We start from the raw sequence: 72089 nt of genomic DNA, 5'->3' as shown, positions 1-72089 counted from the left end.
GACGTTTCCTCTGATTGAGAACCATATTAAGGTAGGCTGTTCTCACTGTTTGTTGGTGGGTGATTGTGTTCCTGTGTCTGTGTCTACCACACGGGACTGTTTCGTTTGTTCGTTCGTTTGGGTAGTCTGTTCCTGTTTCATGCGTTCTTCGTGTTTATGTAAGTTCTTATGTTCAGGTCAGTCTACGTCGTTTGTTATTTTGTAATCAATTCAAGTGTTCTTCGTGTTTCGTCTTTATTTAAATAAATCAGTATGTCATCATACAACGCTGCGTTTTGGTCCGACCCTTACGCCTTCTCCTCATCCGAGGAGGACGAATATGACAGTCGTTACAGTCCTCCTTTTCCTGTAGTCCACAATCATCTCCTTTGTCTTGATCACAATGAGGGAGAGGTTGTTGTCCTTGCACCACACGGTCAGGTCTCTGACCTCCTCCCTATATGGATAGCACAACATGATTTACCACTTTCCAAAATCCGTAATTATAGAATTCTAAGGACAGGCTATTTTGAAATGTCAACAATAAACAGAAGACTACGTGTCCTGGGTCAAACTATATCATCTCCTGATGGTGGTGATGCTTTTCCCCTGTCATTTGCCTGGAGGTGGCAGTTAATCTAGCCGTTAGTGCGTTGGGACAGTAACTGAAATGTTGCTTCTTCAAATCCCCAAACCTTAAGGTGGAATAATCTGTCCTTGAGCAGTTAACCTCCACATCGACTGCTCCCCGGGTGCTGTGGATGTCGATTAAGGGTGTTGGGTTGGATGCAGAAGGCACATTTTACTTGAATGCATTCAGTGTGCAACTGACTCAGTACCTCCTTTCCCAAATGCAGCACACATTTTCCAGTTCATTCAATCTGATAGATATTTGCAAAATATAGTACTGTAACATAACACTATTATACCACTTAAGCAGTAATGACAGCTGATGTTAGCTTATTGTACTGAACGACATTGTCATGATACAAACGATTGTTTGGATCAGCTGATTGACTATAAGCATATACAGTACAGTGCCGAGTGAAAGTCTACACACCCCTTCAAGTCTTCACATTTTGCTGCCTTGAAATTAAATCTAAAAAGGATAACATTTGTTTGATTTTTCCTACAGATCTACAGTAATAGAAAATATTCCTAATAAACAAAACAAATAAACAAATAGTCTTGATTGTGTTTCTTTGCCTTTGGCAGCCATTATAGCTGTGAATCATTTTGAATAATATTCTACCAACTCTTAGGACAACATGTCCATTGTCTTTGTCAAAATTGCTCAAGCTCAGTAAGTTTGTTTGGAAATCATTGATAGACAGCAATATTCAAACTTTGATTCTGATTTTCAAGCAAATTTAAGTCATGACTGAGACTACACCACTCAGGAACACTCAATAGCTCTTGGAAATCTGGTGTGTCCGTGGCACAACCATTTGTGCAATTGTCTAGCTGAAAAATAAAACTCTATCCCAGTGTTAGATTTTCAGAAGAATGAGGGGGGTTTTCCTTTAACTTTTTACCTGGGCTTTTCTCCTTTCATATCTCTTTTGATCCTGTCAAACTCTCCAGTTCCTGCCCATGACAAATATACCCATAACATGATGCTGTCACCACAATAATTGAAAATGTAGAGGGTTTCACTCTGTTTTGTATTGGATTTGACCCAAACCTGTAGTTTTTAATTTAGGCCAAAAAGTGAATGTCTTTGCTGTGTGTCACGATCGTCTTCGTGAGAGAGAGAGGACCAAGGCACAGCGTGTGCAAAATACATCTCTTTATTTTGGAAGAGAGAAAAAACCCGAAACGAACACTATACACAAACTAACAAAACAACAAACGACCGTGAAGCTAAATAACGTAAGTGCACAGACAAGCAACAAACGTTCAACATAGACAACACCCCACAAAAGCCTACTGCCTATGGCTGCCTTAAATATGGCTCCCAATCAGAGACAATGAATGACAGCTGTCTCTGATTGAGAACCAATCTAGGCAGCCATAGACATAACTAGACAACATTACTCTACTCTGCCCCATACACATACAACACCCCTAGACATTACAAAACACATACCTTCCCCATGTCACACCCTGACCTAACTAAAAAACATAAAGAAAACAAAGAATACTAAGGCCAGGGCGTGACACTGTGTTATCTTGCAGTATTACTTAATGGCCTTGTTGCAGACAGAATGGATGATTTGGAGTGGATTTTTTAAATAAAGGTGAAATAAAAAAATAAAAAAAAATAAGCAGTTTTCCTGTTGTTATATGTCATTCACTGACAGTCACTCAACTACCCAATGTCAGTTAAAATATTTTAAATTGGTAAATTAGTGTAGTTAGTCTAGCCAGCAATCTAAACTTGTAATATTCATGGCCGAATTACTGACCAGGTACACAGAGCACGTGCCCAGGGGCCCTGACCTCCAGGGGGCCCCCATTGATTTTGTTAGTCACTCTCACTCAGATATCGTATTAACATGGCATAAGTCATAAGTCATGGCAAAATGTATAGAATAGCAGGCAATTAGCTGTAAAACTGCAACAAAAAGTTATGTACAGCAAACATATTTGTTCACCTTTTGTTAATAAAATAATTTTTATCGTTTTTAATCTCGGTGCTGAATTAATGTGACTTTATGTGTAGCGGCTAATTGTATAGCTAATAGGCTATGTGTTTGTATATCGACTGAGGTGAGTGATGCCACAGCAACCAATGTCATAATGGCTGGATACATTTTTGCTTGTTTTTGCTGTTCTCCAAATAGCATTTTAGCTTTTAAATTGTATAGAAATGCAGTAAATTAACTTCAACTTTCTTAACCTCCCCGCACTGGTATGAGCAGTTTTGATGAGCAGAAACAATGGATTTACTTGTATTTTGCCCTAAAAGTTGTACAAGGTTGGTAGAATCTTATTCAAAACTATTCACAGCTGTAATGGCTGCCAAGGTGCTTCCACCAAGTATTAACTGGGGTGTGAAGACATATGCAATCGATAAATCCTCATTTTATACTGAACTAAAATATAAACGCGAAATGCAACAATTTCAAAGATTTTACTGAGTTACAGTTCATAGAAGGTTATCAGTCAATTTAAATTAATTAATTAGGCCCTGGTCTATGGATTTTACATGACTGGGCAGGGGCGTAGCCATGGATGGGCTTGGGAGGTCATAGGCCCACCCACTTTACATTTTTTATTTAACCTTTGTTTATCTAGGCAAGTCAGTTAAGAACAAATTCTTATTTACCATGACGGCCTACCCCGGCCAAACCCTAACCCGGACGACGCTGGGCCAATTGTGTCCCGCCCTATGGGACTCCCAATCACGGCCGGTTGTGATACAGCCTGGAATCGAACCAGGGTCTGTAGTGATGCCTCTAGCGCTGAGATGGCCGGGCCAGTTGGGAGCCAGTGTCACGCCCTGACCATAGAGAGCTTTTATTCTCTATGTTGGTTAGGTCGGGGTGTGATTTAAGGGGGGGTTTTCTAGGTGTTTATATTTCTATGTTGGCCTAGTATGGTTCCCAATCAGAGGCAGCTGTTTATCGTTGTCTCTGATTGGGGATCATATTTAGGTAGCTATTTTCCCATTGTGCATTGTGGGATTTTGTCTATGTTTAGTTGCCTGTGAGCATTTTATAGCTTCACGTTTCGTTTGATCATTTTGTTGTTTTTGTTCTTTGAAGTTTTCTATTCCATAATAAAGGATGGAAACATACCACGCTGCATCTTGGTCTACTCCTTATGACGAACGTGACAGAAGATCCCACCACAAACGGACCAAGCAGCGTGGCCAGGAGGAGAAGACATCCTGGACTTGGGAGGAGATAATGGCAGGAGACAAAAGCCTTCCGACCACGACGGAAGCCCGAGAAGCAGTTGGTCAACGAAGCCGAGGGGCGAGTCTGAGAGCGAAGAGGAATATTGGGATAGACTGAGCGAGGAGTATTGTGAGATAGTTGAGGGGAGTGTTTTGGTGTTTGGAGCAAGACAGTCACCGTGAGAAGCGTGGGACCAGTCAGGCACCATGTTTTGCGGAGATACGCAATGTGTCTCCAGTGCGCATCCACAGCCCGGTGCGTTCTGTGCCAGCTCCTCGCACTTGCCGTGCGAAAGTCAGCATCCAGCCAGGACGAGTTGTGCCGGCTCAGCGCTCCTGGTCTCCAGTACGCCTCTTCGGTCCAGGATATCCTGCGCCGGCTCTATGCACTGGCGACAGCCCAGTGCGTCCTGTGCCAGCGCCCCCACACTTGCCGGGCTAAAGTGAGCATCCAGCCAGGATGCGTTGTGCCAGCTCTATGCTCCAGACCTCCAGTGCGCCTCCACGGCCTAGTATATCCTGCTCCGGCCATACGTACGGTGTCTCCTGTGCGCCTTCACGGCCCAGTGCGTCCTGTGCCTCCTCCTCGCACTCACCCTGAGGTGCATGTCATCAGCCCGGTGCCACCTGTACTGGTCCCACGCATCAGGCCTCCAGTGTGCCTCCACAGTCCAGTTCGTCCTGTGCCTCCTCCTTGCACTCGCCCTGAGGTGCGTGTCATCAGCCCGGTGCAGCCTGTACCGGTCCCACGCATCAGGCCTCCAGTGCGCCTCCACAGTCCAGTACGTCCTGTGCCTCCTCCCCGCACTCGCCCTGAGGTGCGTGTCATCAGCCCGATGCCACCTGTATCGGTCCCACGCATCAGGTCTCCAGTGCGCCTCTACAGTCCAGTATGTCCTGTGCCTCCTCCCTGCACTCACCCTGAGGTGCGTGTCATCAGCCCGGTGCCACCTGTACCGGTCCCACGCATCAGGTCTCCAGTGCGCCTCTACAGTCCAGAGCTTCCAGCGACAGTTCCCAATTCAGAGCTTCCGGTGACAGTTCCCAGTCCAGAGCTTCCGGCGACAGTTCCCAGTCCAGAGCTTCCGGCGACAGTACCCAGTCCAGAACTTCCGGCGACAGGTCCTAGTCCAGAGCTTCCGGCGACAGGTCCTAGTCCAGAGCTTCCGGCGACAGTTCCCAGTCCAGAGCTTCCGGCGACAGTTCCCAGTCCAGAGCTTAAGGCAACGTTTCACAGTCCGGAACCTCCAACGACGGTCCACAGTCCGGAACCTCCAACGACGGTCCACAGTCCAGAACCTCCTACGACGGTCCACAGTCCAGAACCTCCTGAGACGGTCCACAGTCCGGAACCTCCTACGACGGTCCACGGTCCGGAACCTCCTACGACGGTCCACGGTCCGGAACCTCCTGAGACGGTCCACGGTCCGGAACCTCCTGAGACGGTCCGCGGTCAGGAACCTCCTGAGACGATCCGCGGTCCGGAACCCTCGTGAGACGGTCCGCGGTCCGGAACCTCCTGAGACGGTCCGCTGTCCGGAACCTCCAGCGACGATCGGCGGTCCGGAGCCTCCAGCGACGGTCTGCGGTCCGGAGCCTCCAGAAACGGTCTGCGGTCCAGAGTCTCCAGCGACGGTCTGCTGTTTTGTTGTTTTGTTATTTTTGTTCTTTGAAGTTTTCTATTCCATAATAAAGGATGGAAATATACCACGCTGAATCTTGGTCTAGGCCCAGCCAAACAGAATGAGTTTTTCCCAACAAAAGGGCTTTATTACAGACAGAAATACTCCTGAGCACTACCCCTCCTCAGACGATCCAGTAGGTGAAGAAGCCAGATGTGGAGTTCCTGGGCTGCCGTGTTTACACGTGGTCTGCGGTTGTAAGGCCGGTTGGATGTACTGCCAAATTGATGTAAACAAAGTTGTGCACAGAATTTGTAAGAAATAAGATTTTTGTGCATATTTAAAATTCCTGGGATCTTTAATTTCAGCTCATGAAACATTGGATCAACACATTACATGTTGTGTTTATATTTTTGTTCAGTATACACTAACGTTCAAATGTTTGGGGTCACTTAGAAAGGTCCTTGTATTTGAAAGAAAAGCACATTTTTTTGTCCATTAAAATAACATCAAATTGATCAGAAATAGACATTGCTAATGTTGTAAATGGGTATTGTAGCTGGAAACGGCAAATTTTTTATGCAATATCTACATATGCGTACAGAGGCCCATTATCAGCAACCATCCCTCCTGTGTTCCAATGGCACGTTGTGTTAGCTAATCCATGTTTATCATTTTAAAAGGCTAATTCATCATTAGAAAACCCTTTTGCAATTATGTTAGAACAGCTGAAAACTGTTGTCCTGCTTAAAGAAGCAATACAACTTCCCTTTTTTAGACAAGTTGAGTATCTGGAGCATCAGTATTTGTGGGTTCGATTACAGGCTCAAAATGGCCAGAAACAAATAACTTTCTTCTGAAACTCATCAGTCTATTCTTGTTCTGAGAAATAAAGGCAATTCCATGCGAGAAATTGCCAAGAAACTGAAGATCTCATACAGCGCTGTGTACTACTCCCATCACAGAACAGCGCAAACTGGCACTAACCAGAATAGAAAGAGAAGTGGGAGGCCCCAGTGCACAACTGAGCAAGAGGACAAGTACATTAAAGTGTCTAGTTTGAGAAACAGACACCTCACAAGTCCTCAACTGGAAGCTTCATTAAACAGTACCCGCAAAACACCATTCTCAACGTCAACAGTGAAGAGGCAACTATATCAACTAAAAATCTATATCTCAGACTGGCCAATAAAAAAAAAAGATTAAGATGGGCAAAATAATGCAGACACTGGACTGATTAGAAAAAAGTGTGATGAACAAACAAATCTAAGTTTGAGGTGCTCGGATCACAAAGAAGAACATTCGTGACACACAGAAACATTTAAAGATGCTGGAGGAGTGCTTGACGCCATCTGTCAAGCATGGTGGAGGCAATGTGATGGTCTGGGGGTGCATTGGATGTGGTAAAGTGGGAGATTTGTACAGGGTAAAAGGGATGTTGAAGAAGGAAGGCTATCACTCCATTTTGCAACGCCATGCCATACCCTGTGGACGGTGCTTAATTGGAGCCAATTTCCTCCTACAACAGGACAATGACAATGCAATAACTATTTAGGGAAGAAGCAGTCAACTGGTATTCTGTCTATAATGGAGTGGCCAGCACAGTCACCAGATCTCAACCCTATTGAGGTGTTGTGGGAGCAGCTTGATCGTATGGTATGTAAGAAGTGCCCATCAAGCCAATCCAACTTGTGGGAGTTGCTTTAGGAAGCATGGGGTGAAGTCTCTTCAGATTACCTCAACAAATTGACAACTAGAATGCCAAAGGTCTGCAAGGCTGTATTTGCTGCAAATGGAGAATTCTTTGACGAAAGCAAAGTTTGAAGGACACAATTATTATTTAAATTAAAAATCATTATTTATAACCTTGTCAACGTCTTGACTATATTTCCTATTCATTTTGCAACACATTTCATGTATGTTTTCATTGAAATTAAGGACATTTCTAAGTGACCCCAAACTTTTGAACGGTAGTGTATATAATTTAGAAAATTGTCTATAATTTTTCTTTCACTTTGAAAATGTGGAGTAGGTTGTGTAGATCGGTAGGAAATAAATCAAATGTAATCCCTTTTAGATGTAATTTTAAGGCAGAAGAATTTGAAGACTGTGCAAGAGGTGTGTAGACTGCACCATTAGTCAACTAGCTTTCCATATTAACAACTTGTGTCATGACTGTGTAAAGTCAGTTGCCAAAGTACCACAGAATGTACAGACTACATTTCCTTTAACAATATATTTCTTGGTAGGACTATAAAAAACAGCTCAGTGGACCACTGCACCCTCACCAGAGGACACTGCTCAGTCAACACACCAAGCAGCAGCATCATTATTCAAGCAGTGCGATGCTGGGGCCAGGGCCTGAATAGTGATGAGTTCTCCTCTCACAGACACACAGCACACCTAAGAAGAGCGTGTTCGATAGGATTGGATCACAGCCTAAACTAAGGTCTCTACAAGGTCACCTCCCATCTGCGTTGAACTGAAATGACTGCCAGTCACTTTAAATGTTACAATAGACAGGAGGTTATGGGCATTTGGAGGACACTTAAATCAATTAAAAAGTATGGCTGTAAGGATATGCTCTGGTGGCCAGCCTTTAATTAAAATGTTTTCTAATTGTGTGTGTGTGTGTGTGTGTGTGTGTGTGTGTGTGTGTGTGTGTGTGTGTGTGTGTGTGTGTGTGTGTGTGTGTGTGTGTGTGTGTGTGTGTGTGTGTGTGTGTGTGTGTGTGTGTGTGTGTGTGTGTGTGTGTGTGTGTGTGTGTGTGTGTGTGTGTGTGTGTACTTGTTTTCCTACCTTATAAGGACATCAATGTCCTAACAATTCACCCAAATATTCTGACAAGGTAGGAAAACAATAACTTCTTAGAAAAGTCAGTACTTCTTTCTTCTCCTGAATTTTTTCAAATGCTATTTTAAGCTTAAAGGTTAGGTTTAAGGTTTTGGGGTTAAGGTTAGGGTTAGGGTTAGGGTTAATGTTAAAGTTTACATTAGGTTTAGGGTTTTGGGGGTTAAGGCTAGGGTTAGGGTTAATGTTAAAGTTTACATTAGGTTTAGGGTTTTGGGGGTTAAGGTTAGGGTTAGGGTTAGGTTAGGTTTAGGGGTTAGAGAAAATAGGATTTTTAATGGTATTTTATTTTACTCCCAACAAGTCAAGTACACGCCAGTTCACACTAGCAATTTCAATCTGTTGTGACATTCTCTGTACTGGTTTCCTAAAGCTTTATTCAAAGTAATAAATTAGGACAAAGAAACATTGCACCAAATTCAGCAGAAAAGTTGCGCTTCTGTTCATTTTGTATATTTGATCTCTTGTCAAGGATGGAGGAGGATGGGAAACTGACAATAAATAAATAAACAAAAAGCATGTGTTGTTCTCTTCCCTTTTATCCCACAGAGTCTTGGAGCAGGCAGGCAGATCGCTATAGACCTGCACTAGATAAAACGAGAGCGGAGCAGGATGCGAAAATGAAATAGCAAAAATCGTAACCTTTGATGGAGAACACTGTGCTTTTTAATCTTTCAACAATGTCGGGAGAAGGGGCAGGGCAATGAAGTGCATGCTTCCTCTGAGAGGAGAGCAGAGATGCTAAAACTAGATCAGTACTGAAAACAGCAGTCATTATTGTTAATATTCTGCAGTATGTGCCTAACAAGCCCATGGGGCAGGTGTCATCGTGATGATGGAAGGATATGATATAATGATGCGTAGTGTAGATATAGATACTCCGTTTTCTACTATGAGCACTAGCAGCACGTTGTCCTCAGAGAGGTAAAAACATAGTTCAGCTACGGGCAAAGATACTGAGATATAATACATTCATGTGAAATTAGATGATCTGCTGTCACAAGTGAACCAGCAGCTCTGTCTGTCTCCATCTCTCCTTGTGATCTGATGCCATGTTTGATAAGGAAGGCCCCATGAAAACCACTCAGACATTTTAAGAGTTGTTATGTGTCATGCCTTTCTCTTATCAAACATTTGTCCTGGAATGGTTTGTCGAGAAAACACAGTGTAAGCTTTATTTAACTACGCATGTCAGTTAAGAACAAATTCTTATTTACAATGACGGCCTACCCCGGCCAATGCTGGGACAATTGTGCTACGCCCTATGGAATTCCCAATCACGGCCGGATGTGATACAGCCTGGATTCAAACCAGGGACTGTAGTGACACCTCTTACCCTGAGATGCAGTGCCTTAGACTGCTGTGTTACTCAGGAGCCCAGTGTTTGATTGCAGTTGAATAACAGAGCTTGCTCACCAGTACAAATTGATTTCACTTCCCTGTCTCACTAACAGTAAGGCATCCACTCAAACTTTGGATTTGTTCTGCTTCCTCTGTGGAACCAAGAAGCTCAAACTGTGGTTCAATGTCATTGGCTAGACTTCATTGCCATGTGTCTTTACACAGAGAAACAGGAAAGGGAATTGTCCACTACTCTCATACATAATTTCTCTTGCACAACCTTGACTTTCCTGGCTGTTTCCCATAATTATGAGCACATGCACCAATTGAATCAACAAGTATAATGCCCCACTTTACAATGGCTATATTCTATGTTGGGTATTAACTTGAGCTCTGCTAAATGCTAATGCAATTACTGGTGATTTTCTCTTGGTAGACATCCAGAGCTGATAAAAGTGCTCTGCTTCTGACGTCTGCCCAGGCTGGATGGCCATGTTATTTCTCTGTGAGGGGCATTGTCATGGTAGCCATCATTCATGGTAGCCGTGTGAGTGGAGTGTGCAGCAGGGGATGAGATTATGAAAGAGAGGACAGAGGGAAGAGGAGGAGGGACAATTTAGAAGAAGACTTATTTTTACAGTACCTCATCTTGCTACAGTCACACAGCGTACTGCAACACAGAGTCGCCTGTGTTTCAGATATGATGAAAAGTCGTAAATTAGGAGGATATTTTTTGCCATGGAGGAAACTGTGTCTTATTTGTTACTTTTCATTTCATATGACGTTTTGGGGCGCTTGGAGGTTTTTCATGCAAATATGATTGTCTACTTTGTTGTTTTAAAGAGCCAACAGAGATTCACTTGAATCATAGTGTCAATATTTTACAACCTGGAAATATGGAGCTTACTTAAAGTCTCAGGCTGTTCCAACTTCCTCAACAGAGGCCTTTGTGATTATAATAACCGAAAAGATTAAAGAGAGGGACACTCAACAGAGCCAAATACTGTACATGCAGTTAAGGACTATGATGAGTATTCATTTTAAAAGAATAAGGATGAGTTCACGCTTCTTGAAAATGTTCAATTTGAATGCCCCCTGATGCACATAATTAGGACAGTTTTTTCCCTCCACTATTTCTAACACGTGATTTTTAATGTGAACACATTGTACAAAAGTATAATAGAAAATAAGCCTTTATAGAGAGCAAGAGGAAGAGAGTATTGGACACACTAACATCATAGCTGTTTAGGTTTTCATGAATGAGTTGATAAGCCTCATCATTCAACCAAAAAACCTTTAAACATCGGTGGGAAGTAATCAATATGTTTATTTATTCATTGGAACAGTAGATATAAAAAGAAACTGCTGCTGAAAGGAAAACATATCTGGTACTCTCAGTAAAGGGGGAGATGGAGACAGGCAGGCAAGTAGGTAGGGCTACAGTATAGTAACAGTATAGTATGAGTGTGGTTGACTTGACAGCCTCTGATGCATGGTCAACCTCTGCTCTCTATATCTCCTCCACGTGAGCTATGTCCCTGTTCATCTCTGAGACCTGCATCAGCTCAGCCAAGGTCACGCCTTATTATTAATATGTTATTGCACCATATATTGCCAGGGCAAGAGTTCATATCAAGTTTCAACCTTGAGATCATATCTAATGGTGTCTTCCATGTTACTGATATCTGATGTTGCAGCCAAGACACCGGCAATATGTTGCAGTGCATTGAAAATACGATTTCTGCTGGTGAAAACAAACTAAATTGAAATCGTCATAAAATGGCCAGATGGTAAATATTTCATACAGATTGAAGATTCAGCTCTCTTGACCTTAGAAACAACATTGAAGTGTTGCAGTCACATTGGGAAATAACAAACACAATGCAAGTATGGGGAAGAAGTTGATGTTTTTTAATGTTCTCCATGTAATGCACCTGTCCCATCTGTTTCTTGTGTAAACCTGAAATCAGTGCAAATGTTTTTCATTATTTTATAATTGTAGTACATTTTTGCCTTGCAGAGATCACTTCTAATGACCTCAGAAAGCCTTCCTTGGTGGATAGCCTAATATTGGACCAATTAATCTTCCAATGCAAATGATACAGTTTATAAGTACTACCTGATGTTTGGGTCTCATTTGAGTCCTCTTTACTAGTTAGTTAATTGGGTTTGGGTCTCATTTGAGTCCTCTTTACTAGTTAGTTAATTGGGTTTGGGTCTCATTTGAGTCCTCTTTACTAGTTAGTTAATTGGGTTTGGGTCTCATTTGAGTCCTCTTTACTAGTTAGTTAATTGGGTTTGGGTCTCATTTGAGTCCTCTTTACTAGTTAGTTAATTGGGTTTGGGTCTCATTTGAGTCCTCTTTACTAGTTAGTTAATTGGGTTTGGGTCTCATTTGAGTCCTCTTTACTAGTTAGTTAATTGGGTTTGGGTAAAAAAAAAAATCCAGATCAGATTTTTAAAACACTGTGTTTGGTTAAATTGGCCCAGAACGTTTCACTAATGCAAAGAAGGTAATACACAATCTTGCTTAGAAAATCAACAGCTGCCCCTGACAACATGGTCTGCTCATCTAGAAGGGTATGTCCTCAGGCACAGGGAAAGTTCTCATTTTCCTAAGGGATCAGTGAACTTCTTGTTATCTCCTAATCTTCAATTACTCAATATCCAGAACAATTTGGGCCACAATCAATTGATCCAGTGGAGCAGAGTCAGAGTTAAGCAGAAACAGATGACATGATGGGCCTCCGGGGCACATGCTGGTAACCCTAGTCTGGGGAAATTGAAGGAGGAGGAAGTAAGGGGACACAGGGGAACATTAAATCCCCACGCTCTCCAAAAACACACAAACCAATAACTGAAATATATATGAGAGAGAAGGAGAAACACAGACACCCCACTGTTCTCCAGCTACCAGACTCCTGTTCACTCTCTCATTCGTTAATATGTCTGCATGCTGTGTGAATACGTTTACTTTTAGAAGGGTTGGTGATTATAAATGTGACCATTTCACTTCAAACATGAACCAAAATATAACTGTGGAAGCCGTTCAGAGTCTCTGATAGCAATATTAAAGTAATCTCTCCCTGTGTTTTGTCCTAATAGCTATGAATATATACATTTACATTTTACATTTAAGTCATTTAGCAGACGCTCTTATCCAGAGCGACTTACAAATTGGTGCATTCACCTTATGACATCCAGTGGAACAGCCACTTTACAATAGTGCATCTAGATCTTTTAAGGGGGGGGGGGGGGGGGGGGGGGCAGAAGGATTGCTTTATCCTAGGTATTCCTTGAAGAGGTGGGGTTTCAGGTGTCTCCGGAAGGTGGTGATTGACTCCGCTGTCCTGGCGTCGTGAGGGAGTTTGTTCCACCATTGGGGTGCCAGAGCAGCGAACAGTTTTGACTGGGCTGAGCGGGAACTGTACTTCCTCAGTGGTAGGGAGGCGAGCAGGCCAGAGGTGGATGGTGGATGAATATATGAAAGGGCAGATAATGAAAATTCTAATGGGTCATATTCTATTGTGATAAAAAATCTCCTAATGAAATGTAGGAGTTTTGTGGAAATGGAATCCTGCATAACAAATAACGGTAATATAAATGATTGTGTCTGGCATGCTGGGATAATATTATCCAAGCCCCACAGAGATACACATTGTTCTAGCTCAGGGATGGGCAACTGGCGGCATGACTTTTGTAGGCTCGCGGATCAATTCCCCCCCAAGTTGAGACCCCAAACTCAGTCGGGGTCTCAACTTACTGAATAGTAGAATACACACGGTGCAATTTCGAAATTTGGTTTTGCATGAGCAGTTTTTCTCTTGTTATGTCAGTCACTGACAGTCACTCAATTACCCATGTCAGCTAATATTTTTTAGATTGGGAAATGTATCTCACCAGCTATCTAAACTTGTAGTAAACATGGCCGAATACCGACCAGGCATGCAGGGCACATGCCCAGGGGCCCTGACCAACAGGGGGCCCCCTTTGATTTTGTTAGTGACTCTCACTCAGATATCATATTAACATGGTGTAAGTCATGGCAAAATAGGTAGAATTGCAGGAAATTTGTTGTAAAACTGCAAAAATGTCTCTGCCCCATGAGAAAATGAGTAGAATTGCATTAAATGTGTTCTAAAACTGCAACATTCTCTCTATGCCCCATGGCAAAATGTGTACAATTGCAGGAAACTCACTTTTTCACATTTTTCTCTACACCGTAAAGACGGAGGCCAGTAAAAATGTTGCGCGCTACGTGGAAGGGCCCCCAACCAAATCTCGCTTAGGGCCCCCAAAAGGCTAGGGCTGACCCTGGCTAATGGTATAATCTATTTAGTTAAAGAGATTCCCCGGTACTTTTATATACTTTTTAGCTAGGTGTGCAAAGTTGCGCTCAAGAGTGGTCCCCGTAATTCCGTCAGATATGTGCACCACGTTATTGCTTTCTGTCTCTTGCTTTGCTGTGTGTGCATCTTGCTAGCTGTACCTCAAATGTTGAGGGGCTGAAGCTCATTGGCCTGAACTAAAATTGCTAGGGGGCTGGCCCACATGGGGGAACATTTAGGGATAATGGAGCCGCACAACTTCCAGAAAACAGTTGCTTTCAAACTAGGGATTTAGTGGCTAATTGAGGTAAGACGGTAATTCTGCTTATAGATTATGCATGTATGAACTACACATTGACACATCGAGCCCAAAGCGGGAGGTTTACTAGTCGTCAAAGTCCCGGAACATGTCTTTAAGTGAGTTAAGTAGTTTAACTGCACAAATGGATTAATTGCACAAATCAGTTGACTGCATGTGTGGGTATGGATGTGGGTACGCAGGCCCCTCATGGTGAGTTCAGATTTTTTGTGGACCCCACCCCCATCAGAGTTACCTATCCCTGTATTAGAACTCCACATGTATAACCTTTTAATTTTCCTATGGACATTTCTCACAAGATTTATTTCACAGTGATAGCCTACATATGTATCCCATACATTTACTTTATAATAATATATTATTATTTACTTTAAACTCCACACTTGTATTTATAAATGTATCCACATGCACTTCTCTTTCATCGGCTTCATAGTTGATTTATTCTCTGTTAAAAAATATAAAAAATTAACTTGTAGTTATAATTTGTGTAAAAGGAACATCTGAACAAGTCTTCCATATGGGTGCCAAGCAGACTTGAAAGACATTGCAGAGGTTCAGCCACACACAGTGGGTGAGGCTCCAGCAAATTGGCCTCACTTTGTGGGTAAAGATTGCCCCCTTGAGGTGTAGGTACCAGCTACCCACTGCAGTTACAGTGCTTCCCTCAGAAATACAAAGCCACTCATGTAGCTGTAGTAATTACTTGAGTTTTAATCTTGGCAACCCAGAATCCAAATAAAAAAACTTTATTCGATTCTGGGGGAAAAGTTAAGAGATATGAAACGTTAGGCTAAATTGATGTTATTGGGACTTCTGTCCACAACAGATTACTTGAGTTAGTAATAGGTCTACCTGTAATGGCGATTCCCGCCTTTGGCGCAGGTTGAAAACAATTGGCTTTCCAGGCGTAGATCTTTGGTTGGGTGATTTTAATTTATTGCAGGTATGAAATCTAAATGACATACAGCTACTTTGCATGTAAAAACATAAGATAATACATGAATTGAGAGGTAAGAATTGCCTGCCCTCTCCTCTCACCTGTGCTAACACTTACTGGTCCCCTGTGTAACATGTGACCACTGACCAGTATAACCATAGAATTAGGAATTAGAATACTATAATGGACATTAACCTATAGAGAGGGGTGCTTGCAACACCACAGGTTGTGGGTACGATTCCCGCTGGGGCCACCCATATGTAAAATGTATGCACGCATGAATGTAAATCGCTTTGAAAAAAGTGCCTGCTAAATGGCATATATTCATTATTATTATTATTACATCCTTATGATGGTATAAAAGGTCAGCTGTTTTGGTAAGGAAGTTGGTCAACCATGGTTTGCCAGTGCTGTGATAGGATATTGTGTAAACAAATTTGAAGATTGTATGTACTTTATGTTTGTTAGCTAGCTATTCAGCCAGTTTAGAGGAATGTGTTTTTCAAAATAACTACCAAATTATGCCGACATTCCATTCAAATAATGCAGTCAATCCACCACCATACACTGGCTGAAATCAGTTGATGTTAGGACTTAGACAAGTTGTAAATGCATACTATTGTATCATATAATAACACTGACAGCTTTCCAAGAAAACAAAAATGTATGGTCTGTTTACATATAAAAGAATTGTGTAAAACTATTTATAATTATATATATATTTTTACCTTGTCACCTCATGGATTTAATTCTATCAACCTTCCAGTTACTGACCCAACACTCTAACCACTAGGCTACCTGCCTATTCCACAATTTCTGATATACCATTTGCTTTACTTTTTTTCCATGCATAAGTCAAATCACCTATGCCTCTACTGCCATTCATTGCAATTAGACTGGTTTGGATTTCTCCCTGACCACTTTGGCTTCCATTTTCGGACCATTCTGGAACTTTTAGATTACATGACATAGCCCCTCTATTAATTTCATAGCATCTCTACGCCTATAACCTCTTTGCTTCTACTGAACAAAACATCTATCGACTGACAAATACAACACAAATACAGCACATAAGCAGGCCTAAAATCAAAATAGATTATTTGGATAAGACACAGGTAATTATTTCAATATGAAATGTATCAGACAGGGGAAAATCCTTGACAAAGTATTTTTGACATTTGTTGTTTACATTGTGCAGGTGTGGAACTCATCCAGTACGCCACAGGTGTGATGTCACTTTCGGGAATGTTATTGCTCAACATCTTGAAAACATGTCTCTTGTTGACTTTGTAACAGTTTATGGGCCTTCAAGGTTTCATTGATTAAATATTGCCAGGTCTGATGTATTTATTGACCCTTAAAAAAGATTTAATTGGAGCTGCGAGGCACCATCTGAAGGGTAATAATCACAACAGATGTTTCTGTGATTTTACCAGGCGTTGTGAAATCTGGCACATAGTGAAATGAGTTAAGTGTAGTTTATAACGCAGTTTCCTGGAGGAGCGCTTAAGCTTCAGATGACATATCTAAAGGCGCCTATGCTGGCGCCTATGCAAACCCGGCAAACCGAGCGAGTGTGCTCGCATATTCCTTAAAATTGACTACTCGTCCATTTTGAGATGCTGTAGCCAGTAATAGTCTGAATTAACCTAAAATTACTCAGGAAATCTGTAATTGATTTTGATGTTTTTCTGAGGAGATCTTAGTTGCGCAATTTCACATCTAACTAAAATGTTTGGTGCAGTATTACTCGAGTGAAAACGCTTGCATGAAAACAAGTTAGGTAGAAGTTAGGTAGGAGGATTTAGAAATGTGGAACTAATGTTGTAAAATGTGATTGACCACATTCTAGCACAGTAGGTTGCGGCATGCACCTTTAACATTTGTTTGTGCAAACAGTCAACTGCCTTTGGCCATCCTGTGGCTGGTCGTGGGCCCACCATTTGTTGCAACTGGCCTACATGGCATTACCCACACCAGGACGGACATTTTTGGACCACTGAACAACTATTGATTTAGAACCAGAGTTACCGCAAGTCAAAGAAAGCAGGAGCTGCCTCCACTATTCCAGCACCATTTCAACCTCACAAAATCAGCTATGCTTACTCTAATACAGTGACAACTAAAAACTAAAAGACACCAACAATTATTTAGTCCAATCAATGTAAGTTAAATATGTGGCTGTCCATGTTTCTGATGTGTGTGGGTCACCCTACTTGTAGAGAAACACCAATGCCAACTTCCTCTCTTTCATGTTGAGGAAACAGTATCACTGTCATACAGTACACACTTATTTTTTGTTGTCTTTGGCTAACATGCTTGCTCGCTAGCCTAAATTCCTTTCATGGGTAACATTAGCTAGTTAACATTAGCCTTCTACATCTAGCTACATACCGACCTTCCATCCTCTCAGGCCAGGAACATAATGTAAGAATGAATGGTTGGATCAGAATCGCAGTTATAATCATTGGCTAGTGTGGAGAATTAAGTTAAAAAAATTTTTTTTTATCAAGGCAGGCTAAATGCTCACTGGCTTCCATGGAATTCAATGCTACAGGGGGCAACAATCTATGGAGCCAGATAGCTGCCAAAAGGTTGAACGTACGTATCGTTAGGATCATAAGAAAAGCCATGAGTGAAACATGAAATGTGAAATTTTATCTGTGAACATACAAACACCATGTTATGATTATGGAATTTTGGGGGGGCAATTCTGGCATACAATAATACATTTCAGAGTTCTGGCAGCTTCATCTCACCAACATGTTTTTTTTTACACCAAACGGCCTGTGAGGAGTGCTACGCAAACAAGCATAACACAGTATAAAAATAACTGAAGTCAGGGAAACCGGAAAAGGTATCCTGCATCTTTTCAAGTCTCCATTACTCCTCACTTGAGTTCATTTCACATTTATTTAACTAGGCAAGACAAGATCAAATTCTTATTGACAATGAAGGCCTATACCAGCCAACGCTGGACCAATTGTGCACCGACCTATGGGACCCCAATCACGGCCAGTTGTGATACAGCCTGGATTCGAACCAGGGTGTCTGTAGTGACGCCTCTAGTTCTGAGATGCAGTGCCTTAGACCGCTGCGCCACTCGGGAGCTAATGTAATGGATCTCTACAGCATTCGTAAAGTATTCAGACCTTTTTCCACATTTTGTTACGTTACAGCCTTATTCTAAAATGTATTAAATATTTTTTCCATCATCTATCTACACAAAATACACCATAATGGCAAAGCGAAAACAGGTTTTTAGAAATGTTAGCAAAAATAAAAAACAGAAATCCCTTTATTTACATACTAAGTATTCAGACCCTTTGCTATGAGACTCGAAATTGAGCTCAGGTGCATTCTGGTTCCATTGATCATCCTTGAGATGTTTCTATAACTTGATTGGAGTCCATCTGTGGTAAATGTAATTGATTGGACATGATTTGGAAAGGCACACACCTGTCAATACAAGGTCCCACAATTGACAATGCATGTCAGAGCAAAAATGGTACTGGTATGCCAAGTCTAGGTCCAAGAGGCTTCTAAACAGCTTCTACCTCCAAGCCATAAGACTCCTGAACATCTAATCAAATGGCTACCCAGACTTCCGGAGGCATGCAGCCATAGATGCATTATACCCTAATGTTGGTCTATTTGCCTACTAGCCAAATAAAGTGCAGAGCATGCATGATGTGTGCAACTCATCATTCCAACATATTTGAACATTTAATTCATCCTTCATTCAGTTCAGTCAGTCAGTATGTCATCCATTCTGTCATTTGTTGCAATAGGAACTAAATCAAAGAGAATAGAACAGTCTTATCCATTTGTTTACTAAAATCCATGTGTGTATCTAAAATGATCTAAATTCTCCAAAGTTCTTTAGCCTATCACTTTAATAATTCAATGTTTAATTTAGGCCTATTCAAATAAAAAAATTGGCCTTTAACTTATAGGCATTGCAATTGAGTCTATCATTTTAGGTACTGGTGTCTTGCAGAATAGTATTTGTGTTTTATAACTGTTTTTATTATAGGCCTCCCCTTAAAAAGAGACCCTAGCTCACAGGCCTCTAAATATAGCCTCTAAATAAACGTTAAACAAAATAGTTGAAGAAGCACATGCAGTGGCTGATAGGGAAAACAGTACTGACAACAAGAATAGGTTATAAATGGTCTTGACCATTTGGGACTCCTTGGCTATTTTGCTCGGGAAAGGTTATAGCCACGACCGGGAGACCCATGAGGTGGTGCAGAATTGGCCCAGCGTCGTCCGGGCTAAGGGCGGGTTTGGATGTCCTTGTCCCATCGTGCTCGAGCGACTCCTCGTGGCAACCGGGTGCATGCACGCTGACTTCAGTCGCCAGCTGTACTGTTTCCTCTGACACATTGGTGTGACTGGCTTCCGGGTTAAGCGATCACTGTGTCAAGAAGCAGTGCGGTCATGTTTCGAAGGACGCATGCCTCTCCAGAGTCTTTAGAGTTGCAGCGATGGGACAAGACTGTAACTACCAATTGGATATCACGAAAATTGGGGGGAAAAGGGAGAAAAGGACCCCCCAAAAATATTTTAAAAATCATTTTGTTTTGTCTCATTATGGATATAGCCTCTGCGTGGCGGGGTTGTGCAACACAAATGGCTATAACAAGCCTACATTCAGACTGGAATTCACAAATACAACAGTCAAAATGCCTAACATAAGGCCGTGCTCCCAAATACTGGAAAAGTGTGATTCGTTAGGTTACATGATCACCACAGTAGCCCCACGCGGCCATAAAAATGTATCATGTAACTATATGGCCATTAAATAACACACAACAGCATGGCATATTTAGATAGTAGAATAGGCCTAGCATAAATCATATTTACTTTCTATTTTGCAGTTCAGGTGGTTATTCTAGACAAGGCTCTTCTGTGTCTTTATAGTATCATTCTCACAAAAGTAATTTGCTGAAGGCCCAAGCCTATACTACGCCATCAACTGGTATAATGTTGTTATTGAATTTCCGTTCTAAAACAAGCTCTAGACTTTTATTTTGGAAATGAAACTTGAATCTGCAAAACAACTCTAATGTCTGGGCTAGAGTTGCTTGATTGACTAGTTAACTTCGACTAGCTACTTTAAAGTAAGAATTGAACGTGTAAATGTTCATTCATAGATGTAACATAGGGTTTGTACATTTACAGACCTAATTTAACGGTTACGTTTCATGTTTCACGCATGGATTTTCTTACAATTTACGTATGGATTTTTTAAAGATGCTAACGATACGTACATTCAAAAATGTGGCAACTATTTGGCTCCATAACAATGTCATACTCTTTTCGACCAGACAGCATCAGATAGGTGGTCTATACTTACAGAGACAGAGTGGCGCTGTTTCACTCACTCAGTTGCTTTCTCCGGTGAGATTTGTATTTGTATTTATTATGGATCCCCATTAGTTGCTGCTAAGGCACCAGCTACTCTTCCAGGGGCCCGGTAAAATTAAGGCAGTAAATACATTGTCTCTTGCGTATTGAAGGAACATTATGAAACACAGAGAGACTAAAGATACATTATTTAATGTTTTTATCTTGGTACATTTTTTGGGAGTAGCCTGGCTTCCCTTGGCATCCATGAATACACGCCACTGACTATTACCCTTTCAGACATGTTCCTCAGATGGTGAGAAGCTGAACTCGTGAAACTCCCTTTTGTGAGACATTTTTCTTCATCTTTTAATGCAATGTCAGGTTGTGTACTTGGAGATGGAGAGACTTTATCAGTTAGCTAAAACTGTTCCCCCTCTATTTATAATCAAAATGATTATTGGAATAGGCTAAAACAGTCTCCTCGTCAATTATGACATGAACACAACACTTACATAAATATACATTCACAGACATTATAGACAAATGGCTGTGGATATTCAAAAATATATTACCATCATCATAGAGGCACAACTATTGATATCATAATTGTTAGCCTACATTGCTTCATATAAGCAAACAACATTCATTGGCTACTGTAGCTAGTTTGGTTTCAGTTTACTGTGATTGGTTAACTTTCCTGGACAATTGGACAACCCTGCCTTTCCTAAGCCATCATGTGTTGCAATTGTGCTGTCAAGAGGGCTAGGTCAGGACACAGCTAGTTCGTCTTAACTTCGCAGCCAGATAAAAGGAGGACAGGAGCATACGATCGGTGAGGTCAGTAAATACAATTACAACTTATAGCGACAAACATATATTTTAAAAAGCATGACAATTGTAGTAATTTGAAGACATCGCCACGTTTCGTGACTACTAGCTTGCTTACTAACAAACTCTACTGTAATATTAGATGTCTGCCTAAGTGCCTGTTTAGATGCCTATTTCGACAGAAGTTAATCAAGTTACATGACTCAAAAGTTATTTCCCAAAGACGATGTTAATATTATTACAGTACTAGGAAAATTCCTCTTGTGGGGGAAAGTTCAGCTGAACCATCTTTCAAAACAGCAGCAAATTTGCAAATGGCCACTCAGTGCAGACCTCTTATTATTTTCTTCTTGGTAAAATAGTATTTTTCATACTTTCACTTGGCATAACTGTACATGATGAGTCTAGATCTGGACTCGTAATGTTGTAGGCTGCTAGGACCATTCACTTCTATGCCTGGGACCTTTATATATATATATGGGCTATGGCTGGGGCCCAAGTCTTTCTTCATACAATCAGTCAGTGTTTCACTGCTGGCATACTAACGTGCTTGCCATTTAGGCCTGCCCTACTAGCTGCAGGGGTCACAGAGAGTGCTTTTTGATAGTAGATTGAACACTCACCAGGATGTGGTTGTTTGAAGGTGTAGAACTTCAATGCAAAATAATGTCAATTCCCCCCTCCAACTGTTTGGTATTAGTTGCAAAGCTTGTCACAGTTATTAAAATATATTGCTCTAGTATTATATTTCTCTTTATCTGTTGCTTGTTATCAGATATGAGAGACACAGACTTTGCTCCAGTGGTGTCACAGTGTAAGTGAAGATCTCACTGTCGATCATTTCAGTTCTAAACAAGTATGCCTACATTTAGTCTGTCTGTTGTATTTCCAGCTATGTTTGTTCTGTTTATAGCTTCAGTCGTGACCTTGACCCAGGAGCACTGAACTGTATTATCATACCAAACTAGTCTCCTCTCCATTCATGTTACCTTCACTAAGAATGAGAGAAGAGTAGGCCTACACACAGTGACAATTTTTTTTTACTAATTTCGGTTTAGATGCTTAATATATGTATTAATACTGACCAAGTATTACGAATATAAGAAACACAGTTAAATGTGAAATCAGTTCAATGGGAGTCTAGTCAGTTCAATCACATCAGTCAATCAGAGCATGTTTTGGATGCCTCGGAGTCTGAGGCAGGCAGGAGGCCCATGTTTTTGGCCAGCTCCATCACTCATAGAATGGAAGTAAGCCTCTTCAGGATGTTATCAGGGCAGACCAACTCCTCAGTGGGTTTTATAAGCTGCCTGCTGGTAGGATGCTCAGCTGCCCTGTCCACACCCTCAGCATGGTCGGGTCCAGACTGGGCCTTCCTCTTCCTCAGCTGCATCAGTATGTGTATGTAGAACTCTCTCGTATGGGCAAACTCTGCTCTGCGCATCAGGTCCATGTAGTAGCAGACCTGGTTCCACCTCTCCTGATCAGACAGATGCTGGTAGTACTGCATGCACCTCTGCCAGTACTCCTTCTGGTTGTAGCGCTCTGCTGGGTGACTGAAGACAGGTGCCTGCCATGGACCATAAGTGAAGGGGAGAGCAGCAGGAGAGGGGCCTGCTAAGGGGAGGAGCCCAGGGGGTGCCCAACTTCCTCCTTCAGCTGCAACAGAAACGGCCTGGAGTAGGCACAGTAGAGGGCTGTTCTTGGACTGCTGTGGGGGTGACGCCTGGTCAGGAGCCTGAGGGAAGTTTATGGTTCCCAGGAGCCCCTGACTGTACCTTCAGAACCTTTATAGAGCTCTCATGGCTGATGAGAGAGGAGGAATCTGGAAGATCCTTCATTGTGTCCACGTATCTGATATGGGTCTCCTCCACCTTTACTTTAGGAGCCTGCTCTGAGGTGGGTGGCAGGTTGACTGTGCCCACGTAGGTGAGGGTCAGTGAGGCCTGCTGAACAGGGCCAGGGTCCAGAGCCACGGGGCTGGGTGCTGCCACAGTATCAGTTTGACATGAAAATTACACATCCATATTGCGGTTGTAATAAAAACTATCAATAGGGATTTGAAATTGCTTTGTGATGTTGCTTTGAAAAGATAAGATTTGTGTGACAGAATACTGTTTGTCCACTGTCTCTATGGCAATTGGATATAGTGATGTCCAAAGATTTTGGCATCTCTGTATTAGAGGTCGACCGATTTATAATTTTTTTCAACGCCGATACCGATTATTGGAGGACCAAAAAAAGCCGATACCGATTAATCGTCTGATTTATAATTTTTTTTTTTTTTTTTTAAATGTATATATATTTGTAATAATGACAATTACAACAATACTGAATGAACACTTTTATTTTAACTTAATATAATACATCAATAAAATCAATTTAGTCTCAAATAAATAATGAAACATGTTCAATTTAGTTTAAATAATGCAAAAACAAAGTGTTGGAGAAGAAAGTAAAAGTGCAATATGTGCCATGTAAAAAAGCTAACTTTTAAGTTGCTTGCTCAGAACTTGAAAACATATGAAAGCTGGTGGTTCCTTTTAACATGAGTCTTCAATATTCCCAGGTAAGAAGTTTTAGGTTGTAGTTATTATAGGACTATTTCTCTCTCTACCATTTGTATTTCATATACCTTTGACTATTGGATGTTCTAATAGGTACTTTTAGTATTGCAAGCCTAATCTCGGGAGTTGATAGGCTTGAAGTCACAAACAGCCATAAACATGCTTGAAGCATTGCGAAGAGCTGCTGGCAAACGCAGTAAAGTGCTGTTTGAATGGATGCTTACGAGCATGCTGCTGCCTACCACTGTTCAGTCAGACTGCTCTATCAAATCATAGACTTAATTATAATATAATAACACACAGAAATATGAGCCGTAGGTCATTATTATGGTCAAATCGGGAAACGATAATTTCGAAAACAAAACGTTTATTCTTTTTTTTTTTTCTTTTTTTTTTTTTTAGGGGAGGATCAGCTTAGTATTGCGGAAAGAATGTTGCTTCCAATGTAATTGTCTGCATCATTTCCATTCCCCCATATTTTTTTGGGTAAATATATATATCCATACACGTATGCATACATATACACATATATACATACACATACCTATATAGACATACATACTTTTTTAAAGAATATGCCTTTATTATTATTCCCCGCGACCCTACCACCAATCCCCCAATTGGAGTAAACTTATAAACACTTCTGCTTTTACCTTCAATTTCTACATCTTATACCTATCTTACAGACACAGTCCACTTTACAATAGTTCTCTCTTATTTGTTCTTAGTCCTTCCTCTATTTCTGTTGTCCATCCAATTTTATTTCCACTTGTAACTGTGCTATTTCACAAAAGCTCCGCACCTATACACATTTCACAGATCCCGTATGCCCTATATTGTTTATCTTGTTATTAGTCCCACCCTTCAGCTCCACCCAACCCCTCCCATCTATCTTCCAACATCATCCATTTCGGATTTCTATTTGCCATACATTTCTCAACTGTGCTGTGATGCTTCACAAAAGACCTGAACCTTCCTATTCTCATAGCTTCTACAGATTGTAAATTAAAAATAAACATCTTTGCCAAAATAATTATTATATTATTGATTGATTGACTATGGCTTTTCAAATCCCCCAGTATTGCTATCTGTAGCGTTAGTTTTAGGCAAATGTTGCAATTCTTCAGCCATTCCTGGACCTGTGACCAAAAACGAGCTACATATGGACAATACCAAAATAAATGATCTAATGACTCTGCCTCCTCACAACAGAATCTGCAGAGCTGGGAAGATTGTATACCCCATATATATAACATTCTATTAGTTGCAAGAATTTTGTACAGTAATTTATATTGAAAAATTCGAAGTTTTGAATCCGGCGTTGTTTTGCGTATCAATTCATAAACCATGTGCCATGGAATGGGTACATCGAAAATCTCTTCCCAACTATTTTGCAATTTGTATGGCACAGCTGTTAGTTTTTTGGTCCTTAAATGAAATTGGTATATGTTTTTATTTATCACACTTTTCTTTAACCATTTTTGTTCTTTAATACAGGGCCGACATACAAGTTCCTTACTTTTTTCCCCTTCTACTTGCCTCTTCCATTTTTGTGGTAATGCTGCAATTAATTGGTTGTAATTTTGGGTAGAGCAGACTTTTCCATATGTCTGTGTTAGCTGCATGTGTGACATAACTCCACCAGTCCTATTTATGATATCATTCACAAAAATTATACCTTTTTTAAACATTTCTTTGATAAATACAGTTTTTTTATCAATTATTATATTTGAATTTAACCACAATATTTGTTGTACTATTTGTTCCGTCCTTTCAGGTGGATTAAACTGAAATTGCAACCAACTTTCTAAGGCTTGTTTAAAGAATAAGGATATTTTGGAGATCATTTCCTTTTCAAACAACCGAAAATGAGCAGGTGTAATCTGAATAAAGGGAAAAAGGCCCTTCTTGAACATAGGATGAGACATTCGTACCAGTTTACTAGAGAACCAGTTTGGATTTAAGTATAACTTTTGTATGACCGATGCCTTTAGTGAGAGGTCTAATGCTTTAATATTTAATAATATCTGCCCTCCGAATTCATATTCGTTATATAAATAGGCCCTTTTAATTTTATCTGGCTTGCCGTTCCAAATAAAATTGAATATTTTTTGTTCATATAATTTAAAAAACAGGTCACTAGGTGTAGGCAAAACCATAAGCAAATAGGTAAACTGTGATATGACTAAAGAGTTAATTAGGGTGATTTTTCCACAAATAGACAGGTATTTTCCTTTCCATGGTAGCAAGATCTTATCTATTTTTGCTAACTTTCTATAAAAATTTATTGGAGTGAGATCATTTCTTTCTTTTGGGATTTTTATATCGAGTATGTCCACATCTCCGTCAGACCATTTAATTGGTAAACTACATGGCAATATAAAATGTGTATTTTTTAGTGATCCAATACGTAATATGGTACATTTATCATAATTTGGTTTTAATCCAGAGAGGATAGCAAAGGTATCTAGATCCTCTATGAGGCCCTGGAGAGACTCTAGTTGTGGTTTTAAAAGAAAACATGAATCATCAGCGTACAATGACACCTTAGTTTTTAAGCCATGGATTTCTAATCCTTTAATATTAATGTTTGATCTAATTTTAACAGCTAACATTTCGATGGCAATAATAAATAGATATGCCGATAGTGGACAACCTTGTTTTACTCCTCTAGATAGTTTAAAACTTTCTGAGATGTAGCCATTATTTACTATTTTACACCTAGGGTTACTATACATAATTTTAACCCATTTTATAAGAGATTCCCCAAAATTGAAATATTCTAGGCATTTATATATAAACTCCAGTCGTACTTTATCAAAAGCCTTTTCAAAATCAGCTATGAAAACCAGGCCTGGTGTCCCCGATATCTCATAGTGTTCTATTGTTTCCAGTACTTGCCTTATATTATCTCCAATGTATCGTCCATGTAAAAAACCTGTCTGATTAGGATGAATAATATCTGACAAAACTTTTTTTATTCTATGCGCCAAGCATTTTGCTAGGATTTTTGCATCACAACACTGAAGTGTAAGAGGTCTCCAATTTTTTAATTGGACTGGATCTTTATATATACCACTTGGGTCCTGTTTCAGTAATAACGATATCAGACCTTCTTGTTGTGTGTCTGATAATCTACCATTTATATAGGAGTGGTTAAAACAAGTTAATAATGGTCCTTTGAGTATATCAAAAAACGTTTTGTATACTTCCACTGGTATGCCATCCAGCCCTGGAGTTTTCCCATCTTTAAAGGCCCCAATTGCAACAAGCAGTTCCTCCTCTGTAATTTGGCCTTCACATGAGTCTTTCTGTTCAGATGTTAATTTTACATTATTAATAGGAAAAAAATCCATACAATTAGTTTCAGTTAGTGGAGATGGAGGAGCCTGAAACGAAAACATATTCTTAAAGTACTTTACTTCCTCTTTCAAAATATCATTTGGTGAATCATGCGTGACTCCATCATTTGTCACAAGTTTTAATACATTTTTTTTGGTAGCATTTCTATATTGAAGATTGAAAAAGAATTTGGTGCATTTTTCCCCATATTCCATCCAGTTCGCTTTATTTTTATAATATATTACACTGGATCTTTCTTGAATAAGTTCCTCCATTTCTTTTTGTTTTTCCTCTAAATTATTCTGTGCCTCTATGGTACCGTTTTTATTGCTATCTAACTGTACTGTTAGTCCTTCAATTTCCTTTGTTAATATGGACTCTTTTGATCTAAATTGCTTTTGTTTTATAGATGAGTACTGAATTGCATGGCCTCTAAAGGCACACTTAAAAGAGGCCCATACAATAAGGGGATCTGCTGTACCTATGTTATGTCTGAAAAAGTCAGTTATAAAATCTTCTGTCCTAGTTCTAAACAATTTATCATCTAGTAGACTTTGATTAAATTTCCAATATCCTCGCCCACGTGGAAATTCTGTAAGAGAAATATATATGCCAATTATGTGATGATCCGACCGCATTCTATCCCCTATCAACACTTTTTTAACTTTTGGTGCCAGAGAGAATGGAATAAGAAAGTAGTCAAGATGACTAGCTTGATTCAGCCTCCGCCATGTATATCTCACTAAATCAGGGTATTTAAGTCTCCATATATCCACTAATTCCAATATATCCATGACATTCATGATTTCCTTAAGTGCCTGAGGGTGATAATTTGTAGTGTGATTTCCTTTCCGGTCTATAGAGCTATTTAAGACCGTATTAAAATCTCCCATTATAATAATAGAGTCTAGTGTTGCTTGTAGAGTTGATAAGTTCTTATATATATTTTCAAAGAAGCTTGGATCATCATTATTCGGACCGTATAGGTTAACAAGCCATATTTGTTTATTGTCCAATAACATATTTAAAATAATCCATCTACCTTGAGGATCTGTTTGGACAATTTGCACATTTGGATCAAAATTATTGTTAATTAAGATCATCACCCCTTTTGAATTTCTTTGCCCATGGGAGAAATATATTTTGCCCACCCAGTTCTTTTTCCACAAAACTTCATCTAAAACTGTTGAATGGGTTTCCTGTAAACAATAAATATTATAATCCTTCTCTTTTAGCCAGGTAAATACTGATCGTCTTTTCTTATTATCTGCTAAGCCATTACAATTGTAACTGGCTATACTTATTTCACCACTTACCATGAGACACACCTTTCATTCTTTTAATCAGAATATATTTTTGTAAACGTACTATTAAAAAGTAACATAATGATTGAGTGTCTATATAGTTGTACCATGATATTTGCATTTCTACTAAGTAAACCTCCAATTGGTCCCTACTATTCCACCCGCTAAAAGGCCTCATCTCGAGATGGCTTGTCATCCCAATGCCCGGCAGACCACCCTCGACCCCCTGTATCCCATAGCCCTGAACCGACTGGGATCCATTCTTTGAAAAGAGCATACAGTTCCATTTACCGAATTGAAGTAAATCAATTGCCATATGCATTTCCATTGCCGTCACCTCGATTTGTATTATATATAGCTGTGGATCATCCTCTATTGTACCTTACATCTTTTACTTCTTCTTTCGCAACAGTTGTGGGATACACACATACACACTCAGCCCTTACCCCCACACAACCATAAGCTCACTTTCTCAATAGTTGCACCATCCCAGAGCCCAACTCAAGATGGGTCATGATTTCCAAATGCCATTGCAGTTGCAGCTGCATGAGAAGGCCTGCAAGACCGCGCAAAAAAATAAGCAAAAATTGAAATTTATTTACCATTGTCATATCCTAGATAATGGCCGTCAAATGTACACCCTATTCCTGAAAGAAACACCCACAATACGGCCACCAGTCATGACCATGTCCCCACGCATCTCCATGCAGTCCGACCTTGATTCTGTGCCACCAGGGCCACAATAATATACCCCCTCTCTGAATGTCCGAGTGTGACCCCCTCCCCATGGGTTACTGCAGCTAGTGTTGCCAGCACTGCCACTGCCTGGGTGGGGGTACCCCACCGGAATCCCCACCGGCTAGGTACAAGGTCGTCAAGGTTCTCATTAGCAGCTTTGAGAAATTCCTTGTATATTTTCCTCTCCCTTTAGGGGGCTTTGGCTTTGCAGGACCAACCCTGCCAAGCAGGCTCAGAATCTTGAGGGGGCAGTGCTGCTCTTGGTCTCTGACCTCATTTTAGCTGCATATAGACCGCTTACAGCGAGCACATAAAACAGTTAGGGACTTCTCCTTAATATCTGGGTCATTCAGGTGGGTGTCTAGGGTATAGGGCCATAGACAGTAGCATTAAAATAGGATAATAATTAGATATAATTTATTAAGATAAAAAAAATGTAGTTTTCCATGATAGGACAATAAATAAATAAGACGTATAATTCATTATAAAAGTATATCCATCATCTGAACAACATTGAAAGCCCTCTCATACCCGGCTCACAGCAATACATTGGCTCTGGGATATGCAACCATTTCATTACTCACTCACTCAACTTTCCAAACATAACAAATAAGATTAAAAAAATAAAATAAACACAAACCATACCATCCACACATACTGTGCCTTCTGTTTACTTAGTTTTTATCTTCACTGTGTAAAAATAGTGGTTGTGTGTTCAATTAGTTATATGTGAAGATTTATAAAAAAGCTATATTTTTTGTTGTATTGTTACAATCAGTAACCGGGCTTGAATTGTGTTTATTTTCCTCGTCTATGAGAATTTTGTAAATTTTAAAATAACCATGGAGTAGTCTTTGTGTCTCTGAACAACTGGTTATCAATATATAGTTTATCAACGACGAGAGCTACTCGTTTCGCTTTTAATCTGTTTTCTTTGAAAATTGGATACAGAACTTTGCGCCGTTCTGCAAAACGTTTATTCTTTCAGTGAAATACGGAACCGTTCCGTATTTTATCTAACGGGTGGCATCCATAAGTCTAAATATTGCTGTTACATTGCACAACCTTCAATGTTATGTCATAATTATGTACAATTCTGGCAAATTAGTTTGCAACAAGCCAGGCGGCCGAAACTGCTGCATATACCCTGACTCTGCGTTCAGTGAACGCAAGAGAAGTGACACAATTTCCCTAGTTAATATTGCCTGCTAACATAAATTTCTTTTAACTAAATATGCAAGTTAAAAAATATATACTTGTGTATTGATTTTAAGAAAGGCGTTGATGTTTATGGTTAGGTACATTGGTACATTGGTGCAACAACAGTGCTTTTTTTCGCGAATGCGCTTGTTAAATCATCACCCATTTGGCGAAGTAGGCTGTGATTCAATGATAAATTAACAGGCACCGCATCGATTATATGCAACGCAGGACAAGCTAGATAAACTAGTAATATCATCAACCATGTGTAGTTAACTAGTGATTATGTTAAGATTGATTGTTTTTTATAAGATACGTTTAATGCCAGCTAGCACCTTACCTTGGCTCCTTGCTGCACCCGCATAACAGGCAGTCAGCCTGCCACGCAGTCTCCTCATGGAGCGCAATGTAATCGGCCATAATCGGTGGCCAAAAATGGCGATTACCGATTGTTATGAAAACTTGAAATCGGCCCTAATTAATCGGCCATTCTGATTAATCGGTTGACCTCTACTCTGTATATAAGTTACACCTCAATGACATATCAATGACTTCTGACATTCCATAACCAAAAAGTAAAGACAAGGCAAAACAACAGCAGATCACCATACAGATGTAGGATCTTAATTTGAGCAAGTTTGCTACAGCAGAAAATTATCCTGCAGCAACAGGAAGTTTAAATTATGTGGATTATAATTAATGGGCATTTTTTTGTAGGTGTTGATACATCTTTCATTAGGGCAAATCAGTGTTGTGTTCGAGACCACCTAAAGTGAGACCGAGTCAAGACCAAGACCAGAGGGGGTCCGAGACCAAGTCAAGACCGAGACCAGAAAAATGCGAGTCCAATTCAAGACTATGAATGTAATTTGGTCAAATCGCCACCATAATAAGAGGAAAAATGTCCAGTATTTCTGTGTTCATAATTCAGAAGAACATATGGATTCTTTAGACATTCAGAATGGTGAAAAAAATGCATCCTGGAGGCAAATAGAGCCACTCTACGAATTATTACTAACCCGAACACAGTGGGGAACAATGAGGGACTTCTACGCTTTCAGAGAAAGGTTAAGGATCTATAAAATAATACAAATGTTTTTTCCCCAAAGATGTTCTGATTTTAATATCTTCAATTTGTTAGAAAGGAAAGGGTTAACACTGAAGAGAAAAAATCCTGATTTTAATATTTTTTCTTTGGTGGTCTCTAGGCAGATAAATCTAGCAAGGTAAGTCAGCCATTGGCTAGGCCAACAGATGCTTGATAGAGGGCATCGGCCATTCAACTATATTAGGGGTATCAACCAATCACATTGACTTCTAATAAGTGGGACCACTTTTACAAAAACCTATGGGAACTTCTGCATTCTCGAAGGCCAACAGGCCACTGTGCAATAGCAAGCAGTAGTTTTCCCACGGTCCAGCTAGCTAGCATTTGTTGTAGGCTAGTTTGCAGCGGCTGCAGCAGGTGTTATCAAAGTAAATGGTGTTGCTAATTTGTTAGCTTGTCCTTTTTCAAGAATAACTTTCAACAAGAAGTTAACTTTCAAATGATCATCATCTGATAAGTGGAACTGTGTTTAATTTATTTATTGCAGCACACTACCTGTTAGCCATCTCTTTTGAAAATAACTTATGTCAAATCAAATGTTATTTGTCACATCTGCTGAATACAACCTTACGTTAAATGCTTACTTACAAGCCCTTAACCAACTATGCAGTTCACGAAATAGAGTTAAGAAAATATTTACTAAATAAACTGAAGTAAAAAATAAAAAGTAACACTAAAATAACAATACAGAGGCTATATACAGGGGGTACCGGTACCGAGTCAATGTGTGGGTGTAGAGGTAAATAGAGAGGGGGGGGGGGGGTCAATGTAAATAGTCAAGGTGGCCATTTGAGTAATTGTTCAGTAGTCTTATGGCTTGGCGGTAGAAGCTGTTAAGTAGTCTTTTGGACCTAGACTGGTGCTCCGGTATCGCTTGCCATGTGGTAGCAGAGAGAACAGTCTGACTTCGGTGACTGGAGTCTTTGACAACTTCTTGGTCCTTCCTCTGACACCGCCTAGTGTGTATATAGGTTCTGGATGGCAGGAAGCTTGGCCCCAGTGATGTACTGGGCCGTATGCACTACCCTCTGTAGTGCCTTACGGTCGGAGGCTGAGCAGTTGCCATATACCAGGCAGTGATGCAACCGGTCAGGATGCTCTCGATGGTGCAATTGTAGAACCTTTGGAAGATCTGAGGACCCAAGCCAAATCTTTTCAGTCTCCTGAGGGGGAAAAGGTGTTGTCGTGCCCTCTTCACGGCTGTCTTGGTGTGTTTGGACCATGATAGTTTGTTGGTGATGTGGTCACCAAGGAACTTGACACACTCCACTACAGCCCCGTCAACGTGAATGGGGGCCTGTTTGGACCTCTTTTTCCTGTAGTACACAATCATCATCTTTGTCTTGCTCTCATTGAGGGAGAGGTTGTTGTCGTGGCACCAAATTGCCAGGTTTCTGACCTCTTACCTATAGGCTGTGTCATCATTGTCGGTGATCAGGGCTACCACTGTTGTGTGGTCAGCAAACTTAATGATGGTGTTGGAGTCATGCTTGGCCACACAGTCGTGGGTGAACAGGGAGTACAGGAGGGGACTAAGCACGCACCACTGAGAGGCCCCCGTGTTGAGGATCAGCGTGGCAGATGGGTTGTTGCCTACCCTTACCACCTGGGTGCGGCCCGTCAGGAAGTTGCGGAGTGAGGTGTTTAGTCCCAGGGTCCTTAGCTCAGTGATGAGCTTTGTGGGTAATATGGTATTGTAAGCTGAGCTGTAGTCAATAAACAGCATTCTCACATAGGTGTTCCTTTTGTCCAGGTGGGAAAGGGCAGTGTGGAGTGCGATTGAGATTGCGTCATCTGTGGATCTTTTGGGGCGGTATGCGAATTGGAGTGGGTCTAGGGTTTACGGGATGATGGTGTTGATGTGAGCCATGACCAGCCTTTCAAAGCACTTCATGTCTACCAACGTGAGTGCTACGGGGCGATAGTCATTTGAGCAGGTTACCTTCGCTTTCTTGGGCACAGGGACTGTGTGAAAACATTCTTGCATTTAAACTTTAGATCACTGGTTACTTTGTGCTAAACGTGAAATGTGTTTTGCAATGGAAAGTCACAGTTGTACATTGCAATTCGGAAATGCTTAGTCTAATGGTTATGTTTTTGTATTCTTATGATTGTGACATACTGGCTTATTTTGTTTAAGTGAATTGACTGCTTATCCTTTAACATCATGCTTCATGTGACTGCTGTCTTTCCATCGGCCCAATGAAGTGGTGCCTTGAGAAGAGGGAAAGTGAAGTGTGTGAAGGAAAGGTGCCCTGTGTGACGTGCTAAGTTTTCCTAAAGATTTTTCTGATTTTCACTCTCAAAATCCTACTTTAAAAAAACATTTTAAAAGAAAAATGTGATGTCCTTGAACTACATCAGGAGACCATTTGAGATGTGGGAAAAATAAAGATGCTTTTAGTTGTCCCTTATTTCAATTGAGCAAAACAAATGCCCTCCCCATTGATACAAATCAGCATTTATAGCATTCTATCAGGTAGGCCTGCATTGCGGTCAACATTTAATTGGGAAGGTTTTTTGGGAAAGCCTTCAGAAATGTTCATACAAACAGTGTATGATGACTGAATTGCACATCGCAAATAGCCTACAAACGAAACTTTTTCAATACCTGGTTTGCATACCCATTGTTGCCATAGTTAGCATTTACTGGTAGATATAAGTTGAAATGTCTTTCCTACCCTACCGGCTACCGATGTCATTCTGTGAGCTGCTCCATGCGACAACCAGTTGAGAGCTGCGCACTCATGCTGGCTGCAGGTGATATGCTGCTGAAACTAGGCTATTCGTGCTGCAAGCAGATGCATATATTTCACATGCTTTGCAATTGTTTAGGCTACTTTGTGCATCATTTCTCTATTGTACTACAGCGGGGACTGTGAAGAGACATAGACACATATACACATAAGACACTCAATCTACTGTTAGGTTCTAATTATCAGAGTAAGAACTCGACGGATACTATGAAAGCGTAGACCAAGTTTATTCTTCCCAAAGGATCGAACCGCTGAATCGACAAAAACATGTTTACTATAGTGGTGGTATATGTACCCCACTTTGGGTGGAGTCTCCTCCTTCTCGCTAAACATTGTATCTTTATTGCTAGGCAGGAAACTAAGTGATACGGGCAATAAACTTTTCCTTCTCCCTTAACGTGACCTGACCTGACCTTGAGCCCCTTCATCACTAATCCAAGACTCTCTCCCCTTATCAATGCCTGCCACGTATGATCGTTTTCCCTACACTCAGTACATTCCAAGCTTAATTGCACCCACCATATACCTTCCTCCTGCAGATAACCATTAACTTCTGGTGTAAACCCTCTAAACCATAGTACTCAATATTTCAATAGAATACCTGATAATTAACCCTATTTCAAGTTTAGAAGTTAGAACCCAGAATCCATCACTACACACACGTTGATGTTGTATTGTAAATATGTGATAGTGGAGTAGTGGCTTGAGGGAACACACTAAATCTATTGGGTAAGGTGTTATGAAATGTAACGTTATATTTTAAATTGTGTATATAACTGCCTTGGTGTTGCTGGAAACAAGGAAGGGGATCCTTAATAAATAATAAGTCGTATACCTCCACTACACTAATTTGATACGCAAACAGTAGGGATTAAGAAGTGAGTATAGGCAATGCCCACTGAAAAACAAAGTGTGTATATGGCGTATATCTGCGTATAGCCTCTACTACACCACTGGCCCTTTGTGTTTTACAAAAAGTGCACTCCAACCTACATGAGTGCGCTGGTATTACGCTTGCTGTCCTTTCAGCATCACGAGCATGTCACACACTGATGGCCCAATAGGCTCGACACTGCGCAAACATGTCTATAACAGATATAAATACTGTTACAATTTCCCCCTGTCTCCCTTTACTAATAGTGAGCGTGCATATTTCCCCCACTCTTCCCTACCAACAAGTCAATTAAATTCAGACAAAGTTTGAGGATATCGTTCAACAAAAGTAAAGGACAGTAATGTTACGAGTAAAGTAGGAATCCCAGGTTTCAATAGGCGATACAATATTAATGTTTCAAGAAAGGAGTGTATATATTTGGCCTGGGGAATCGGTTTTATCCGCTGACTGAATGGAAGCTGATAATTGTTTTTTTTTTACTCCGCTGGTCTTGGTAAGAAATTAGACCGATATGCTCAATATGTGGTCTCGAGACCGGACTCATATTACAACCCTGGGGCAAATTAAGTCTGACATTTTTAAAGTGGAAATTACAAACTTTAGAAGCCTTTTTAAACCTTGAATAGACTACAAGTTTGCATTTGCTGTGCAGAAAAATTCTCAGCAACAAAGTGACCAAATTGAGATCCTACATCTGTGCCTTTTTGGACATGGAATATTGAGCAGTACACAAAAATAAGCTATAGGCCTGTCCTCTGCAGAGGAATAAAATGTTCTTACCGCTATAGATGAAAATAGTTGGTCTTGCAGAAAGATGTACCTGTTCCATCAATGGTACAGACTGATCAACTTCCTGAATTAAAAAATAATAATAATTAAAAGGCAACTTTTTGTACAGACAGCTTGATCTCAAATGGCCTTAAATTTGATGCCACCAAAACTGAATTCAGGATCAACTTTGGCACATTCTTGGCCCAAACATTCTACCAAAGTTGCTATGTTCAAATGTTATCATCCAATTGAATAACAAACACATTCAGAATCACCATGACATTATGAACAAAGTTCTGCAGGATTTTCATGTTCAATTGTGATGTCATCAAATACAAATTTTGCCTAAATTGTTCAGGTAAAATATAAAAAGCACATGATCAAACTGCAACATCTTTATTATAACAGCAAACATCCCAATGAAGGCCTACATTACTTTGGTCTGCAGTGAGATGGGCCCAGATAGACCTGTAGCAGAGGAGCTATACTGTTTGTTTGTAATATGAACAATTACTGTATCTGCCTCCATCATAATGATATTAATATTTTTCCTGTGGGAGACATAATTGGAAACCACAAGACTTCAGTCATCCTTGCGCAGTTCAACTTCTGTCCAGTGACGTGAATAATTCTACATTTCTGCCCTATCCATTTCCATCTTGGCTGTATCCTGTTGTTTGACAAATGAAGCAAACATGCCTGGGTTGTCCTCTAACAGATGGGTAATGATGAATCCCATCGCTGTTGTTTAGCTGGATAATACATTTCTGTCTTCTGAAGCAAGTAAAATTTCTGTCTCATTAACCAAGTCATTTCATGTCAGAAATTAAAGAAAAATCCTGCACAATGGCAGACAGTGAGAAGACTGATGAGCCCAGTGCAGCAGCTATAGCCCAGCCAGCTAATGGAGATCAGCAGGTGAGGAGCACCATCACTGGGACAGTAGTTTACTCTACAACACACAGCTCTCATGAAGGGTCTGGTACACGGATAACTTTGAAACCAGCATTCAATATTTCACAGAGAATAGGCACTCAAAGTTGATTCATTGGAAATATGCAAGCACTCCTCAATTGTAATATGCACACACAAAAACTGTGTGCAGAGTTGAGTTATCAGTACAAAGCAAACAAAATATGCAATATGAAATTGGCAGCACAATGGCTGTTTCTTCTCTCTTAAGCCTTGCTAAATTATAAGCATTGTGTGTTTTGTTCCCAGAGTGTTGTGTCCCGTGTGGGTAGCATCCCCCTGGTGAGCTCTGCGTGTGGCGTAGTGTCCAACGCCTACAGCAGCACTAAGGACAGCGTTCCCCTTCTAAAGGGGGTAATGGATGCTGCCGAGAGCGGGGTGCGCACCCTGGGGGCAGCCGCCACCACCGGCTCCAAGCCACTCCTGGACAGACTGGAGCCACAGAGTGAGTTCTAATGCATAGTGACCACAGACAGACATCATTTTTTAAATTATTTTATTTTAGTGGCTCGCTTTTTGTTAGGAATTGATTCATAATTTGTTGCAGTTTCTGTGGTGAATCAATATGCCATGATGGGACTAGACAAGGTGGAAAAACTGCAAATCCTCCAGCAGCCAGCTGACAAGGTGAGACTATCCAAATCTAATGTTGACTAATCAACAATGCTTCCTCATGCATCCAATTTGACTAAAGTCCCCAAGAAAAGACAGGTAAACTACTTGATATCTCATCCATCAGTCACTAATCTTCGCTTGGAGCATAGCGCCTCAACATATGGATCTCCACGCTGTCCTATTCTGGGTCAGGTCCCAGGTTGATGTGGTTTTTTGTCTCAGGTTGAGTAGGTCGTCCTCTTGGGCGTGTCCAGTTGGGGGAAGGCTCCTTGAGGATGAGGGTGGGCTCTAGAGGTGGGTTTGATCAGGCCAGGTCACCAAATAGTCTGAGTCAGGAGGCACTGATAAGGGAGGAGACAGGGTTGGTCCGTCTTTCGCTGTATTGTGGTTCGGGATGTGGTTGCACCATGTGATGCCCAGTATGCGGCAGAGGCATTTGCAGTAAAAGGCGTCCAGACGACATGTGAGGTCCATTTCTTTTTTTTTCTTTTTTTTCTTTCTTCCAGACAGTGCGTTGTTTCCAGATGTTGTCTAGGCTGGCCATGGTTGAGGCTTCCCATGGTTGTCACCGTTGCTTCTGCAGATAATTAATACCTCGTATATTTACAACAACTTTTTAATGAGCTGTATATTTTCTTTCCCACAGCTGGTTTCAGACACAGTGGGCATGATGTACCAGTCTGTGAGCGGGGCAAAGGAGGCCATGTCTGGAGCCAAGGACACCATGACTGGGGCTGTATTGGGGGCAAAGGAGTCGATAACTGGGGCTGTGACCGGGGCCAAGGAAACCATGGCTGGGGCCAAGGAGACCATGACTGGGGCTATGATGGCTGCAGTGTTTGGGGGTGTGGAGATGACCCAAGCAGCAGCCAGTGGATGGTTCAGCTCATTCATGGGGACTGGTGTGGGCCAGATGGTCAGTAGTGGGGTGGGCCTGGCCCTCAGCCACTCTGAGAACTTGGTGGACCAGATCCTGCCTCTCAGCGACAGAGAGCTGGGTCAGTATGAATGAGAAAATGAACTAGTAACTACTGAATGGACTGTACTGAAATGGATTTGAACCAATCCCTGGTGTGGGTGCTGCTGAGTCAGGTCTAGAGCTGCAAGATGGTGTGATCATTTAATTTATGTGTAGATATGTGTATGTAGACAGGGTGGCACTAAAATCAGTAGCTCTGATCTCAGACTGAATTATCCTTTATAGATCATCTTCATTTTTTTCCTGTTCAGCTGCTTTGGCTGAGCCTGCAACAGCCGAGGTGGCTACTGCACCAGTGGTGGGCTCTAGCCCCTCTAGCCCCAGCTACTTTATCCGTCTGGGCAAGCTATCCTCCAAGGTGCAGGAGCGGGCCCTGGAGCAGTCCCTGGTGAGAGCCCGGTATGCCAGAGACACCACATATGCCACCATAACCCAGATCACCAGCACCTTGGACCTGCTGGAGAACACCCGCTCCACCCTGGCTGCTACCAACCAACAGCTGGGAGGGGCACCAGAGCAGCTGCTGCAGCGCTGGAAGGAGTGGCAGGAGAAACAGCCTAAAGATGGACAAGTAGATGGCGGGAAGGTGGTTGGTCCCAAAGACCAGACTGCGGTAGGGAGTCTCAAATTAGTCTGTTTTGACAAAGTAGTCATGGGAATGAATGTACTTGGGGAACTTAATAAACACTGTCTAGTTAACCACAGCTAACTGTAAATGCCATTGTTTGTGTTGCAGTTAGAGTGGCGAACACTCTCGATGGTGCGTGGTCTCAGTGACCAGTTGCGGTCTGCTTGCTCTGGTGTGGTGTCCAGCGTCCAGGGCCTGCCCAGTGCGGTCCAGGACCAGCTGGCAAATGCACAGAAAGCAGCTGAAGAACTGCACTCCTCTCTGGGCAACACTAGCACACTCACACCCCACCTCCTGGAGCAGACCCGTTATCATCTAACACAGGTATACCAAACTCTCTGTTGCTCCATTTTTCCTGTGTGTATTCATTATGAATACACCAGCTGCTGGTTTCTCATTATTTATTCATAGTCTTAATATTTCAACCAATACATTGCATGTACATCATCATAACAGATAATTATGAATCACTCTGAGGTTATTTATGTTGATTGACACATTTTCGCAGGTGCGACATTCTCTGGATGGCGTAATGGAGTATCTGCTCAATAATACTCCTCTCAACTGGCTGGTGGGACCTTTTGCACCCCAGCTCACTGAGAAGGGGGAGGACAGGCAGGCTGTGGATAAAGGCCCTCCGACCTAGGCTTGGTTTGAGGACCGACAGGTTGGAGTAGATTACTTCAAAAAGGCTTGCACTTCATCTGCTTTCAGTGACCGAGGCCTTAGATTAACATGTTGCTGACATGGTGTGTGCATTGTTTTGTACAGTGCAGTAAATTATGTGCTTTCTACGCACTTACTGCACACACACTTGTGAGTATAAACCAATGCTGAACATGGTACATGCATATGGAAATCACAATACTGTTTTGTATATTCTCCAGAAGGGGATGACTACTAAAATGGCCATGTTTGTGCTGTAAATCACACTCCAATCTGTGAATGTTAAGGAACCATTTAAAACAAACTAATTGTATTTTTCTGTAACACTAACTGTACGAAATGCTTTATAAACCCCACATGTGACTGATCATTAATCCCCAAAAATGTACGAAAAGGGGTCATGACAAGTTGGTGTGACATTTCTGTGCTCTCCTCTGTATGTGTAAGCTCCTGAAGGGTGTCTTGCTGTTGTTCTTGATTGCTAATACGGTCAATAAAGTATTGTTGACTCTCCTCCTGGGCTTGTAGTCCATTATATTTGCTATTTCAGCTCTTTATATAATACAGGATTTCATTCACCTGCATCTTTCACTCATTGTTAGTTGGTACTGCCTAGTGAATATTTAGAATTGGTTATTTTGTCTCCAGTCGAAGTACTTTGCTGTTCTTTTTTTATTTTTCCAATTAACACACAAACATGTTTTCCAAGAACCTGTAGTAGGGAGCTGATATTGACTCATTAGCAAGCATTTTTTTATATAATTATATCACCGCGTTTCTACGATGCTATTGGCAAATGAAATGGGGATATTATGCATGGTGAGAAAATAATGAATTGTTGCTTAGAATTACGTCACGGTGGTTTCGAATGTCGGGAGCTAGCGCTGGTTAGGAGGCCGCGCGCACAGAAGGGACCGTTTACTTGTACATTTCTGGAGACTAAGGTCGTCAACACCGCTCATCACTTCGTATTTCAGGTACTGGGTTGCTTTAATAATAACAAACAAGAAACGGTTTCGCTAATGTAAACCTATTAAATCCGGTCAGATCCGTTCCCGCTGACTACAAGCTAGCGTACCGTTAGCGCTTCATGCTAGCTAGTTCTAGTAACGTTAGCCAGATAGCAGTTGTAGCTGGCAGTACATATTAACGTTCGTTTAGACACTTGTGTGAAAACAAAGTCGTGTTACATATTCAATGTAATTCGTCTGACTAATAAATATCATTACCCAGATAAACTAGTGCATCTTACATTCAGGACATGAAAAATATGACGTCGCCGCTGGTCTTTGTTTTCAATGAATTAGCTAGCTAAATATTACTGTAGCTAACTAAATAGCCAGTCTCTTGCTAGCCTAACGCTATTTGCTTTTGAGCGAGGACGCAATTGTTTTCGACTGCGGACAAACAAGACCTGAGTTGATGATCAGCAGTAACGTTAGTTACTAATTTAACTAGTTAACCAGACAGCTAGTTTGCCAATTATTGTCAGTCTATGACAAGGGAATGCCATCATTTTAGTGTTTTGTTCTTTGATTTCAAGTTTGCTTGAACCGACCAAAACATGTAGCTATGATGCTTGCGCTGTAATTGAATTTAGGCTATCCTGGCAGCCTTGGCAGAGTTATTTCTTGGTTTATCGAGGCACAAACACTTGTTTTCGGTACACACTAGAGCTAGCAAGCTTTTGTTTGTGACACAGGCACTGTCAGACAGTTTGCGATGTGTCTTTTGTTGTTGGTCTGTTATCCATGCTGTAAAACAAGGAGTACCAAAGCGTTCATGGAAAATGACCCCATATGTATTGTCATGGTGACTGATGATATTTAACATGTTTAGTCATTTAGCAGACGCTCTTATCCAGATTACTGAGTGCATACATTTTCATATTTTTTCGTACTGGTCCCCCCGTGGGAATCGAGCCCACAACCCTGACGTTGCAAGCGCCATGCTCTACCACACGGAATATCTCCGTTTTACTTCCAGCCAGGTGCATGTGTAATAGAGTATTGTGATTTGTAACTGCTTGTGTTTCTACTGTCAGTGTTATCTGACCATTCAAATGAAGTAAACAAGTTGTTTTTGTGGTTTGAAAACTACGGGTGTAAAATTCTAAGCCTAATTTAACAGAATAAAGCATAGCCTCTGGATTGGGTAGCCTCCATGTTAGTAACAATAAACAGTATTTGTATTGTATCTAACAAAATAGTTCACTCATCACCAGTACCATACAGATTAGATCTGTCAGGATCATCTCTAATACACTAAACCAATAATCAATCATTCACACTTACTCCTAGCAAAACCACTAACATTTTCAGAATTGCTCTCCTGCTCCGATGCTGGTCTCCAAGCTCTTTTAGCCTTTTTATAGAAATGTTCATGTAAACAATTGCCGTGAGTTTGACTAACTCTTCAACCCTATTTTCAGGAATATCCTCTCCCATCCCCCTTACCCCCCCCCTCCCTCCCTCCCTTTATCAGAGAGCATGGCTCAGGAGACCAATCAGACGCAGGTGCCAATGCTTTGCACTATGGGCTGTGGTTTCTATGGTAATCCCCGCACCAACGGTATGTGCTCGGTCTGCTACAAGGAACACCTACAGAGACAACAGGGAGGGGGCCGTTCCAGCCCCCCAGGTGAGAAAGGTAGGAAGATGGGAGAGGGATACAAAAGGAGGGTGGTGGGTTGCTAAAAGGGGCTGGAGAATGAGGTAGCAATCGCTGCTAAAACCTTGGCATTATAAAGCAAGAGTGATTTATCAGTTCGTGAAACACAACACTTTTTTTTGTTAATTGGAGCCATGTAGGTAATCAATAGCATGTGGCATATGATTCAATATAGGTACAATTCATTCATGGTCAACAACTGGGGGGGAGGGTGTTCAGTTGTGTCCTATATAAATGTGTGGTTTACCTACAGGCTCGGCAGCTTCATCGCCAGTGGGGTCCCCGGGAGCAGCTGGTGTGTCAGTGGAAAGCACAACGTCGGAACCCAGCACGGAAGGGTTCACTCCGCCCGAGGAAAGGACATCCAGGTATGCTGACATAAAATCAGCTTGTCTCTGCAAACAAACACACAGACTGCTAAATGGAATCCATTACATTGACAGTAAGCTGTTGCTCAAGAGGCTCTTGTTCATCATTGTTTTTTGGAGTTCCATAGTAGATTGGATTATGGTTTCAGTTGTTCACCTCATTATTGGTCTGTGTGAATGTGTGTCTCCAGTCCCAACTCCCCCAGCCCAGTAACCCAGCAGATGACAGCCATGAGTATCTCCCAGGATACTGGAGCCACTGACTCAGACCGGGCTGATGAGGAAGAGGACGAGGGGACATCCAAAAACACTGGTTAGAACAACAGGGGAAAAAGCTTGAGACTTTCTTGGTTTCCAAACTGTTTTCCAGTAGCAGTCATCAGCAGTATATGGCATGGCTCTTGTCTTGTAATACATAACTACGTTGCAGCCACCCGAAGGTACACTTCAACAGTAATATATGGGTAGCTCTGTTTGTGAGGTTCAATTAGATGTTGTATGTAAACAGGGCCAGTGGGGGAGGCAGCCCAGGCCTCGTCTGATGGTGATCAGACCCCTGACAAAAATAAGAAGAAGAACCGATGCTTCACCTGCCGGAAGAAAGTGGGCCTGACGGGTAAGACGGAAGATAGGCTGTCCAATCAGAAACGCATCTTTTGACGAATGGGTAAAATAATATGGTAATTGTGTAGATACTCCTCTAAGAAAACCAATGGTCCAAACCTTCTCTCTCACAATCCATTCAAAAGTTATTGGAGTATTTACCTTTGTAGGATAGCTGAAATTAGGGACCCTAAATTAGAGAAAAAAGTGGTAAAATAACAGGAAAATATTTTTGCATCAGCTAGGCTGGATGCTGTGTGAGAATTAAGTCTAACTGAATGGCTCACTGTTGAACTCATCTTTCTTCTCGAATCCGTAGGGCATAAAACAATATAAAGGTAAGATAGATATTGATTTTGAGACATGACATGTAGTATTTTCATATTATAATATACACTTGTCATATTAATGCGAAATTTTCGTTATTTAAAGATTTTTCGCACAAACATGTATCTTTGAAATGTCAACGGTACACTGAGCCGTACTGCAAGCGTTGTATTTTTTAAGCATTTTACATTTAATTTCGCTTTTTGCAACCCGCGGAAACTACTTTGTAGATGACTACCAGAACATGTAAAATCCTCAAGTTGCTGTGAGAAAGCGTCACTGCTTTGTCAACAGAGATTGGTGCTTATTACCGGATGTATTAGGTTACAAAAGCTGACTTTTAGGATATAATGTTAATACCATGTTAGAGAAAGACCCCACTGAATGATTCAGGACATGAAGAATCATATTTGTTCTGGTAAAATGTATTTTATAACATAAGGAAGTGAAATTTCATGACCAAAGTGTGTTTTCAACCAGTGGGTAGTGGGTGAACACCTTACAGAAGGTTTCAGGGCGCACAGCACACACATGGCAGGTGGCTGCTGAGTTCAAATGGTTTATGGGGCATTGAGCTCGAGTGCAAAGGACTTATTTTCTGAGTTAGCTTTTAGGTGTTTGAGATTGTCTAGAATCTTTACCCCTGGGGAAATGGAAGCATGCAGGGCTAATTAGTTAGTTCAGATACATCTTCTTCTTTTTTTAACTGACTCTGATGTTACTGCTCTCGTAGAGTGTTGATTTGATGCTTTTTCAATGGTATGTTTATTTAATTTTTTTCAAAGAAATTCTAAAATCTGCTACACAAACTAAATTTTAGCTAATTTTCAATAGACATGATTGATCCGCCTATTTGAACGTCAGAACATCATATTTATCACACACAGTGCAAAAATAGCACAGAGACCTCAAGACTGAATGTTAACACGATGCCATTGTCCTTACTGGCTGTTTTTTTTAAACTAAATCTTTGGTAATTTTTTTTCTATTTGCTCGTTTATTTAATAGTTCCTATTCCAAACGTAGACTACAACTTGTATGAAAGTAGTCCACCTATCACATTGCTGTTTGTGTAGAGAGCAACATACTGCAGGTTAGTGGTGCATTTCACAGTCCACTGCATTTCACAGTGTACTGTTGGCTTGCACTCTACCGTGGTGTTGGACTGCTATACAACAATCTCTTGGAAGAGCCTTGTGCTCACCACCCTCTAAGAAAGCACACTGTTACTACACATCTCAGGTTTTCATCTTGGTCCAGTTGGTTGGAACTGACCTTGGAGACTGAGACGTAGATAGGGTTGGATGTTAACTTTGTCCATCTCTTCACTCTCTAGGCTTCGACTGTCGCTGTGGTAACCTGTTCTGCGCCATTCATCGCTACTCTGACAAACATAACTGTCCTTACGACTACCGAGGCGCCGCCGCAGCCCGCATACGCAAGGAGAACCCCATCGTGGTGGCTGAGAAGATCCAGAAGTTATGAGGACTAAGTAGAAAAGTCTCTGACGTGAAAATTTGGAACAATGGCGGCATGGAATAATACCAGATAAAATGGCTTCATTTGTTCATGGTAGGATAAGGTGGGTGGGGTGGCAGCGTCATAGCCCCTGTCCAGCCACTCCTTTTATTGGTATCTCCCTCTCTCTCTCCTAGAGTGACTGCTGGAGTGTGAATGCGTGTGTGAATTCCCATGTGGGGAGATGGTCTGTGTGTGTGTGTGTGTGTGTGTAGCTTGCTTTAGAGTCAGGGAGAGTGCAGTAGGGTTAGGTGGGCATTTGTCTGCTGTGGGGAGGGAAGGCATTACATTTTTACCCTTTTTATTGTTAACTTGGGGGGACTTATTTTTATATTATCCCTGCGAGGTAATTCAAATGAGACAGAAGTAACCTGTTTAAGAGCATGCCACAGCTCGGATAAGGACATTGGGAGGTCAAGTTAAGATCCATACTGGGAGTTTCTGTGTGTATCAGCAAGATCTTTTGAAGACTTCACATTCATTTACTCCCAAAGAAAAACCATTGTCTAGTTTCTGTCAAATTGGCCTTTTGTTTTATTTTAATGTTTCCCTCTGGGTGATTAGTTCACAACATGTCAAACTCCCAAGTCTCTGCATTCAAGAATGTTTTCTCTTCGATATATTGACTTCTCATACTGATGTTGGGTGCATGAACAGTTAGTTATTGGAGGGGGTGGGGCAGGGCTGGGGTGGGGTTATCGAGATAGCCTTGACATAACTGAGTGATTGAGTTCTGTTATTTTTCCTTTTTTGTTTTAATGAGCGAATGACATCAGAAGATCTATATTAATATATTGTAGTTAGCTTGAATTGTGTGATTGCATTCTATTTATTTTTTAAATCATTTGGTTGGTTTGTACTGGAGGATTGGCAGCATGGGTCCGCAAATCATTTGATTTGTACTTAACCTTTCAATTCTATAACCTTTCAATTCTATTTAAGCATTTCCATCTGATTATGTAACCATTTGAAAATACAAGTTCTGATATGTGATGGAGTAGAGTGGACATAAAAGGTCCATTATTTTGGAATCAAAACACAACAAATAGTCTCAACTGCAGAGCACAAAACATTGAATGTGCAAATTAACCTACTCTGTTTTCTTCAGCCTCTGGGTCTTTATAGTTTAGTTGGATCTCTGCAGGTTGGCTACAGAGAGTAAAGCATATTCTTCCCATGCAGGCAGGATATAATGTAGTGTTCTCCTTGAACACCTGCTTCTGTTCCATATAGCTTACACTTTAAGCCTCCTTGTCCTTAACCACCATCATACCACTGACATATGCTGAATGATAACTGAACTGGTTGGCAATTAATCTCCATAGTGACACACCTCTATTCTCAGCTGAAGTGAATTACTTCAGAATGACAGTGGCGTGCTTTATAATGTCCTCCCAAATGAGTCCTTTGTCGAAGACGCTTCTAGCTAGCTACTTCCGAAAGATCAAAATGTGCATGCATGTGCAGTCAGATGAATAACTGTTTATTATAAACAGAAAAACGAGCAAGAATGTTAAGACACACAGCATTAGCACAATGCAACGCGTTACTGGAACCTTGACTGGCTGAAGTTCTAGTTAATGGGACTACTGTGTTTTCAATTGTAAATACCATGTGACTACTATTCATGTAGTATAATCTTATGTAGAATGTCGCCAGATAATAGGGGAGGAGAAAAATATCAAAATATTAGTATGTGTGAATAACAGTGCTTTTCATAACTACCCTAAAAGAAGTGCAGTGGCACTGCTTGGTTTTCCTTTTATTTTGTTTCACCCACAGGTAATTCCTGTGTCTTCAAACAGGGTGTAGAATTTAGTCAAAGGGCTAAAATCACCCTGGATGACATATTTATCTTTGACAGTGTCATGCTAGATTGCTTTCCAGTTCCTCCTGACTGCCCTGAGATTCAGTGACTCAACTCTACAGTCAAACACATCCCTTCTATGTCCAAAGTACTGCTACTAACTGGCTCACTCCTCAGCAAGGGCCTTGGTGTCCCTGTGGTTGTTTTCGGGATTGGTCACACTAGTTCATTTCAAAACTATTTGTGGCAGTTTTGCATTGTTGAATCAAAGGTGTATCAAACATTGATTTACAATTCATGCTTTTTCATAACATAGCAGATGTCATTGAAAAATATTGTGTGGAAAAAGCAGATACTGAAAAACAGCAAGTGTAACACCTGGCAAAACAACAAGGAGAAAGTCTGAACTGAATGAGATCTCTTTATATAAACAGGGAATAACCTAGACTTAATTTAGTCAGACCTCTGATTGGCGCGTTAGCCTGGGTAGTATTACCAGTTAAAGAATGTCTTAGTGAAGGGCGGGCAGCAGTGGCTTAGGGCCTTGGCATGCAGACACCAAGAGAGCCTGAGCCTAGCCCGGAGCGCAAAGCCCCTGTTACGAGATGAGTCCTCTCGTTTATCATTTGTATTCAGACACTCATGGATCTTAGGGTTCACAATGTTTTAAAGTATCTGAGTGGAGATGGTGTGGTGCCTTTGATACCATGTAAGAAGAGGGCCTGAGAAGAAGTGTGTATGATGAGCTAAGGCTAGGCTGTCTGAGTTGAAAAACCTTCCTTGCTGTTGGTTTATTCCCCATGGTGATGTTTCGGTTTTAAGAGTATGCACTAAACTGACTTTTTAAAATGGGGCAGAGATGCGTGGCCTCGTGTACCTGATGAGTGTACTCTGTTCTAGGGCAAGGGAACAGTGTCGGCTTGTCCTTCATTTTGGCTGACTGTCGTCTTTGCAATTGTGATGTGTTGCAGGTTGATAGTTCCCTTGACTGCTCAGACTATCCCAGCATTTAAAAAGGTGAGCAGTTTGAATGTTACCAACGGGTTGATGGGGTCATGCTTATCAAGCTATTTTTGTCTCTGGAATTGACCACACTGAGCCTCCCTTGTGGGGCCCACTGAGCTTATGTTTTAGGCTTAATAAGATCTGTTGAATCACTGCAATTGTATGTAAATGGATCAACTAAACCGGATCAGAATCAGTGATTTGATGTTACGAAAATATCCACTGCAATTTCAATCTGTTGCACTTTTACAATGTTGATGTCAAGTTTGTCTTTAGCACACTTTAACATAATCATTGTACTCATCTTGCGGCCATTACTACAAAAGCTTTTGATTTGTGATGAGTAACCAGCTAATGGGTGACCAAATCTGGCAATATTCTCTCAATGTGTTGCAGCAGAACTGAGTTCCCATAAAATAGAGTGAAGTGCTTGACTCATTCCACTGATGAGAAATGATGGAACAGACAATAATTGAGTTCCAGAATGTTACAAATTGTAAATCTCTCCTGCAGGAAATTGCAAAAGTGCAGTCAAGTCCTTTGGACTGGTGCACACCAGTCCCCCAGAAACAACACCAGATATCTTTTTGTTTTTTTTCTTTACAAATGTAGGGTTGTATGATGAGTAAGTATAAAACAATAAAATCAAAGTTTATTTTAAATTTACACTGTCTTTTGTATTTATTTGTACAGCTGAGGGTAAGCAGGACAGATATGGTAAAGAAGGGTTCGTGGGTTCAGACTTTCCTCTTGAGACTGGTTTATCCTATAAAAAGCCTAACATTCCATCACAGCCTCCCAACACCTGGAGTACATTCAATGGACAACACTTAATATTGCAGTAGCCTATTGTTGTACAGCTGTACATTTACACAATGCTTTGTACTGATGTGTTTCTCTGACTCGGCAAAACGCTTAAGAGACAAATGGGTGTTCACAATGTCACCAAATGTTCAACTGGAATGGATGCTGGCTCTAACTAGAATTTACCATGAGGGCGGTCATGTCCCGCTGTGTGTAACACACCTAGACTGAGGCAACCATGTCCATGTGTGCAGTAGCTGTGTATACCCATGCCACAGAGCCCTGCCCACTTCCACATCAGCAGCCATTCACTACTCTTGGTTGGATTTGAGCAACAAAGTAGGTTTCAATCTACCTCAAATGTGACTTCTGTTTTGGAAATGGAACACTCCACACCTAATGATGATGGTATTCCTCACCTTTCAACTATTTTAAATGTGTTGAGTAAGTTGTTTACTACACACACTCCGGTCAGTTTATTTGGTACACCACCCCGTTCACAAAAATTGATCACTTCTACAGACAGTGAGTCACGTATCTTGTTATATAAAGCAGACAGGCATTGAGGCATTCAGTTACCATTTGTTGAATGGGTGAATCGAGTAACCTAAGCAACTTTGAGTGTGGTATGATCATTGGTGCCAGGCGCGCCGGATACAGTATCTCAGAAACGGCTGCCCTCCTGTGTTTTTCACACAGGACAGTGTCTAGGGTTTACGAGAATGGTGCAACAAACAAAAAACATCCAGTCAGTGGCAGTCCTGTGTGTGAGAGGTCAAAGGTGAATAGCAAGAATCATGCAAGCTAACAGGCAGACCACAACAGACAAATAACGGCGCAGTGGTATGCAGAACGACATCTCGGAATGCACAACTCATTGATCCATGTTGAGGATGGGCTACTGCAGCAGATGACCACACTGGGTTCTACTCCTATCAGCTAAAAACAAGAAGAAGCAACTTTAGTGGGCACGTGATCAACAGCACTGGACAATTGAAGAGTGGAATAACATTGCCTGGAACATGACAGCGAGTTCAGTTCACTTGAGTGGCCTGCGCAGTCCCTAGACCTCAACCCAATACAGCATCTTTGGGATGAGATGGAACGGGCTGTTTACAGCATGAATGTACTGCCGTCCAATCTGCAGCAACTGTGTGATGCCATTGTGTCAGCATGGACCAACATCCCTGTGGAATATTTCCGACACTTTATACAATGCCCCTAAGAAAGAATTTAGGAGGCAATGGGGGGTCCAACCCAGTACTAGATGGGTGTACCTTATAAACTGTCCAGTCAGTGACAAAGCTACTAACTACTATGTCCTGGAAGAGGTCCATGCAACAAACTAAAATGTTGAAAATATGCTGACACCTATTTTTCAGAGGTGGGACCAAATCACTATTATTAGAGTCACAAGCAAGTCACAAGGTCTGAGTCTCAAGTCGTGTCCCAAGTAGAACGGGTCATGTCTCCAGTCAAGTCCAAGTCGTGCATTCTAAGAGCAAGTCGAGTCAAGAGAAGTTTTTTTTACGTCTCAAGTAAAGTAAAATAAAAAAAGCTATACATACAAATCTGTCTATTTATTAAAGCTACCAGACAACCCTTTTCATTATTTTGTCTAACACATTTTGATATGTAAGAATTAAGTTTAATAACAAATTCCAAATGCAAGCTTCATAAATAATTGATAAATTTACCATAAGACCAGGCTAGGCCTATGCTAGTCATTGTTCATTGACGCTCCATTGCTGGTGAGCTTGTAAAGTAACCAGTTAATATTGTCACCAAACAATATTTGGAGCTGGATATTTATTTATGGAAATCTTCTCTCCCTACACTACCGGTCAAAAGTTTTAGTACACCTACTCATTCAAGGGTTTTCTTTATTTTTAATATTTTCTACATTGTAGAAGTGAAGACATCAAAACTATGAAATAACACAAATGGAATCATGTAGTAACCCAAAAAGTGTTAAACAAATCAAAACATATTTTATTTTATTAGATTCTTCAAATAGCCACACCTTGCCTTGATGCCAGCTTTGCACACTCTTGTCATTCTTTAAACCAGCTTCATGAGGTAGTCACCTGGAATGCATTTCAATTAACAGGTGTGCCTTCTTCAAAGTTAATTAGTGGAATTTCTTTCCTTAATGCGTTTGAGCCAATCAGTTGTGTTGTGACATGGTAGGGGGGTATACAGAATATAGTCCTATTTTGGTAAAAGACCAAGTCCATATTAAGGCAAGAACAGCTCAAATAAGAAAAGAGAAACGACAGTACATCGTTACTTTAAGACATGAAGGTCAGTCAATACGGAAAATTTCAAGAACTTTCAAAGTTTCTTCAAGTGCAGTTGCAAAAACCATCAAGCGCTATGATGAAACTGGCTCTCATGAAGACCGCCACAGGAATAGAAGACCCAGAGTTACCTCTGCTGCAGAGGATAAGTTCATTAGAACTCTACCAGGTGACTCTAACCAGGTGAAGCTGGTTGAGAGAATGCCAAGAGTGTACAAAGCTGTCATCAAGGCAAATGGTGGCTACTTGGAGAATCTCAAATATAAAATATTTGTTTAACACTTTTGGGGTTACTATGTAACAGTATAACTTTAGTGCGTCCCCTCGCCCATACCCGGGCACGAACCAGGGACCCTCTGCACACATCAACAACAGTCACCCACGAAGCATCGTTACCCATCGCTCCACAAAAGCCGCGGCCCTTGCAGAGCAAGGGGAAACACTACTTCTAGGTTTCAGAGCAAGTGGTGTAACTGATTGAAACGCTATTAGCGCGTACCCGCTAACTAGCTAGCCATTTCACATCCGTTACAACTACATGATTCCATATGTGTTATTTCATAGTTTTGATGTCTTCACTATTATTCTACAATGTAAAACATTTTTCAAATAAAGAAAAACCCTTGAACCCTCTTAAACTTTTGACCGGTAGTGTACAATTTGACGTTTGCTATACACCCGATCCTTTAGCTGTTCAGCAAATCAGCAATCTGTTCGCTAGCTCGGTGGTTCAAAGCTCGCGACCCCCCACGCATGCACATGCGCGCACACAGTCGCTTTGAACGGCCGCCTGCCCGCAGTATGCTAGTTGCCAACTTGGTAGCCCATTTCTTCCTCACAAATATCGTAATAAATTCGCCAGAATATGTTACATCTTCATACCATAATCTTGAAGGCAGTGCGATGTTACAGCTATCTTTAGACATATAGCCAGTAGCCACCCAAACTAGGCCTATCTGAAATATGAAAATGATAAATGAAATCGCCTGGTAGCCTGTTATTGTTCTGACGAAGATGCCTCTGAAATAGCTTTCTAAACTGTACTGTTTTTGCCAGGCAAACCCTGAGAGAATGAAGCAAGTGCTTTCTGGTCACTTATCTCTGGATATGCGCTCTAGCCTTTGCGTGCCAATGCTGATGACTGGTCATTGGTCAAACACAGACGATATGTTTTTGAGACAACAATCTAGTGCAATACCGTAGCCATATATTAGAAATCAGATCAAATGGACAAAGGTGTATATATAGAAAATATATATGAAACATATGTATTTTTCTCATTCTTCGCTAACTCGGCTGACCTGTTTGCTGATCCAATCAGAGGGCAGAGTGTGCGTTTCACTAGCTATTCTGTCGCACGTTTTTTTGTCAATGCTGCGGCTACTGTCTGGCTCGCGGAGGGTAGTCAACGGATACTCTGTGCCACAAAATGAGTGATAAAACGTTACAAAACCTGCCCAGACGATTTCAAGTCATCAGACTCAAGTCAAAGTCTCGAGGCTCCAAGTCAAGGCTCAAGTTATTTGATTTTCCATCAAGTCAAGTCTAAAGTTATCAAATGTGTGACTCGAGTCCACACCTATGCTATTTTCCAGAGAAGTAGTAAAACTCCAGAAACCACCTTCTTAGTGCCTCACTGCAGGAAAAAAAATCTCACCAGAAGAATGTCTCCTCCTGCAACACTTCCCAAACCCTCTTGCTTCCTTCATTCCTTCAAGTGTGTGTAGGCCTACTGTTTCAAGAGTAGGCCACTTTTCATGGTAGTTCCCAATGAAGTTCTGAGGATTATTCAATTGATCTTTACAAGCAACCAATAGCCTTATCTTGCAAAGATAACATTCTCACTCTACACAGGAATACTTTTTAATTGAAATCAACAAAATTATATTAATTTGAGTTAAACAGCAATTGACAAACTGAACAATAAGTGATTCACACATCGTTATTGTATTTGTATTATGGTATGTATTTAGAGTGATTCACATTCCACCTGATCTGGTAGTTAGAGAAACAATAGGGATACATTCCCCATGAAATGTAGGCCCAAATGAGGTCCAAAAAAAGATAACTAGATATTGGATGTATGTGTTCGATATTGCAGCGGACTTTAAAGGCGAGACTAATCTATAAATTACATTGCATCCTAAATAGAGCTTGCCAGCTAGTAGTTGTAAAACCCGGGGAAAAAAGTTACCTCTGGTTCGTTGAGCGATCCCTGTGGGGAAAATGAATGGAGAAAGAATAGGATTTTGGAATAAACGACGAAAATAAGGAGATCTTATATAATTTGTTCTATCAGATAATAGCAGTCAGTTAACATGACATTTATGAATGAATTATGAAGCCTTTATGTTGTTTATTATTACATACATTCTTCAAAATTCACAAAAAAATGACGTTAGCTGATGAAGATTATCTCATAGAGCAAAACGTATAAAATCTAAGCCTGTTTTTACCACAGACCTTATTTTCTGCGTTTATCCAAAAACCCAACAAAAACGCCATTCATTTTCCTCATATGCTTTGTCCAACGAACCATGGTGGAGTAAGTGCCTACAAAAATAATCCATTACTATTTCCGTCATTGTTCTATCTGTGCTATAACTAATCAATGTTATTTTTTGATCAATTGGTAAATCACAATTTACCCATGATACATCACGGGTTTTGATGCTCTCGAACACTCTCTGTAACATAGATCTGTTTGATAACAAAGTTCTCGGTTTCCACTATTTACCACAGCCACAAAGTCAAAATAGTCTATATCGTAAAAAATACACGAAAACAACCATTTGCTTTTTAATCTTAATTCAAGGCTATGGTTGTGCATAAGGTTAGCAGTGTGGTTATAAATTAACGTTTAAAATCATATTTTAAGAAGATAAATTGTAGAAATAGGCGGGGTTTATTATTTTGTGTTTGTGGTAACTAGTGACGATTAAAGTTCCCCCTGCTTTCCCATTGGAAGCTTTCCCCTTTCACTGTCATTTCCGGACGCGGCGAAACAGAAGGAAAAATATATATTGCACATCCAATGGAATGGATTAATAAATGCAGTAGCTAGCTAGCTGCTCGAAAGTAATAATTTCAACCACAAAACATATGTGATTATCAAAACGGGTATCCTGGACGCTTGGTTTTTTAAGTCTCGCTATATATTTGCATCAGTCCATAAATGACGGTCCTATCTGAGGAGACGGTGTTTCCAGGTCTGAATAGCTAAACTAGTTAGCTGGCTACACAATGCTAGCTAGTTAGCGGATACATTTCTGCTAACTAACATTAGATGGCCAGCCTTGATTTGGTATCTGGTTAATCCGAAAATTGTATCATTTTTAGCAGTGCCGGTGTGTTTACTTATTTCGTTGCAGTTTGAACGTGTTTTAAAGGCACGACTTAACGTTAACGCTTTGACTCCTTCTCTTGTAGGCTAGCTAGTAGAAGGTCAACATTGTTGAACCCTGCTAGTTACAGCTGACCACAGTGGGTGGGATAGACACTTCTCAGCAAACCGTCAGCTGCAGTTATGTGTAATGAGATATAAACAGAGTGGGTGTTTCAGCTATCCAGGTCCAGACAGTTGTTCATTAGTTAGTCATTAGCTAGCTAACTGAGAAAGTAACTATAACATTACCTGCTGGCTGAAGTTACTCAATTCTCTCCAACCATGATCAAGTTGATGCGCCCGAAAATACCTCAATAACAACAACCAATACTTGGAAATATGGATTTCACGTGGACTAAAGCCATACTTCAAAATCCCCCGATTCTACTTTCAAAATTACATTTTCAGACTACTGTCTTAGCTACTTTTTGATTTTTGCTGACAGGACAACTTTCCCTGTTTTGTTTTGGAGAGTATTGTTTTGACTTGGGATCTCTGGTATATTTTTGCATGGTAGTTAGTTTCTTTCTCAATAACAGGTAGGCCTGACTTCTAACATAAGATGTTCTGTTATTTTGTTATTGTTATTAACCATTGATGACAGATACAATTGTCAAGTCTTGTTCAGAACATTTTTAACTACAGTGGAATTTGTGAATCAAATTCCATTGAAGTACAGGATAACATACAATCACAGTGCTCATCTGTCTTTGCCCCCACAGAGTGGACAATGAATGGCCTATCTGTCAGTGAGCTATGCTGCCTGTTCTGCTGCCCCCCCTTTCCGAGCCGTATTGCTGCCAAGCTTGCCTTCCTGCCTCCTGAGCCTACATATTCCCTCCTCCCAGACCTAGAGGGGTCTGTAGCCCCGGGGACAGAAGGGACCGCAGGGCTGAGATCCAGAGCTAGTGGGGTACCTGGAGCTGCTGTAGGGGGTTCAGTCAGCACTGGTCCTGCAGAAGGAAAATGGAAGCTCCACCTGACAGAGCGAGCCGAGTTCCAGTATTCCCAGAGAGAACTGGATGCTACAGATGTGTTCCTTACCCGCTCCAGTCGTGGAAACAGAGTGGGATGCATGTACATCCGCTGTGCCCCCACTGCCAGGTTAGTCACACGTGTGTGTGTGTGTACACACCTTGGCTCATTGAGGCCCTATTGTTTCACCATGTGTCACACATCCTCTGATAAACTCACCCCCTGTTCCTCTTGTCTTGTTTTTGTTATGCCATTATTTTGCTTGTGTCCTATTTCTTTACTTCCTGTACTTGCTTCCTCGTTGTGTCAGGCTATCTCAATCCTGTTCTCTTCCTGCTTTCCTCATTCATTGTTCATGCCATCTTCTTTGACCTACCGATACCATTCTCCTTGTCCTTACCCCAATTCATGCTCTCATTTTTTGCCTGTGGTTTTGTAAGATGATATTGGTGAGTTGTGATAGTCTAATTTGTCTATTGGTGATTGATAGTCTGGTTTGCGGAGTTTATACATCATTATGTTTTCACATGGTATGGCTTCAGGTAGCCTACTTGTTGCTCCTGTTGATTTATTTCAGTAATCAGCTAAATTGATTGGCGAAGACATGGACTGGGTCCTGTTACTCTTGATGTAGTGCCAGCGTCACAAGTGAATGTAATATGGCACTCCTTGTTCAGGGTATTTTGAGTAAAAAGCCCAAGAGCAAAGCAATGACTTACTGTATGGGAGGGGCCAAGTCTCTTTAGGGAATAGAGAGTATCCAGTGGCTTTAGGGAGCACAGCTTGCATTCATGAATAGAAAGCACATGGCTGATGCTTGGGGAATAGCAACCCTATTATTCATGTAATACAGAACAAGTAAAAAGACAGGAGTTAAACTTAGTGAACTAGTCCTCTCTTCAGTCTGTGGCCATAACCAGTTTACCTTAATCAGCACATTCAAGTCCCATTCAAATCGGTAATTCCTGAGGTTTTAATGGGAATCTGCTGTTCACACAGTACAGGTCAGGGTAGGTAAAAAGACCAGGTACAGTCTATCTTGGTAACCTAGTTGTCTCTCTGTGGCCTCTCTCACCAGGTTCACAGTGCTGTTCTCTCACGGCAATGCGGTGGACCTTGGCCAGATGAGCAGCTTCTATATCGGCCTGGGAACGCGTATCAACTGCAATATCTTCTCCTACGACTACTCCGGCTACGGTGTCAGCACGGGCAAGCCTTCAGAGAAGAACCTCTACGCTGACATTGACGCCGCCTGGCAGGCCCTGCGCACACGGTACTTACGCAACGCACAGGGCTGGGCAGGCTGGGGCTCTATACATCATCATGTCAGGGAGGGACGGCTGTGTAGTCATTGGGAGATGTCACCTTACAGAGAGGGGGGGTGTAATGTCACACAATGACAGGCTCATGCAGCTAATGGACTGTCTCATTAGTTTGATGGGATGCTGTGTTATCAATGGCTGTCCTTGGATAGATGTTATGGAGCTACAGCTGGTGTTTATGTTAGGCGTGCCATGTTCACAGACATTTGTTACCCGTTACTCCTAGATCTATATGATAAAAGTATGTTGTCATTACATATTATCATAGTTTAGGCTTCATGGGAGTGATTTATGTTCAAAATGTTTTAGTGTTTGCTACTCCTAGCTTTTCCCTGACATACATGATTGTGTTTAATTCCTCTTTCTTCCTGGTTGTGATCAGATATGGCATCAGCCCAGAGAACATAATCCTGTACGGGCAGAGCATTGGCACCGTGCCCACGGTCGACCTGGCATCTCGGTATGAGTGTGCCGCTGTGGTGCTCCACTCCCCCCTCACCTCTGGCATGCGGGTGGCCTTCCCAGACACCAAGAAGACCTACTGCTTTGATGCTTTCCCCAAGTGAGTAACCTACAACACCTTCCTCATTATCTCTTTATCTTCAACTCTGACTGCTTGTCTGTCTGCCTTTTGGCATTTTCACATAATAGCACATGATGAGATTAGGATATAAGTGTAGAAATGGAAGTGGCAAAAGATTTGTCCAACTAAAAGAAGAACTGCAATCTCTCATTTATTTCATTATTCAGTCTCTCTCTCAATGGGGAAACAGTCTCATCACATTTGAGTCATAACTGAGTCATCTCTCACTCTGCATCAGATCATAAGCAGGTGTCGTAAACACTGACTCCTCCAGTCATTTTATCATATCATCACCCTTTATTATGTAAAGTGTGATGGTGTGGTATTTGAGTCATTAGAATCACATGTTTGTTCACTGAATAGGATTCCATTACAGTCCAGTACCAGGCAGTGCCAGTGTAGGAGTAGAGTAGATGATGGGGATGCCTCTGCTCTGTGGTGAAAGCCTCCAGTGTTCTGCTCCACCCCCGGGTGCCTGTTGCCTAGCTGGCTCTCCCCACTCTTCAGCCCACACTGACTCCCATACTCCAGGAGTAGGCAACTAGATTCAGCCGAGGACCGATGTGTCCAAGCGGATGGTCGGGGGCCGGAAAATTATGATAATTTGTACACTTGAACAAGTATTTGTAGGAATACAAAGTTTTTGCTGAGTTCCTTGTGATTTTAGTCTTTTTTGATAAACTAAAATCACTCGCAGGCTGGTTTTGGCCCGCAGGCCGCCTGTTTCCAACCCCTGCCATACGCCATCCGGTCCGTGGACTCCCAGTAATGTAATACTAGCTTGGTTCAGATCTGTATGTGCTTATAGCCAACCCACAGTTATGTGTGGGACAGAGGGAGGACTATGAGTACTCTCTTCCTTCTGAACTAGTTGATTGAGCTGAGCTGGGAGATGCATTTACATGCAGCAGTATTATGATCTAATTTATCTACTGTCTGTCCTGTTTGTTCCTCGACCTGTTAGGCAACAGTTGCTGGTTAGTGCTCACAGTTGCAGAGGGCAGGTTGCACTAACCGGCCATGCTAGAACAGACAGAAGTCTGTACAGCGCTTTCTGTCCACGGTTACCCTTTAAGAACATACTTACTTATAACAGTGTTGTTACACACATGGCAAGTGACTACCTTTGCTTCCCTAATCCCCAGTCTCTAACTCTGCTTCTCTCTCTGTCAGCATTGAGAAGGTGTCTAAGATCACGTCGCCGGTGCTGATCATCCACGGGACGGAGGACGAGGTGATCGACTTCTCCCATGGCCTGGCTCTGTTCGAGCGCTGTCCCAAGGCCGTGGAGCCACTCTGGGTGGAGGGGGCGGGACACAATGACATCGAACTGTACAGCCAGTACCTGGAGCGCCTGCGCCGCTTCATTGGCCAGGAGCTGGCCGCACAGCGCGCCTGATACCCCCATACCACCTGAGCCCCCAGTCCTCCTCTGGCTCCGTGCTGTTCCCCTGGTCAGAGTGGGTCAGTGAAAATGGGTGGCTCTGTCTGGGAGGAGGGGTGAAGTCTGGCCTCTCAGAATGAATAATCCTTCACCTTTTGGTCAACTTTGTCTGGATGCTCACAGCCCTGTCTTTTTGTTGTTTTCAATCTTTTCTGTCTCTGTCATTAATCCTGGTCAGGGATTCTCTAGTCCACCTCTCGCCCGGGGACAGTGCAAGAATGCAACCCAGACATGGAGGGCTCTCTACTGGTCTGTCTAAAGCGCCTCTCTCTTACCCCAGCCTAACACAACCTCAGATAGGTCAGGTGTTCCAAACATGTACTGTTTAACCTCTTCTGAGACATTTACACATGATTCAGCTTTAACTAACAACCCTAACATGGACAAATAATTGAGTGATGAATATTTGTCATTTTATCTTTTAACACATGACACTGAGCCACTACTTTACAAATCATGTGGTATTGACAGATTAGTATAACTGTCCTGTTTGAAAGCAGGTTTGTTGCGAATGTTTTGTGTGGAATCTTCTTAGCTCTCTCTCTCGTTTACAATTAAGATGTCATTTAATCATTTGTTTCAAAGACATATAAATCGGAAATTTTTATAATTATTAAGCATGGATTCATTTGAATCCAGAACGTGATTAGAGCAAAAAGTTGCAGAATTATTGCTTTGGCTGAAGTTCAAAATCTCAGCCAAATTAATTGTTTCAAAAGCATTCTTAAATTGCTTGGATATCTCTAAGGCAAGATTAATTTCTAGCTCGGCAACCGCTCTTATGTTTTTAGCACGGCAACCGCTCTTATGTTTCTAGCTCAGCAACCCCTCTTATGTTTCTAGCTCGGCAACCACTCTTATGTTTCTAGCTCAGCAACCCCTCTTATGTTTCTAGCTCAGCAACCCCTCTTATGTTTCTAGCACGGCAACCACTCTTATGTTTCTAGCACGGCAACCACTCTTATGTTTCTAGCTCAGCAACCACTCTTATGTTTCTAGCACGGCAACCACTCTTATGTTTCTAGCTCAGCAACCACTCTTATGTTTCTAGCTCAGCAACCCCTCTTATGTTTCTAGCACGGCAACCACTCTTATGTTTCTAGCTCAGCAACCCCTCTTATGTTTCTAGCTCAGCAACCCCTCTTATGTTTCTAGCACGGCAACCACTCTTATGTTTCTAGCTCAGCAACCCCTCTTATGTTTCTAGCTCAGCAACCCCTCTTATGTTTCTAGCACGGCAACCACTCTTATGTTTCTAGCTCAGCAACCACTCTTATGTTTCTAGCTCAGCAACCCCTCTTATGTTTCTAGCACGGCAACCGCTCTTATGTTTCACGCACTGAACTAAATTCACCTCTTACTGGGTTTCTGTCTGAAATGGTGGTTCCACATCCAGCTTCAGATGTTTTCAAAGGCTTTTTTCTAAGTGATTTACAGAGTTGTACAAAGAATTTCACTTTAGGTATTTCTAAATCGGGGAGTTTATTTCATACCTCCAAAAACACTAAATCATTGTGAATCACTAAGATGTTGCCAGTAATGGCCATTCACATAGTAAATTGGGTCGGGTCAGATGAGACTAAGCTGAATGGAGTATTAACTGAACTTGCTGCTAAAGATTAGGATAAAATGGATTGAGAAGGGTCAAACTCTCCACATCCATTAATGCAGCTTAGTTTGATGGGAAATTGAACAGTCATACATGTTTCAATAATATTTTTTACGCTGTACAGTAGAGTGGCGCCAATGATGTACAGTACACACTGCTGGTCCCATATGACATTTGAATACACTTATTCAGCCATGTCATGTTACATGTGTGATTAGTTTCTTGTTTACTTCATTTTAGGGTAAATAACACTTCATTATAACTTTAGTAGAGCTATGGAATAGGATGTGCTCTATTTTGTTATTGACCAGGTTTATTTTCCCTTTTCAACTCCAACTAGCCCTTTTCACTCACTTCGTCCTGTTGCCACACTATTTCAGACAGACTTGGGATTCCACCATTTCTGTCCGTCTGTGTGTGAAAGTTGACTTGAACGAATGCCCAACTTCTCTGGCATATGGGGTCTACCACCACAAGATAGTGGAGATCCTTGAGTTGGGTTTTGGGGGAGTCAGGATAACATGTACATAGCAACCAAAGTTTAACAGGAAATGTTCTGTCTTGAACAAAGCGTGCCTGCTTTTCTAATGGTATGTTCATCAGAACCAAAGAAAAAGTCCATCACATCACCCATAGTACATGGGTTTCTTATCAGTCACTGCATACAGTTAGGGAACAAAAGTGAGTTTACTCCCTATGATGGACTATTGTATCGAGAATACAAGCAATACAACTGATTTCTGTGTCTGGGTGGCCTGAGAGAGGAGCATGTGTCTGTGGGAGGTAGGGTTGCATAATTCTGGGAACATTCAAGAAATTCACTTATTTTCCCGAAATCCCAGTTGGAGGGTTCCTGGACACAGGAGGGAATAAGCAGGACTCGAGTCATCCAACCAGGACTTATGGAAAACAGGGGAATTTAAATCAAATCTAATTTTATTTGTCACATACACATGGTTAGCAGATGTTAATGCGAGTGTAGCGAAATGCTTGTGCTTCTAGTTCCGACAATGCAGTAATAACCAACGAGTAATCTAACCTAACAATTCCACAACTACTACCTTATACACACAAGTGTAAAAGGATAAAGAATATGTACCTAAAGATATATGAATGAGTGATGGTACAGAATGGCATAGGCAAGATGCAGTAGATGGTATCGAGTACAGTATATACATATGAGATGAGTAATGTAGGGTATGTAAACATAAAAGTGCATAGTTTAAAGTGGCTAGTGATACATGTATTACATAAAGATGGCAATTTATTGAAAGTTCACAGAATTTTGCAACCCTAGTGGGAGGTGACGGACTGACTGTACTTCGAGTGTGAGACGAGTTCCAGACAGACACATTCAGAGCTTTTGTTTGAAGAAACTAAGTTATGGAAATTAATTTTTGTATTCAAATGTAATGTGCTTTCAAAAAGTATTCAGACCCCTTGACTTTTTCTAAATTTTGTTAGGTTACAGCCTTATTCTAAAGTTGATTAAATTGTATTTTTTCCCTCATCAAGCTACACATAATACCCCATAATGACAAAGCAAAAACAGGTAAATATAACATTTACAAAAGTATTCAGACCATTTACACAGTACTTTGTTGAAGCACCTTTTGCAGCGATTACAACCTCGAGTCTTCTTGGGTATGACGCTACAAGCTTGGCACACCTGTATTTGGGGAGTTTCTATCATTCTTCTTTGCAGATTCTCTCAAGCTGTCAGGTTGGATGGGGAGCGTTGCTGCAAAGCTATTTTCAGGTCTCTCCAGAGATGTTTGATCGGGTTAAAGTCTGGGCTCTGGCTGGGCCACTCAAGGACATTCAGAGACTTGTCCCGAAGCCACTCCTTCATTGTCTTGGTTGTGTGCTTAGGGTCGTGGTCCTGTTGGAAGGTGAACCTTCACCCCAGTCTGAGGTCCTGAGTGCTCTGGAGCAGGTTTTCATCAAGGATCTCTGTACTTTGCTCTGTTAATCTTTTCCTCGATCTTGACTAGTCTCCCAGTCCCTGCCTCTGAAAAACATCCACACAGCAAGATACTGCCACCACCATGCTTCACTGTAGGGATGGTGCCAGGTCTCCTCCAGATGTGACACTTGGCATTCAGGCCAAAATGTTCAATCTTGGTTTCATCAGACCAGAGAATCTTGTTTCTCATGGTCTGAGAGTCTTTAGGTGGCTCATGACAAATTCCAAGCTGTCTGTCATGTGCCTTTTACTGAGGAGTGGCTTCTGTCTTGCCACTCTGCCATAAAGGCCTGATTGGTGGAGTCCTGCAGAGATGGTTGTCCTTCTGGAAGGTTCTCATCTCCACAGAGGAACTATGGAGCTCTGTCAGAGTGACCATCGGGTTCTTGGTCACCTCCCTGACCAAGGCCCTTCTACCCCGATTGCTTAGTTTGGCCGGGCGGCCAGCTCTAGGAAGAGTCTTGGTGGTTCCAAACTTCTTCCATTTAAGAATGATGGAGGCCACTGTGTTCTTGGGGATCTTCAATGCTGCATAAATGTTTTGGTACCCTTTCCCAGATCTGTGCCTCGACACAATCCTGTCTCGGAGCTCTACGGACAATTCCTTCGACCTCATGGCTTGGTTTATGCGCTGACATGCACTGTCAACTCTGAGACCTTATATAGAAAGATGTGTGCCTTTCCAAATCATGTCCAATCAATTGAATTTACCACAGGTGGACTCCAATCAAGTTGTAGAAACATCTGAAGGATGATCAATAGAAACAGGATGCACCGGAGCTCAATTTCGAGTCTCATAGCAAAGGGTCTGAATACTTATTTACATAAGGTATCTGTTTTTTATTTGTAATACATTTACACACATTTAGAAAAAACTGTTTTTGCTTTGTCATTATGGTGTATTGTGTTTAGATTGCTGAGGATTTCTATCTATTTAATCCATTTTAGAATAAGGCTGTAACGTAACAAAATGTGGAAAAAGTCAATGGGTCTGAATATTTCCGAAGGCACTGTATGTGCTATCTCTATGGATAAGTTTTGGGGGTGAGTATTTGGATCCAAGGTGATGATGGGTTGGTGTGTTATTCTATCCAGTTATGCATTGTTTATTATTTACAACTTTGTTATATTACGTTATAGAAATGTTTTATCTTTATTCCAAAAATAAAAACAAACATGAATTGATAAAATAAACCTTCTGTGTCTTTTGTGATTCCTATTATGTTTCTCCCATTGATATAGAACTGCTCTCTGTAAATTATGTTTAAGTCAACTCTATTCACCATTTTCCCATTGATTCACTTTTGGCATGCTATAAAGAAAGAGTAGCATAAGTGTTGGAAAAGGCCTCAGAGGGCTAGTCTACCAGCTGCTATACGGCTCCTAACCAACTGTGCTATTTTGTTAGTTTTTTAACATTGTAACTCATTTTGTATTTTGTTGCTGCTATCGTCTCTTATGACCGAAAAGAGCTTCTGGACATCAGAACAGCGATTACTCACCTTGAACTGGACGAAGATTTTTTATTTAATGATTCTGACGCAAAGGATATACTGCTTTGTCAAGTTGAGGCCCAAATCCCTGTCATCAGCATGAGGAAAAGGGGGAGGAGGGCGGGGGTGCCTTGTAAGAATTTGCCAATGAGTAGGTAAACCACCACTTCCCTCTGTATTATTGGCTAATGTAAAATCATTGGAAAACAAACTGGACGATCTACGATTAAGACTATCCTACCAACGGAACATTAAACTAATTTGCTGCACCCTCGACAACTACTGTGATTATTGTTATTTGACCATGCTGGTCATTTATGAACATTTGAACATCTTGGCCATGTTCTGTCTCCACCCGGCACAGCCAGAAGAGGACTGGCCACCCCTCATAGCCTGGTTCCTCTCTAGGTTTCTTCCTAGGTTTTGGCCTTTCTAGGGAGTTTTTCCTAGCCACCGTGCTTCTACATCTGCATTGCTTGTTGTTTGGGGTTTTAGGCTGAGTTTCTGTACAGCACTTTGAGATATCAGCTGATGTACGAAGGGCTATATAAATAAATTTGATTTGATTAATATCAAATGTTTCACCAAGATGTGGTTGAACGACGACACAGGTCATATAGAGCTGGCTGGCTTCTCCATGCATCAGCAGGACAGAGCAGCTATGTCTGGTAAGACGAGGGGTGGGGGTGTGTGTCTATTTGTCAATATCTGCTGGTGCGCGATGTCTAATATTAAAGAAGTCTTGAGTTATTGCTTCGCTTGAGGTAGAATACCTCATGATAAGCTGTAGACCAGACTATCTACCAATAGAGTTCTCATCTGTATTATTCGTAGCCGTCTAATTACCACCACAGAACGATGCTGGCACTAAGACCGCACTTAACGAGCTGTATAAGGCCATTAGCGAACAAGAAAATGCTCATCCAGAAGCGGCGCTCCTAGTGGCCGGGGACTTTAATGCAGGCAAACAAATCCGTTTTAACCTAATTTCTACCAGCATGTCACATGTGCAACCAGAGAAAGAAAAAAATTTAGACCACCTTTACTCCATACACAGACGCATACATAGATCTCCCTCGCCCTCCATTTTGCAAATCTGACCATAATTCTATCCTCCTGATTCCTGCTAACAAGCAAAAACTAAAGCAGGAAGTACCACTGACTCGCTCAATACGGAAGTGGTCAGATTATGCGGATGCTATGCTACAGGACTGTTTTGCTAGCAACGACTGGAATATGTTCCCTGGATTCATCCAATGGCATTGAGGAGTATATTGTTTCACCAACAAGTGCATCGACGACGTAGTCCCCACAGTGACCATATGTACATTTCCCAAACAGAAGCCATGGATTACAAGCAACATCTGCAAAGAGTGGGACACTAATCTGGACACTTATATGAAATCCCGCTATGACATCAAACAGGCAAAGCTTCAATATAGGACTAAGATTAAATCCTACTACACCGACTCTGACGCTCGTCGGATGTGGCAGGGTATGAAAGATATTACGGACTACAAAGTAAAACCCAGCCGCGAGCTGCCTAGTGTCGCGAGCCTACCAGACGAGCGAAATGCCTGTTATGCTCGCTTCGAGGCAAGCAACACTGAAGCATGCATGAGAGCACCGCCTGTTCCGGATGACTGCGATCACGCTCTCCGTAGCCTTTAAACAGGTCAATATTCACAAAGCCGCTAGGCCAGACGGACTACCAGGACGTGTACTCAAAGCATGCGCGGACAAACTGGAAAGTGTCTTCACTGACATTTTCAACCTCTCCCTGACCGAGTCTGTAATACATACATGTTTCAAACAGACCACCATAGTCCCTGTGCCCAAGAAAGTGAAGGTAACCTGCCTAAATGATTACCGCACTCACATCGGTACCCATGAAGTGCTTTGAAAGGCTGGTCATGGCTCACATCAACACCATCATGCCGTAAACCCTAGAGCCACTCCAATTTGCATACCGCTCCAACAGATCCACAGATGACGCAATCTCAATCGCACTCCACACTGCACTTTCCCACCTGGACAAAAGGAACACCTGTGAGAATGCTGTTCATTGACTACAGATCAGCATTCAACACCATAGCTCATCACTAAGCTAAGGACCCTGGGACTAAACACCTCCCTCTGCAACTGGATCCTGGACTTCCTGACGGACCACCCCCAGGTAGTAAGAGTACGCAACAACACATCTGCCACGCTGATCCTCAACACTGGGGCCCCTCAGGGGTGCGTGCTTTGTCCCCTCCTGTACTCCCTGTTCAACTACGACTGTGTGGCCAAGCACAACACTAACACCATTATTAAGTTTGCTGACAACATAACAGTGGTAGGCCTGATCACAGAGAACGATGAGACAGCCTATAGGGAGAAGGTAAGAGACCTGGCAGTGTGGTGCCAGTGTACCGGATGTGAAATGGCTAGCTAGTTAGCGGGTACGCGCTAGTAGCATTTCAATCAGTTACGTCACTTGCTCAGAGACTTAAGTAGTGTTGCCCCTTGCTCTGCAAGGGCCGCGGCCTTTGTGGAGCGATGGGTAACGATGCTTCGTGGGCAACCGTTGTTGATGTGTGCAGAGGTTCCCTGGTTCGCGCCCGTGTCGGGGCGAGGGGACGGTTTAAAGTTATACTGTTACATTGATGCTGTTGACCCGGATCACTGGTTGCTGCGGAAAAGGAGGAGGTTGAAAGGGGGGTGAGTGTAACGGATGTGAAATGGCTAGCTAGTTAGCGGGTACGCGCTAGTAGCATTTCAATCAGTTACGTCACTTGCTCAGAGACTTAAGTAGTGTTGCCCCTTGCTCTGCAAGGGCCGCGGCCTTTGTGGAGCGATGGGTAACGATGCTTCGTGGGCAACCGTTGTTGATGTGTGCAGAGGTTCCCTGGTTCGCGCCCGTGTCGGGGCGAGGGGACGGTTTAAAGTTATACTGTTACATTGATGCTGTTGACCCGGATCACTGGTTGCTGCGGAAAAGGAGGAGGTTGAAAGGGGGGTGAGTGTAACGGATGTGAAATGGCTAGCTAGTTAGCGGGTACGCGCTAGTAGCATTTCAATCAGTTACGTCACTTGCTCAGAGACTTAAGTAGTGTTGCCCCTTGCTCTGCAAGGGCCGCGGCCTTTGTGGAGCGATGGGTAACGATGCTTCGTGGGCAACCGTTGTTGATGTGTGCAGAGGTTCCCTGGTTCGCGCCCGTGTCGGGGCGAGGGGACGGTTTAAAGTTATACTGTTACATTGATGCTGTTGACCCGGATCACTGGTTGCTGCGGAAAAGGAGGAGGTTGAAAGGGGGGTGAGTGTAACGGATGTGAAATGGCTAGCTAGTTAGCGGGTACGCGCTAGTAGCATTTCAATCAGTTACGTCACTTGCTCAGAGACTTAAGTAGTGTTGCCCCTTGCTCTGCAAGGGCCGCGGCCTTTGTGGAGCGATGGGTAACGATGCTTCGTGGGCAACCGTTGTTGATGTGTGCAGAGGTTCCCTGGTTCGCGCCCGTGTCGGGGCGAGGGGACGACGTAAAGTTACATCTGTTACACCAGGACAACAACTTCTCCCTCAATGTGAGCAAGACAAAGGAGCGGATCGAGGACTAGGAAAAGGAGGGCCGAACAGGCCCCCATTAACATCGACAGGGCTGAAGTGGAGCAGGTCGAGAGTGTCAATTTCCTTGGTGACCACATCACCAACGAACTATTATGGTCCAAACACACTGTTAAGCGAATTATGTTCTCAATGTTCATAAACTGAACTTCAATTAACTACTCAATCTGCAACCCAGAATTTGTAAGATACTGGTTGAAATGAAAACAGACAGAGGCCCAGTCTACAATAGTCAAATGTTTATTCACAAGAGCGCTCTAAAGTCAAGAATACAAAGATCCATTTTATAGCTGCGCACATACTTCCACACAAACATTAGATATCCTACGCACATACATACACACTAACATTAGGAGAGCTACCTTCTTCTCTACAATTCTCACTACAGTTTCTCACTACCCAGCTAACAGTTCCAGTCCCCCCCAGATAAAGGAAAACTGGTGGCGTGGTCCCTGTCCTATCTTATCTTCCCAGAGTTATAGCAGGGTCGGTTCAACCATAGTTTAATTGTTTCTAGGTGTTTTCTTAAGCATACACACATTTCTCTCTCTCCCAGTCTAACCTAGTTGGACTTATGTTTAATACTTTTAATTACTCCTTATCCATGCTACATAACCTCTAATCCCTAATGGTTAAGTTTCCGGGTAGAATTATTTAATCATTTATATTTAAACCTTATAAACTCTTTTATCACACACCAAGAAAGTCGTGAAGAGGGCACGACAACACCTTTCCCCCTCAGGAGACTGAAAAGATTTGGCATAGGTCCCGAGATCCTCAAAAAGTTGTACAACTGCACCATTGAGAGCACCCTGACCGGTTGCATTACTAGGCGGTGTCAGAGGAAGGCCCAAAAAATGGTCAAAGACTCAAGTCACCCAAGTCATAGACTGTTCTCTTTGCTACCCCACGGTAAGTGGTACCGGAGCCCCAAGTCCAAGACCAAAAGGCTCTTTAACAGCTTCTACCCCAAGCCATAAGACTGCTGAACAATTAATCAAATGGCCACGCGGACTATTTACATTGACCCCCCCACCGCTGCTACTCGCAGTTTACTATCTATGCATAGTCACTTCACAAATTACTTTGACGAACCTGTACCCCCGCACATTAGCTCGGTACCGGTACCACCTCTATATAGCCTCATTATTGTTAAGTAACTTTTTTTCACTTTAGTTTATTTAGTAAATATTTGATTAACTCTTTCTTGAACTGCATTGTTGGTTAAAGGCTTGTAAGTAAGTATTTCACAGTAATGTCTACACCTGTTGTATTCCGCGCATGTGACAAATAACATTTGATTTGATTTGACCAGAGAAGAGGGAATGGTAATTGGGGAGCTCAACAGATGTGCTTAGCTATTATCTATGACAAAAATATTCAAATGATTGGTCTGTTTTCATTATACAAATGTTAGTCTCACCAACCTCTCTTCATAGAGCAGAGGTATGTGGCAGGGTCTACAGTCAATCACGGATTACAAAAAGAAAACCAGCCCCGTCGCGGACCAGGATGTCTTGCTCCCAGACAGACTAAATAACTTTTTTGCTCGCTTTGAGGACAATACAGTGCCACTGACATGGCCCGCTACCAAAACCTGCGGGCTCTCCTTCACTGCAGCCGAGGTGAGTAAAACATTTAAACGCGTTAACCCTCGCAAGGCTGCAGGCCCAGACGGCATTCCCAGCCGCGTCCTCAGAGCATGCGCAGACCAGCTGGCTGGTGTGTTTAAGGACATATTCAATCAATCCTTATCCCAGTCTGCTGTTCGCACATGCTTCAAGAGGGCCACCATTGTTCCTGTTCCCAAGAAAGCTAAGGTAACTGAGCTAAACGACTACCGCCCTGTAGCACTCACTTCCGTCATCATGAAGTGCTTTGAGAGACTAGTCAAGGACCATATCACCTCCACCCTACCTGACACCCTAGACCCACTCCAATTTGCTTACCAACCCAATAGGTCCACAGACGACGCAATCGCAACCACACTGCCCTAACCCATCTGGACAAGAGGAATACTTATGTGAGAATGCTGTTCATCGACTACAGCTCAGCATTTAACACCATAGTACCCTCCAAACTCGTCATCAAGCTCGAGACCCTGGGTCTCGACCCCGCCCTGTGCAGCTGGGTCCTGGACTTCCTGACGGGCCGCCCCCAGGTGGTGAGGGTAGGTAACAACATCTCCACCCCGCTGATCCTCAACACTGGGGCCCCACAAGGGTGCGTTCTGAGCCCTCTCCTGTACTCCCTGTTCACCCACGACTGCGTGGCCATGCACGCCTCCAACTCAATCATCAAGTTTGCGGACGACACTACAGTGGTAGGCTTGATTACCAACAACGACGAGACAGCCTACAGGGAGGAGGTGAGGGCCCTCAGAGTGTGGTGTCAGGAAAATAACCTCACACTCAACGTCAACAAAACAAAGGAGATGATTGTGGACTTCAGGAAACAGCAGAGGGAGCACCCCCCTATCCACATCGACGGGACAGTAGTGGAGAAGGTGGAAAGTTTTAAGTTCCCCGGTGTACACATCACGGACAAACTGAATTGGTCCACCCACACAGACAGCGTTGTGAAGAAGGCGCAGCAGCGCCTCTTCAACCCCTGGAGGCTAAAGAAATCCGTCTTGTCACCAAAAGCACTCACAAACTTCTACAGATGCACAATCGAGAGCATCCTGTCGGGCTGTATCACCGTCTGGTACGGCAACTGCTCCGCCCACAACCGTAAGGCTCTCCAGAGGGTAGTGAGGTCTGCACAACGCATCACCGGGGGCAAACTACCTGCCCTCCAGGACACCTACACCACCCGATGTCACAGGAAGGCCATAATGATCATCAAGGACAACAACCACCCGAGGCACTGCCTGTTCACCCCGCTATCATCCAGAAGGCGAGGTCAGTACAGGTGCATCAAAGCAGGGACCGAGAGACTGAAAAACAGCTTCTATCTCAAGGCCATCAGGCTGCCAACATACTGACTCAACTCCAGCCACTTTAATAATGGGAATTGATGGAAAATATGTATCACTAGCCACTTTAAACAATGCCACTTAATATAATGTTTACATACCCTACATTACTCATCTCATATGTATATGTATATACTGTACTCTATATCATCTACTGCATCTTGCCATCTTTATGTAATACATGTATCAGTAGCCACTTTAAACTATGTCACTTTATGTTTACATACCCTACATTACTCATCTCATATGTATAGACTGTACATTATACCATCTACTGCATCTTGCCTATGCCGTTCTGTACCATCACTCATTCATATATCTTTAGGTACATATTCTTTATCCCTTTACACTTGTGTGTATAAGGTAGTAGTTGTGGAATTGTTAGGTTAGATTACTTGTTGGTTATTACTGCATTGTCGGAACTAGAAGCACAAGCATTTCGCTATACTCGCATTAACATCTGCTAACCATGTGTATGTGACAAATAAAATGTGATTTGATTTGATTTAGAGCAGGAAGATGAGTAGGGGGATGTAGCACTGCCAGATGGATCGTAAGCCCTGCTCCACCTCCACCCCAAACACACAAGTGTCTCCCAACTCTTCCTCAATGGGCTGCATAAATGAGCACAGTCTCTCTCACACAAATGCTCTTATGTATTGGCACTGGGATTAAGGCAGATGCAACAACACTCCCCTTCTGTCAGGCTGTAGTGTACAGCACAATAGGAAATTGGAGCAGAGTGACTGTAGCAGCACGATCACATCCACTGTCACCCATGCATCCATGTTAATTTAAACACGCAGCTAGTAGGTTTCAAATTGAAGTTGAGAAACATCCCACTCTGTTCTTGCAGCCCATGTCAGATGCGTAATTATGTTACCCCATACAGTGGGCGTGCGTGCCTTTTACCGTCTCCAGAGTGACACTGTACGTTGGTGGACCTGAGAATTTGCGTATGCCAGCTGGTAAGTGACACGGACTATCGCACTCTCCAGTTGTTAAAAATAAGCGACATGTTTGATAGCTGTGTCAGTGTCTTAGGTAAATTATCTCACCTGAAGTCGCATATAAGGACACGCACAGGTATGTGCGTAGTTTAGCACTTAGCTTACCATCCTCCAAAGAATGTACAGTATATTATATTGACAAGATATTCCAGTGACCGTGCTCACAATGGAAATACATGTCCTCGAAGATGGGAGGAGGCGAGATCAGGTGGGACAATTCTTGCCAATAAGAGGGCAGATAGAGGACAAATCTTTGGATCTATGCAATTAAAGCGTTTGTGACCTCATTGGCGGTGCCATCAAGGCTATCTCCGTTTTAAAGTAGCAAATTTTCTTCTTCATTTGCTGATTGCTCCCAACCAATAGGAATCCCC

At 41.9% G+C, this 72089-nt stretch overlaps 3 protein-coding genes across 5 annotated transcripts; all 3 read left to right on the top strand.

Annotated features, from left to right (window-relative positions):
* The first annotated feature begins 21292 nt into the window (after window positions 1-21292).
* On the top strand, window positions 21293-40457 carry LOC129855116 (perilipin-3-like). 2 transcript variants are annotated; one of them, XM_055922454.1, is made up of 8 exons: window positions 21293-21407; window positions 36908-37002; window positions 37306-37501; window positions 37604-37683; window positions 38318-38669; window positions 38902-39263; window positions 39387-39602; window positions 39787-40457. In XM_055922454.1, the coding sequence occupies exons 2-8, from the start codon at window positions 36931-36933 to the stop codon at window positions 39922-39924; spliced, it is 1416 nt and encodes a 471-aa protein (XP_055778429.1). In that variant the 5' UTR covers window positions 21293-21407; window positions 36908-36930; the 3' UTR covers window positions 39925-40457. The 2 variants fall into 2 exon arrangements, with proteins under 2 accessions (XP_055778429.1, XP_055778428.1); XM_055922453.1 differs by having other exon boundaries at window positions 21294-21412.
* A 332-nt stretch (window positions 40458-40789) lies between these two features.
* LOC129855117 (AN1-type zinc finger protein 5-like) lies at window positions 40790-48908 on the top strand. Of its 2 annotated transcripts, none has more exons than XM_055922457.1 (6): window positions 40790-40921; window positions 42376-42584; window positions 42868-42982; window positions 43174-43295; window positions 43491-43598; window positions 45249-48908. In XM_055922457.1, exons 2-6 carry the CDS (start codon window positions 42434-42436, stop codon window positions 45395-45397), a joined length of 645 nt encoding a protein of 214 aa, XP_055778432.1. In that variant the 5' UTR covers window positions 40790-40921; window positions 42376-42433; the 3' UTR covers window positions 45398-48908. The 2 variants fall into 2 exon arrangements, with proteins under 2 accessions (XP_055778432.1, XP_055778430.1); XM_055922455.1 differs by having other exon boundaries at window positions 40792-40921; window positions 42376-42593.
* Window positions 48909-54311: 5403 nt separating this feature from the next.
* On the top strand, window positions 54312-63824 carry LOC129855115 (alpha/beta hydrolase domain-containing protein 17A-like). Its single transcript, XM_055922452.1, has 5 exons — window positions 54312-55270; window positions 55454-55835; window positions 56785-56979; window positions 57411-57590; window positions 58785-63824. Exons 2-5 carry the CDS (start codon window positions 55462-55464, stop codon window positions 59008-59010), a joined length of 975 nt encoding a protein of 324 aa, XP_055778427.1. The 5' UTR covers window positions 54312-55270; window positions 55454-55461; the 3' UTR covers window positions 59011-63824.
* Window positions 63825-72089: the final 8265 nt, after the last annotated feature.

This window comes from Salvelinus fontinalis, chromosome 5 (genome assembly GCF_029448725.1).
Source record: "Salvelinus fontinalis isolate EN_2023a chromosome 5, ASM2944872v1, whole genome shotgun sequence".
Classification (NCBI taxonomy): domain Eukaryota; kingdom Metazoa; phylum Chordata; class Actinopteri; order Salmoniformes; family Salmonidae; genus Salvelinus; species Salvelinus fontinalis.
The sequence above is the reverse complement of the archived record's forward strand: the minus strand, read 5'-3'. Positions and strand labels throughout refer to the sequence as shown.

Excerpts from the sequence above, each read along its gene's own strand:
- LOC129855116 (XM_055922454.1), top strand. The coding sequence starts at position 36,931 with ATGGCAGACAGTGAGAAGACTGATGAGCCCAGTGCAGCAGCTATAGCC. Across the intron at positions 37,003-37,305 it reads CAGCTAATGGAGATCAGCAG|AGTGTTGTGTCCCGTGTGGG; the intron begins GTGAGGAGCACC and ends TTTTGTTCCCAG. Across the intron at positions 39,603-39,786 it reads CCCGTTATCATCTAACACAG|GTGCGACATTCTCTGGATGG; the intron begins GTATACCAAACT and ends ACATTTTCGCAG.
- LOC129855117 (XM_055922455.1), top strand. The coding sequence starts at position 42,434 with ATGGCTCAGGAGACCAATCAGACGCAGGTGCCAATGCTTTGCACTATG. Across the intron at positions 42,594-42,867 it reads CAGCCCCCCAGGTGAGAAAG|GCTCGGCAGCTTCATCGCCA; the intron begins GTAGGAAGATGG and ends GTTTACCTACAG. Across the intron at positions 43,599-45,248 it reads GAAGAAAGTGGGCCTGACGG|GCTTCGACTGTCGCTGTGGT; the intron begins GTAAGACGGAAG and ends TTCACTCTCTAG.
- LOC129855115 (XM_055922452.1), top strand. The coding sequence starts at position 55,462 with ATGAATGGCCTATCTGTCAGTGAGCTATGCTGCCTGTTCTGCTGCCCC. Across the intron at positions 55,836-56,784 it reads CGCTGTGCCCCCACTGCCAG|GTTCACAGTGCTGTTCTCTC; the intron begins GTTAGTCACACG and ends CTCTCTCACCAG. Across the intron at positions 56,980-57,410 it reads TGGCAGGCCCTGCGCACACG|ATATGGCATCAGCCCAGAGA; the intron begins GTACTTACGCAA and ends GGTTGTGATCAG.